This window comes from Microcaecilia unicolor, chromosome 12 (genome assembly GCF_901765095.1).
Source record: "Microcaecilia unicolor chromosome 12, aMicUni1.1, whole genome shotgun sequence".
In the NCBI taxonomy this organism is placed as follows: Eukaryota; Metazoa; Chordata; class Amphibia; order Gymnophiona; family Siphonopidae; genus Microcaecilia; species Microcaecilia unicolor.
Genome location: NC_044042.1, coordinates 74,979,023 through 75,048,065, shown reverse-complemented (window position 1 = coordinate 75,048,065; position 69,043 = coordinate 74,979,023). Strand labels below are relative to the sequence as shown.

Genomic DNA, 69,043 nt, shown 5'->3' with positions numbered 1-69,043 from the left:
GTCCCAGGTGGGTTTTCAGGATATCCATAACGAATATGCATAAGAGAGATTTACATGCACTGCCTCCTTGGTATGCAGTTATATCCATAATGACTATCTTGAAAACCTGACCTGCCTTGACCCTTTGAGGACTGGAATTGCCTACCCCTTAACTTATCTGCTGAAATCCTGCTACTGTCATTGCAGGCTTTAACAGTAACTTTCTTTTAGCTCCATGAGTCATAAAATGGCTGGGACAGAGTGAACAAACCACTGCAGTCCATTTCGACAGAATTGGCACAGCTCTGTTTCTGTTACAATAAACATTAAATTCAACCATCCTCAGTGTCCCCTCCCCAGTTAGAACAGACAACACAGGTGACTAGCTGTTCCAGGCCCTGTCTGAGAGGTGGTCTTAAGAGTCACTTGCTTCTGAGAGTACCATGACACTCATGTCATGTCATGTTTACCTTGACAGCTGTCTGAGCTAAGCTGGGCATTTTCAGACTTGGTTTGATTGTAAACTGATGTTACCTGTGTCCTAATATCTTCCTGATAAACTGTTGACATTACCTCCTATTCTGTTCTAGAAAAGAAAAAAAATAGACCTGTCTTTTCACTTGCAGAGGGTCTGACTCTATAGTTCCGCCTACCCCTAGGTGAACTCCCTTTATATAGGGCAATCAAGAGACACGTATCTTCATTCACCGTAATTGGTCAATCCTACTCCTTGTTATCCCCGATCATAGTTCACCTTTTCACTCTTGTGAATCACATCAACATGACCTTCTTTCAGTGCAGTACATGTTCTGCTTTAATTCTAAGGCAAACTATCTGGAACCTTAGAGCTTGTCCTTTCTGTCTCCAAATATCATCAGCTTTGAAAGATGAGATCAACAAACTCAAGAAGGAATTAGCTACAATTAAAGAAGCATCCAAAATTACTCAATTCCCAGCCAATTTACCACCACCACTACCACAGAGAATGAAACAACAGAGGAATAGATGGGTCACAGTAGGCTCTGGTAGACTAAGATTTGTAACACAGAAGCACTCATCCTCCCAACCTTTGCCCCTGTCAAATTCTTTTGCTGCGTTGCATCATTATGATGCTGAAAAAATAAGTACTGTGGTGGAACCAGAAGCAATGAAAGCACAACCCAAGAAACATCCCCCAAACAATGACAGATTGGTGAAAAGCAGAAAATTCTTACTGCTGGGAGACTCCATTATCAGAGGCATTAACTTAGGAACACAGTTCAAGGGTTCCAACCTAGTGAAATGCCTTTCAGGATCTTCAACTACCTGATGTACCGACCAAATACTGAAAGTGATCAGAGAAGAGAGCAAGGCTTCAAATACTGATGCTGTAATTCACCTGGGGACAAATGACCTGCCCAACAATAGCAAGTTTCCAGCATAGAGAGTGTTCCAGAAGCTTGGGGAGGGAGAGAAATCTTTGGCTCGGACTGTGGCTTTTTCTGAAGTAATTCCTACATGGGGGAGGGGAGAGGAAAGACTACGCAAAACAGAGGCATTCAATAAGTGACTTGAGTCTTGGTGTAAAGAAGAAGGTTTTAGATACATAGGAGAATGGGGTAATACGTGGAAAAATAACTGGCTGTACTGTAATGATGGGCTACATCTTTCTGTGATGGGAAAAAGGATCCTTGGGGAGAAATTCAGACAGTATGTTTCTAGACATTTAAACTAGAAGGCGGGGGTGACAAAAGGAAACAAGGGAATTCAGAAAGCCACCCCCAGAATAAACATGATGGCAGAGAGCAAGGTCATCTAAATATAGAAAACCACCTAAATTCACTAAGCACATGGAAAGCAATGAGCACAAATGCTCATAGTCTACGTAAAAAGGTTCAAAACTTGCAAGCCCTGATATTTGAGGAAAACTTAGATATTGTTGCTATTACAGAGATGTGGTTCATTGATTCCCATGAATGGGATGTGACAGTATTGGGCTATAATTTTTTAGGAAGGATGGAGAGGGCCGAAGAGGTGGAGGAGTGGCGCTGTATGAGAGAGACAATATCAAAGTGGCTGAAATGCAGGGAACCTGGGGAAAGGAAGAAGCTTTATGGATAGCCCTGGAAAAAGAATTACACTCCGTGGACCACCACAACTTGAATGGTTTCTCCATTACAGGGTGAGTTACAGAATCAATCTGCCAAGCAAATCTGCAATAAACGGATTGATTACAAACTGAGTGACCCCTTATGCGCGATTGATCTGTGTTAATATCAGCTCCAGAAGAAGACAATATCTCATCCCAGATTCTGTAACTCACCCTGTAACGGGGAAACCATTCAAGTTGCGGTGGTCCATGGACTGTAATTCCTCTCAGGTAATTTATGGGATCTATTTTCCCAGTGGCAGATGGGTATATTGGCCACACCAGGAGACGCATAAAGGATGGAGCAACAGTATATCTTCAGATGGAACACAGTGACCCCTTGTGGTCTCAATAGGGAAATAGAATGGACAACTCTATTGTGATCTTTCCCGCACTTTCTGGATTCTGTTATGACGTATATAAGTGAACTGCGCAAGCGCTGGCATTTTTGTTGGCTCCCGATGGAACATAGTTCCACCCTGAGGTTAGCCGCAATGAAAATTTACACTTACATTTTGATTATTTTAGAGTAATGGATTACGAGTATATTATGCTATGAAGTACAATGTGAGGTTTAATGAAATTATAACTTTCATGTATTTTTTCAGTTTTTTTCCATATTTTCACTCTGATGCTTTTATTTATTTATTTATTTGCTGCATTTGTATCCCACATTTTCCCACCTATTTGCAGGCTCAATGTGGCTTACATTTTATGAATTCTTTCGTGATTTTTCAGCATTTCTTTGCTTCTGAAATATTTATCACATTTTGAACATTTAAATGGTTTCTCTCCTGTATGAATTCTTTCATGAATTTTCAGGTAGCCCTTGATTCTGAAATATTTGTCACACTCCGAGCATTTAAATGGTTTCTGTATGAATCTCTTTATGCTGTGTCAGAGTACTCTTCATTCTGAAACATTTATGACATTCTGAACATTTTAAACAATTGCTCTCCTTTATGACTCCTTGAAACATTTATTCTCCGAGGACAAGCATCCTGCTTGTTCTCAAACCTGGGCCGTAGATATTACTTGGATGCAGTCTCTTTGAGCAGCAGATATATCCTCCTGATGCTACTATCCCATGCGAAACATAAACCATGTTGAGAATAAAGAATGTTGCCAATGTGAACTGTGAACAAAATCTCTGGGACTGAGTTTTTGTGGACTTTGGTTTTATGGCTTTATAATGCTGGCTAATTACACTCACTTGAAAGCACCGCATCAGAGAAAGCATTACATAGTGCCCTGAGATAAGTGTTACTCATTTTTGCGTTTTTTTAAATCTTTTGCTTTGCAAAGTTTTCGATATTATACGGACTGAAAAGGTTGAAGTATGGTGCAATGATGTGGGCAAGATGTCATTACAGCGGTTTGACTCCAGTCTGTGTAATGCGCTATAAAAACTGAGCACCTATCACATTTATATATATATTTTATGATTTATTTGAATACTTATTTTTTTATAGGCATGTTTTGGTTATTGTATTTTTGTTTCAAAGTTTATTGTAAGGTTTCTGGATTATTTCAGTTTTATACTTATAGAAACCGGTTAATGAGTTAACCCAGTATCTGGCTATAGAGTTTCTTTATGAAGGGTTCTAATGGCTACCGGATGGAACTCTAAAAATCAGGTTTACCCACAGAACGTATCCAAGAATCGCCAGCTAGAGATAGACTGTTTTCATCTGGGGAAGAATGTTTGGGGCTGGACTGGTCTGATATAGCACGAATACATAAATTGGTAATCTGGACGGAATTCAATATGAAGACTTTAGTAGAATATTGTCATGTGCAAAGAATACCTAGAGGGCTAAGATAGAATAAGGAACCATGTTTTTTAGATGATAAAGAGTTTGTACTCCAATGGAATGAGGTTATTACGCGATGCTCGTTAGATCTTATGTTGCTAACTGTGGATAAACTACAGAAGGATTTACAGAATAAATTGGATAGGATGAAAACTATCCTGGGTGATACTGCATATGACACTCAATGTACACTACATCTAAATATGATAGAGAAATATAGTGCAGAAATCCACGGTCAGAAAATATCGAAATTTAAGCAAGATGAAATAGATTATACAAGGGGTTATGTTTATCCCTGGATGGATGCAAACAGAAGATCTAAAAGGTATCATAAAATGAAGAGAGTTGGATTTGTTAACATATCCAGTGGTTCCTCGAATGACGAAGGCTCTAAGATAACCCTGGGAGAAGCTAGTTCAGGACTTTCATCTAAATCTGTACCCCAGGTGGCTTCAGCCTCTGACAATGCACTTAATGTTTTTTATCACAAGGAGGTACAACCAGCCAATCCATTATACTTCAACCCCAATTGAAACCAAACAGGAGCAGACGGCAATTAAGCAGCCCGAAAGAGTAGTATATAATTTGTCTTTTAAAGTCTTATCTTTGCAGCAATTGGAAGTATTACATCTTGGGTTATCTTTTGTCCCCATGGGGTGGTATGACGCTTTCAATAATCGTCATTATCTTCACAGGTTTCTTTTGGAAGTTGAAGCTGAAATTTAATCAACAAGAACAGAGTGCTACAGAAGAAAATTTTTGTACATTCAGTGGCCCAAGGGCTCACTACTCTGGATCATTCCTCACAATCGTGACACACGTCGTCCTGTGGAAAAGATTTATTGGCGATGTGATTGTACTGTGGCGTGGAGACACCTATTGAATCAGTTTCTTTAATATTTAAATTCATGTGACAGCCACATCACATTTGAATCCTCTGAAGCAGGTTCTAGCATTAATTATTTGGATATAAACATCTGCCTAAATGGCAAATTTGACACTACAGTGTTCCGAAAGTCTACTGATTCGAACACCCTTTTACACTATCAAAGCTTTCATCCGATATCCACTAAATAAGGGAATTCCCATTGGTCAGTTTTTACAATTAAAGAAATTATGTGGATCGCAAGAAAACTTTGTGCTAGGGAATTATACAGAAGCTTTCAGCTGAGAGGATATCCTACTAAGATTAATAAGAGAGTGCACAAGAGAAAGAAAAATGTCTACCACCAATGGCTATTAGAAGCGCCGTCCAAAACTGAGAAACGAGATGACTGTTTAACATGCATTCTGCCATTCTCCTGTCAAAATACTGCCATTAGAAACCTCATCAGGAAACACTGGCAATTACTTTCCCCTGCATGGTTTTTCTCAGTTTTCTAGATTTGCTTACACCAGAGCGTGCAACTTGGGTAAGATATTGTCTTCTTCTGGAGCTGATATTAATGCAGATCAATCGCGCATAAGGGGTCACTCAATTTGTAACCAATCCATTTATTGCAGATTTGCTTGGCAGACTGATTCAGTAACTCACCCTGTAATGGAGAAACCATTCAGGTAATTTATGGTATATTGACCACACCAAGAGACGCATAAAGCATTGGATTACTGAAAATCTTAATAATTTAAGGAATTGGAAATTAAGAAGTGCCTCTGGTGGCACACTGGGAAGAACTGAACCATAAGGAATATGACTTGAAATTTATAGTTCTAACTCAAGTCTTTCTTATGTATGGTGGCAATGTTTCAGTGGCTTTATTGAGAAAGGAGCAACAATATATCTTCAGATGGAACACAGTGACCCCTTGTGGTCTTAATAGGGAAATAGAATGGACAACTCTGTTGTGAGCTTTCCCGCACTTTCTGGATTCTGTTATGACGTTTATAAGTGAACTGCGCAAGCGCTGGCATTTTTGTTGGGTCCCGATGGGAACATAGTTCCACCCTGAGGTTAGCTGCAATGAAAATTTACACTGTTATGTTTTGATTATTTTAGAGTAACGGATTACAAGTATATTATGCTATGAAGTACAATGTGAGGTTTAATGAAATTATAACTTTCATATATTTTCCTGTATTTTTTCACTTTTTTAAAAAGTTTTTCCCATATTTTCACTCTGCATCCAAGTAATATCTACAACCAATAAAAGCACCAGTCTCTTTGAGCTGCAGATATATCCTGGTGCTGCTATCCCATGCGAAACATGGACCGTGTTGAGGATAAAAAATGTTGCCAATGTGAACTGTGAGCAAAATCTCTGGGATTGAGTTTTTGTGGACTTTGGTTTTATGGCTTTATAATGCTGGCTAATTAGACTCACTTGAAAGCACTGCATCAGAAAAAGCATTACACACACTGGACAGATGTTCGTAAGAACCACACCTCCTGGATGTACATCATCATAATGCCCTGAGATAAGTGTTACTCCTTTTGTATTTTTTGAATCTTTTGCTTTGCAAAGTAACAGTATGAAGTTTTTGATATTATATGGACTGTAAAGGATGAAGTATGGTGCAATGATGTGGGCAAGATGTCATTACAGCGGTTTAAGACTCCGGTCTGTGTAATGTGCTATAAAAACTGAGCACCTATCACATTTATTTATATATATACACACTAGTAAAAAAAAAAAAAAGCCCGTTTCCAGAGCCGTAGCGAGGGGAGCTGACACCCGGGGCGGGTCGCCGCTGCGCACCCCCTCCCCCCCCCCCGGGTGCAGCACGGCGCACCCTCCTTCCGCTGGAGGGACGGGTGGGAGGGCCGATCCGCCCCGACTGCACGTTGCTGGGGTGTGTCGGTTCCGCGCTGGTTCACTGCTCTCTCTGTCCCGGAACAGGAAGTAACCTGTTCCGGGGCAGAGAGGGCAGTGCACCAGCGCGGAGCTGACACCCCCCAGCGGCGTACACCCGGGGCGGACCGCCCCCCCCTTCCTACGCCACTGCCCTTTTCTCATTGAAATAAAACGGGCGCTAGCAAGGTAATCACCTTCTGCCATTAATGTTTTTAAGGGAAGTGTTAGGATTTTAAATTGTTAAATTTGTTTGATTCGTCGTCTTCCCACCAAAGCATCCATGTGTACCCCTCCCTCCCTCTGAGTTCCAGAGTCCCCTCCCTTCCTGTTCCAGGGTCTCCCTCCTTCCCTGCCTCCCAGTTCCAGGGTCCCTCCTCCCTCCCAGTTCCAGGGTCGTCGTCCTTCCCTTCCGCCCTCCCTTCGAGTTCAAGACCCACTCCCTCCGAATGTTAAAAGTCTTTTTGACTTACTTCATCGGGGTTACGGCGGCCGGCAGCAGCGGTACAAAGCGTGCAGGCTCGGCCCTTAGTTCAGTTTTCCCTTCTCTCTCTGAGCTGTGGTCCTGCCCTTGTGGAAACAGGAAATGAGGGCGAGACCAGAGCTGAGAGAGACAGAAGGGAAAACTGAACTAAGGGCCGAGCCTGCACGCTGTGTACCGCTGCTGCCGGCCGCCATAACCACGACTGAAGAAGACTTTTAAAATTCAGAGGGAGGCGGCCTTGAACTGGAAGGGAAGGAGGGAGGGCTGCGTTGCTGGGGGTGTGTGTATGTGTGACTCTCCTGTGCCTAATGGCTTCCAAAATGCTGCAGAGGTCCCAATACTGTTGAAGATGTGTGTGAGAGAGACAGTCGGTGATTGGGGGGGGGGGGTTGCAGGGGCATGTACCTCGTGGGGTGTGGACGGCGCAGGTGAGGTAGGAGGGGTGTTGTAGTGGCGTTGGCTGTGATTCCGGAGGGGGGGGGCGGCGTGGCGTGTGGCTCAGAGGGGGGTGACAGCGGCAGTACAGGCAGTGTTGAGTCCGGCTGCCCCTCGCGTGTGCCTTCGGTTGGAGTGCGGAAGAGGTGCTGAGTCCTCCTGTACCTTTGTTAGCGGGTGCGGGTTGAGTCCTTTGGCGCCTCGTGCTTGACGTGTCACTCTATATAGAATTCCCTCAAGGGCGGGGCAGTGATCAGGAGTGCGATTACACAGGTTACAAACACTACATGGCTTCACTGCCACGCTGCCTCGGAGTCAGCTTCAGAACGTTGGAGGTACGAATTATTATATTAGATAGATATATAGATATAATGATTTATTTGAATGCTTATTTTTTATATGTTATGTTTTTGTTTTTTTGTCTTTTTGTTTCAAAGTTTTTATTGTAAGGTTTCTGGAGTATTCTAGTTAAAATTTAATGCCAAGAAGTGCAGAGTGATGCACTTGGGCTGCAGAAACCCAAAAGAGAGATACTGAATAGGAGGGGAGAGCATTAGTAAGCTCGTGTCAGGAGAGACCTTGGGGTGTTGGTGTCCAAAGATCTGAAGGTGAAGAGAAAATGTGATAAGGTGACGGGCCGTGGCCAGAAGGATGCTAGGCTGCATAGAGAGGGAGTATAACCAGCAGAGGAGAGGAGTTGTTGATGCCCCTCTACAAGTCTTTGGTGAGGCCCCACTTGGGAGTATTGTGTTCAGTTTTGGAGGCCGTATCTTGCTAAAGATGTAAAAAGACTGGACGTGGTGCAAAGAAAAGTTACAAAAATGATGTGGGATTTATGTTGCAAACCGTACAAGGAGAGATTTGCTGACCTGAACATATATACCTTGGAGGAAAGGAGAAACGGGTGACATGCTACAGATTTTCAAATATTTGAAAGGCATTATTCCGCAAACAAACCTTTTCTGGAGATGGGAAGGCGGAAGTACTAGAGGACATGAATTGAGGTTGTAGGAAGGCAGACTCATGTCAGGAAGTATTTTTTCACAGAAAGGGTGGTGGATACATGGAGTTCCCTCCCGCGGGAGGTGGTGGAGATGAAATCAGGTAATGGAGTTCAAAAATGTGTGGGATAAACACAAAGGAATCCTGTTGAAAAGGAATGGATCCATGGCATCTTAGCGGAAATTGGGTGGCAACACCAGTAATTGGGAAGCAAAACCAGTGCTGAGCAGACTTCTGCGATCTATTCCCTGATCGTGACTGAACAGGTAGGGATGGGCTAGAGTGTAAATTTTAAGGGGCTTCATCGTTAGCTTCAGAACGTTTAGTACAAGAATAGTGCTGGGCAGACTTCTGCGGTCTGTGCCCTGAGAATGGCAAGGACAAATCAAACTCGGGTATATATATATATATATATAATCGCATACCATGTAAAATGAGTTTATCTTGATGGGCAGACTGGATGGAGCTTTCAGGTCATTATCTGCCATCATGTTATCACTCCACTCTTGTTCTGATGCCAGTATGAGTCCCTTTGTCCATTCATTATGAACAGAATTTTTCAAAGGGCATTTAAGTAAGAAAACAGATGTACTTTTCATTTCTCTGTCAATTTAAGACTGTTTCTCCCTAGCCTGAGCTGCAATCACAAAAGATACTTCTTGACGCACTTCTGGTTACTCGTGTGGATTACTGGAATGTCATCTGTACCAGTCTCCCTCTGTACTCTATTCATTGCCACCAAACCATCCAAAACACAGGAGTTCATATCCTCTCACATGCTTCTAGGTTTTGAGTACGTTACATTTCTCCTTATTCAACATCACTGGCTTCCCATCCCCTTTCTCATTCAGTACAAAATCCTCTTACTCACAAGGGTCATTACTCTGGTACCCCTTCTAGAGTTCTCTGATAACCGGTTACGATTTCCTTCCCTTAAAGTCCACCTAAACCCAGGTGTTTTTCTGGATTGCACCTTCCCGCTGGAGCTCCTTTTTCCGTTCATTTAAACCCCGTTGGTTACCCTAGGATCCACTAACATTGCAGCCTCATTCACCTTTTGTGTTTTTCTTTCTCTCCTTTCCTGTATTACAGTGGCGTTCCTTTCTTTTCCTTTGCTTAATTTTCTATCTATTTGAGGAAAAGCGATTAAATGTAATAAAGCATAATCTACTGATGTAGAGCCAGTTCTAAAATTCAGTGTGAAATGGAGGTCTATAACCAGCAGGATCATCCATCTAAAAAAAAAATAAATAAATGATTTTGTAAGTTTTATTGCGCAAGATGTTCTTATATGTATTGAGAATTGTGTTCTCTCCAAAGATTGAATAAAGACTTCTTTCAATTAAAAAAATAAATAAATGTAAGTGCCTAGAGGTTTTGTTCACTGCACATGAGATGTTCCTAATGCTCCAGCCTGTCACCCATCTTTGATCCTGGTGTCTTTGCCTTCTATCAGTGCTGGAAGGCAGGGGTGCCATATTTGAATTTGGCACCATCCTGGGCAGCAGTATAGGACTGCTGTGCCCTAGAACCACCGGGATGCCCAATCTAAAGTGGGGAGGAATGGGATTTTGGACCTGCCAGTGGGGCCAGCCATAGTGCTGATTTTCAGATGTCCAGAACACGAATAGGGGTTCTAAAATAATCACCTGTTTGTCATCAGTGCAGGATGCTGAACTGACCACTGCAGCCACTGGACCAGTGCTTCCTAAAACCTAGGACTCCCCAGCTAGTCAGGTTTTCAAGGTTAGCCACAATTAATACTCATGAGAGAAATTTACAGGCAGTAGAGGCAGTGCATATAAATATCTCTCATGACGATTCATGGTGGATATTCTGAAAACCTGACTAGCTGGGGAGCCCTAGGACAGGTTTATGAACCAGTGTATTGGGCATTGTGGGGGGAGAAGGGTTGCCAGAACGTTAGTTACCAATACCCCTTGAGATGCCTGATCTCAGCAGGAACAGGTTCTGTCCAACTGAATGAATTAAAGAAAACAAACTTTTTAAAACTGGAAGAAAAATAAATATTGGACATCACATTTATTATGTTTTCCTCATAAATAACAGCATGGGAGACTCTTTAGGAATACATGTGAAAAATGGGTATTTAAGAAATGCCCAAACTTCTTAACACACAACCTAACCACTTTCAAATGCCCCATATTTTTATTAACTATGAAAAATTATATTTAATTGTTTATGCCACTTGTGCAGTTTTATTTCTAAAGTCTTCTGCTGGAGTCTCTGAATCAAGTTCTTAGAGATGGCCAGTGAATGTAATCTGATGTGTGCCCAGCTGTTAGAATAAACACATGCTGGCATGCAGAGCCAGGATGTGAAACACACCAATCCCTCTTTTAAGGCACTTTAAGTGATGAATGGCACCTCCCATGCTCCAATTGGCTAGGTAAAATGAACCCTTTTTCACAAAGGCAGTATATCAAATCCCATCCCCTTTCCTGTGTATGAGAAATGGAGTACAAAGTTCAACATGTGTTCATGCCTTGGCTTTTGGAATACAGGTCAATGATCATATAAGCCTCACTCCAGCAGTCTCAGGCAAACCCCTTCCATTTCTATTCTCTAGTATCTGTGCACATGTACCTCAGCCCATAACTTTGCCTTCTGAGTATTCTGTTATTGTTACGTGAGCGTTTAACTAGAGGCCAACCGAAACCGGCATCCTATGGGTCCTTCCTGCCCAGTCGCCACCCCTCCCTCCCGTGAGAGAGCTGGCCACCCAATCCTAACCCCTTCACCCTACCACTACTGGAAACAATGGTGTTCCTGTGTTGGCTGCCACTTGGGGCAGATTGCTGCTGTGCCCCCCCCCCCCCCCCCCATCACCACCTGGGAGTGCAGGGAGCATTCATGTGGCTGTCAGCTCCCTGCCCAGGAACAGGAAGTTAAGTCAGAGGAAGCAGGAAACTGGCAAAGCCAACAGCCGCACTGCTGCTCCCTGCAGTGGGGGCGGATCGCCCTATCCTTGGTATGCCACTGTCTAGAAGGCCTCACCAGGCCAACCTTCACTGTGCAGAGGTTTTCTGCTCTAATGGCTTGAGGGAAAAGAGCAACTGGTAATAGCTCTTGCCTAGAAGCCACTCGCCACCAGGCCGTTTAGAGGTAAGCCTGTGGTGGGAGAACAGAGGGGTTAGGGTCAGATGGCCAGTGGATCTGGAAGAACCCATCCTCTTCTTCTTTTTTTTGGGGGGGGGGGGGGGGGGGGGGGGGGGAAGGGAAGGAGTGGCAGTGCTAGAAAGTGATCACAGAGGAGTAGACAGTTTCAGCCAAAACCTGAATCCAGACTTCAGGTCACTTTCAGTAGTGAAATGGAAATTCAGTCAACCTCTATGTCTAACTATAGTAACATAATGGCCTCAAGACACCTTCTGTCTAGGAAAGTAAGGTCTGCAACTTTAAGCAGTGGGATGAGTTGCTACTTTCCACTCTTATGTATAGATAATATTAGACCCAGCCATTAAATTATTCAATCAATTTGTAACAAAATTCAAATCCAAACTTCAATATTCCAACCATCTGAAACTTTATTCATTATCATCCAAACACATTCGTATATTATAGCTTCCTGCTTTGTATTCTTCAGTTTGTATACTTCATACTTTAAAATATCGTCTCATTTCAGTTGAAAACACTTGTGTGTCTTTATACACCAAATTTCTTAAAGTGCAATAAACACACCACCACCTACATTTGGCATGTTTTGCCAATTGTTGCTTCAGGGTGTGGTCTGAATTCTAACTCTGTACATAGCACTGTCTCCACTTTAGCTACATACAGAATGAATATAATTGGTTACTGCCAGAACAGTTTGGGCAGTGGAAGCCATGGGCTTTCTACTATCCTGAAAAGGATTGCATGTTCCCTCTAAATACTTAATTACTCTCACCTTGTATCTGCTCATGACTGTTTTACATCGTCTGGGCAGTAGCAAGCTCCATAATTAGAAAGAAGCCCAATAGTCAGTAGATATAATAATATAGTTTATTAGCATCAGTATCTTACCCAAAGGCAGTACAGGCAACCAGGCATTCACATAGTGGAACAGCACTTTGACACGTCCTCTCTCTCTCTAGCCTTTTCCCCAGCCTTCTGATCTGATGCCCTTCAGACTGCCCTTTTTATATCCTTCTGACTCCATTCCAGTGGAACCTAGCTTTCTCACCAGAACTCTTTGGCCCTTATCAGTTGATAAGAATGACTTAACATGTTCCCAAGCCTTCCTCTAGCCCCCCTCTTGGGTGTTCTCATCCTACTTGCATCTGACCCACTGCTATCTTCCATTAGCCAAAACATCTTCGCTCATGACTTCTCGCAGGTGCCAGTCCCATCATTGTTGACAGAGCAGACCACCACCACCCTCCCTTGCCAGCTTTCTGAGAACTCACTTCAGCATTTGCTGCAGTGAAATGTATTTTGTGTCAGAGATAATTTTTGATTTTAAGAGGCCTAGCTCTTAGCCATTGGCCTGCATTCCACTGAGAGCAAGGGCTAGAGTTAGAATTCAGACCACACCCTGAAGCAGCGATTGGCAAAACATGCTGCATGTAGGTGGTGAAGGTGTCCGTTTATTGCACTTTAAGAAATTTGGTGTATAAAGAGATGCAAGTGTTTTCAACTGAAATGAGAAGATATTTTAAAGTATGAAGTTACAAACTGAAGAATACAAAGCAGGAAGCTATAAATATAAGAATGTGTTTGGATGATAATGAATAAAGTTTTGTATGGTTGGAATATAAAGTGAAGTTTGGATTTGAATTTTGTTACAAATTGATTTAGTAATTTAATGGCTGTGTCTAATATCTCTACATAGAGTTACCTTTGCTGACTTTTAGACCACTTAAGGAGACTTTCCACTCTTATAACAGTTAATATCCAACATGGATTTTACATCCAGAGGGAAACCCACATGAAAAAGGTCAAATTAAGAACTGTATGGATTTGGTTACCTTGAAAAGCAGGCTTGGCAGGGGTTAATAAGGAGCTAGATCTGGCAATCTATGGCCAGAAAATTTCCCTCTGTTCCAAATGAGGAGCTTGCTCTTTCTTCCCTGGCCATGCGAAGCACTCCTCCCAAGCACTACAACTGCCCTACCAAGTTCAGCCAACCTCCACATCTGCAAAGATTGTGTGTTTTTACATTGAGGTGAACAGGGTTGATAAGCAGAGGGTCCCTGAGCTATTGTGTGTAGCTTCCCGTTCAGCTCGGTGTAGGATCTAAGACAGGGAAGGTAGAACAGGACTTACTGAGCAAGGCTGTGTCCCCCCCCCCCCCCCCCTCAACAAGGCATCTTTTCAAGATATCTTATGCATACTCCCTTTAGCTAATTTGCATAAGTCGCACACTATATTGCAGATATTCTGAAAACCTGACCAGTTCTGGGGGTCACCAGAACACAACTGGGAAGTATGGCAGTAGAAGTTCAGGTGCCTGGAAGACAGAGTTCTTGGAGGGGGGGGGGAGGGGATCAGGCATCTGGAAGGCAGTGCTCCTTTCAGGGGCTTTCAATATTCAGGTGCCCAGAAGCAGTGCTCCACCTTAGAGCTCCTCGTGCACACGTTCTTTATCTTCATCCGTTTTCAGCTTCAGCTCTTCAGAGGTGATTTTTCCATCCTGGTTCCTGTCCTGGTTGCTGAACATGTCCTGCATCAGCTTATTCTGGTCGACTCCTGGCATGAGGCGGCCCTTCGCCTCAGCAACTTGGGCCAGGATGAAAGTAGAGAACTACAGCACAAAAGGGAAGAAAAGAAAAATACAGGATCGCACCAGACTTCTGAATCTCAGGCAAAGGGAGCCATCAAGTTGGCACTTTGGGCAAATTACAAGAGGGTGGTTAGGGGCCATCAGAGCATGCACTACAGCAGGGGTTCTCAACCCAGTCCTCGGTACACACCTAGCCAGTCAGGTTTTCAGAATACCCTCAATGAATATGCATGAGATAAATGTGCTTACAGTGGAGGTAGTGCATTTAAATTGTTCTCCAGCAGTCTCGAGCAAACCCCTTCCATTTCTATTCTCTAGTATCTGTACACATGTACCTCAGACCATAACTTTGCCTTCTGCGTATTCTGTTATTGTGACGTGAGCGTTTAACTAGAGGCCAACCAAAACCAGCATCCTATGGGTCCTTCCCGGCCAGTCGCCACCCCGTCCTCCCGTAAGAGAGCTGGCCATCCAATCCTAACCCCTTCGCCCTACCACTACTGGAAGCAGTGGCGTTTTGAATATCCTGAAAACCTGACTGGCTAGGTGGGTCCCAAGGACTGGGTTGAGAACTCCCAGCACTACACTCAGGTTAGTGAAGCGACTGCTCTAAACTCAGCTGTTGCTACTGTGCCAAACCGCAGGTAACAAGTGGCTGCCACTGCCAGTGAAAACTGGTTTAGTTACACTTAGAAGAATCTGCTGCTTTGTCCACTTTGATTAGGCTGCCAACTGGATTCAGATTTGCAGGACAGGGTTGCTCCAGTGCTGAGTTTAACCCATTGCCCGCATGGACTTGGGTCAGGGGTGTGCTGGTAAATTTTTAACAACAGGCTCTTTCTCCGGACGTAGCCAGCTCTGCAGTTGGAAGGGCCGGGGGTGGGATGGGGGAGCAACACTTGCCTCTCTCTCCTCCCTCCCTTCGTAAGGGCACGCTAGGCATACCTTTGCTGGCAGCCAATAAATGGACTGCCACCACTCCCAAAGTCTTGCTCTGAGCAGCATGCTGGAACTTCTCTCACATGATCAGAAGTCCCAACCTGCTGCCCAGAGCTGGAAACAAGGAGCAGGGAGCAGCAGTAGTCTATTTACTTGGCTGGCAGGGCTCAGCATCCCCACCAGCAAAGTAAAAGAGAATTCAGCAGGGGGCCCAAGCCCACATTTTGGGAGCCAGTTGTTAAAGTAGCCATGGAGGGCCCTACTTTAACAACCGCCTCCCAAAATTCTTAACAACTTAACAACCGGCTCTTGCGAGCCTGTGAGAGCCTGCTCCAGCTCACCACTGACTTGGGTTTACCACAGTGCATGCAGGGACTTATAGTCTTGCTTTCCTTAGGGACTGCAATGGGGAGCTACAAGACTGGGTCAACCCTGTCCTGCCCACCTGGATCAAGATGGCAGCCTCACTCTTTGACCCCATGTTACCTTCTCTGTAATTCCTGAGCTCCCGGTCAGGGAAGTGTAATTGAACTGTGCTAAGAAGGATGGAGTGGGTGCAGTGCTCAAGTAGTCTAGGGCAGGGTTCTCAACTCAGTCCTCAGAGAACACCTAGCTGGTCCAGGTTTTCAGGATATCCACAATGACTATGCACGAGACAGATTTACATACCAAGGAGGCAGTGCCTAGTCATTGTGGCTATCCTGAAATCCCGACCAGCTAGGTGTGCCCTGAGGACTGGGTTGAGAAACCCTGCTCTTTGTAACAAGCCTGGAGTGCTGTAGAGCAGTGTTTCCCAAGTCCAATCCTGGAGTAGCCCTTGCCAGCCAGGTTTTCAGAATATCCACAATGAATATGCATGAACTTGATTGTATACACTGCCTCCATTATATGCAAATCTCTTTTGTGCATATTCATTGTGGATAGCCTGAAAACCTGACTGGCAAAGGGTACTCTAGGCCCGGACTTGGGAAACACTGCTGTAGAGTAGCTTAATACAGTCCTTGGGACATACACAGCCTATTGGGATTTTCCAGATAGCCACAGAGGCATAGCCAGACCTTGATCTGGGAGGGGGCATGAGGCCAAACGGTGGCACATTTTACCCTGCCTCCATGCCACTCTTGACCCCCACCATAAACCCACATACTACTACTACTATTTAGCTTTTCTATAGCGCTACAAGGCGTACGCAGCGCTGCACAAACATAGAAGAAAGACAGTCCCTGCTCAAAGAGCTTACAATCTAATAGACAAAAAAATAAATAAAGTAAGCAAATCAAATCAATTAATGTGAACGGGAAGGAAGAGAGGAGGGTAGGTGGAGGCAAGTGGTTACGAGTCAAAAGCAATGTTAAAGAGGTGGGCTTTCAGTCTAGATTTAAAGGTGGCCAAGGATGGGGCAAGATGTAGGGGCTCAGGAAGTTTATTCCAGGCGTAGGGTACAGCGAGACAGAAGGCGCGAAGTCTGGAGTTGGCAGTAGTGGAGAAGGGAACAGATAAGTAGGATTTATCCATGGAGCGGAGGGGTCCCCAAGCTCCACCAGCAGAAACTTTCCTGTGGCAATATTTGCCACTGCGCTGCCTGCCCTGCTTTTCCACCCTGGCGCATACGCTCGTTTTTAATGAAATTGAGCATTCAGGAAGCTCACACATGCTTAGCCGAGATTGGGTGGCAGAGCCGGTGGTGGGAGGCGGGGATAGTGCTGGGCAGACTTATACGGTCTGTGCCCTGAAGAGGACAGGTACAAATCAAGGTAGGGTATACACAAAAAGTACCACATATGAGTTTATCTTGTTGGGCAGACTGGATGGACCATGCAGGTCTTTTTCTGCCGTCATCTACTATATGTTACTATGCTCAATTTCACTAAAAATGAATATGCGCATGGGGAAGGTGAAAGCAGGGCAGGCAACGCTGTGGCAAATATCGCTACAGGAAAGATTCTCCTGGTGGGCTTTGGGGGGGGGGGGGGGGGGGAGGGAGACCCTGAACCCAGATTGGGGGGGGGGGGGGGGGGCTCAGATCCCCAAGGGGCTCCCATGGCTACATGATAGAATTTACATACCAAGGAAGCAGTGCATGCAAATCTATGTCATGCATAGTCGTTGTTATCCCAAAAACCCAATTGGTAGGTGCACCCCGAAGACTGAGTTGAGAACCCTGCCGCAGAAGTGAAGGTGAGGGAGGAAAGACAACTGATGGTCATATGGTATGTTTGAGGACCCCCCCCCCCCCCATATCCCAGCCAGAAGGGTGGCCAATTCTTGAATTTGGACAGGAAATCCTCCCTCTCAGTGGCATACCGCAGCTGTTGGAGCCGCCGGTTCCCTGCTCCAGCTGATGTTACTTCCTATTCCGCGGCAAGGACCCGGTGAAGCTGACAGCCATGCGGCTGCTCCCAGCACCCCCAGGAGCTAAGAAGCACTGACCTCCCCCCCCCCCCAATGCTCCAGACGCACTGACCTCCTCAGGTGGGACGCTCCCATCTTTATCTAAGTCCATTGCTTCAAACAGATTTTCCGGTGCATCCGTTAGCCATATAAACATGTATCCGTCAGGGACCCCTTCTTCCATGTGGAGCAGCTCCACCTCGAATTTCAGCACTGCACTGCTGGGCACCCCTTTGCCTGGAGACAGGAGAGAGAAGGAAGAGTAGCAATAGGAAGCATTGCCATAGAGCAGGACTTCTCAACCCAGTCCTCAGCTAGTCAGCTGTTCAGAATACCCACCCAAGGAAGATGCACGAGATAGATCTGCATATAATGGCGATGGTGCATGCAAATTTATCTCATGCATATTCATTGTGGGTATCCTGAAAACCTAGGTTGAGAACTCCTGTTGTGCAGGTACATTTGGGTTCGGGAGTGAAAAGTTCAAACTGCATCCATTCCCAGGTTGCGCCACTAGAGGGCGGAAAAGTGTTAGGTTTGCAGGGGGGAAAGTCTCTCTACATTGTCTCTGGTGATTGAGAGACTGCATCAGTGTTGCCAGGTGGGCGGTTTTACCGCCCAATTGGGCGGTTTTCCGCGACCCGCCGCGGGAAATTTTTGCCCGCGGCGGGTTGCGGTTTTTTGGGCTGTTTTTGGCCTTCAGGGCGGTTTTTTCGGCCGCGGGGGGGCAGGGTTAGTGACGTTTTTGGGTGGGGTTAATGACGTTTTGGGCGGGGTTAGTGACGTGGGAGGCGGGGCCGATGACGTGGGAGGCGGGGCCGATGACGTGGAGGCGGGGCCGATGACGTGGGAGGCGGGGGCGGGGTTGATGACAGCGGGGGCGGGGGTGTCAGGGGCGGGGTTTGTGTTTGGGCGGGTTTTGGGCTGTTTTTTGGGCTCCATCGGGCTGGAAAAAAATTTTCCACCTGGCAACCCTGGACTGCATGCTTGTCTCTCAGGAGATCATGAACCAGAGGCTGGAAACAGATAGCAATCAGCAGCTTGTGCATCAGTGAACGCTCTGGGGTGCAGAAGGTGCCTAGCACCCCCAATATTAAGCAAGCTCCTTCATTATGTCCAGAGAGGTGTCATTTCTGCTGTTAGCACCCACAATCATTTTGAAAAGTTGAAGCCTATGAAGGACAATGTGCCCAGCGGAAGGACCCTTACCTCCATTCTCCCCGTGCCCCAGGTGCGGTGGCACAATCAGCACCCGCCTCTCCCCTAGGCACATGTTCAGAAGCCCTGTGTTCAGTCCCTCAATCACTTTGTCCAGCCCAAGGGTTGTTTGCTGGAGGTTTTCATTATCATGGCTTAAAACAGAAACAGATAATACCAAAAATTCACCTAATTCACTTGTTTAAGAAGATACCTTTCTATTTCCATTCCCCCATATTGCCAGCTCTGTCCCCCTCTCCCTCCCCTCCCCCACTCCAGAATGGCAGAAGTGTCAGAGGCTGCACTTACGAGGAGAAGATCGGGGTCCCATCCAGCAGAGAGCAGTTGTAATGATACCTCACAAAATCTCCTGCCTTGCTGGTTCTGTTGCAATCCTGTGGTTTGTGGGTGACCTCAATCTCCACTGGGTCACTGGGGTTGTGGAAGTCAATGACGTGGACATCAAATACAAGGACAGCAGAGCCAGGAATTTTACTCCCTGGGAAGAATATAAGAGCATTAAGTTTTGGTAGCTGGGGCAAGGGAGAGTAGGCGATTTAGTGCTGAGAGCCAAGAATGCTGAATTGGTAAGATTTCTGACAAGTGACCTTGGGCATGCCTACCTCCTGGTACCTTTTGTGCCCAGCTGTAAGGATGTTATATACCATAAGTTTTTCTAAGAACAGCAGTAAATAATATATTAGATAAACATAAATATAATGTGAGGGCAATAGATGCCAGTTCTGTATGTGAACTGGGTGCATCCGTCACTTTCACAGTGGATATGAACCAATAGTGGGAGGGGCTCAAGCACCCAGCTTCCTGGTGGCTGTGGTGATGGTGTGTAGGGCTAAAACCCTACATGAGGCCTGCAATATAAACTGGTTACAGACCTGACCATTATCAGACTTAATGCAGAGGCTTGGTACTGTGCAAAGGCCTCAAGATGCATAAGGAAGCCATCCAGTCTGATAAAAAGTAAAACAGCGTGAACAATAACAACTTTTGTTATATTGTTATCAGCATAGACGTCACTAAAAGGACTTCAGGTGGTCAAATTACCAGCTAACTGGGTATAAAGACTCCTTTCTTGAAGCTGTTATCAGTTTAGCTGGCACATGCTGTTATCATTCGGTAACAGCTGGCTCCGAGCCCTGCCACCCGAGTTAATCTGTGGCATCGCTGCCTGAGACTTCCCGGCTGGGGAGTCCACCTGCTGCCTGAGTTCCTGATCCCTCATGTACTGGTGTTCCTGATCTACCACCATCGAGTGTCTGCGCCGATTCCAGATCCAGTGTTCGTGAGTGATACCATCTGTAAGGTCTGAACTGTTATCTCCTTAGTGCCTAGGTTGTTAGGTATCCTAATTTCAGGATTAGGTGAGTGTGCACTATCTTGGTTAAACCTAGACCCTTTTCCATCATTTTTGGGTTAGCATGATTCGTTGTCTCTGATTACATCTATTATTGTTTGCTGTGCCTAATAATTAGATTGGACTGTGAATTAGGATCTAGAGTGAGACATTGTTTCTAAGATTTTTCCAGAGTGCTATAAATTATGATAAGTAGTAGTAGTATTTCTTGCACTCATTTGCATTTGGTAAAAATGTAGCTTAGACCCTTCAGGACTAGCTTAGCTGTGCATTGATGACCTGGGTGCTTGTGAGCAGGAGGTGGGGAAGAGGAGAGACTGGAGCAGCAACCAGAATTTAATCTTCTATATAGGCTGATACTACTCAGGTTTCAACCCCACACCTTTCTGCCATGGGTAGGAGACACCCTGGATCCCTACATGCAAAAAAAACAAAATAACACATAAACAAACAATAGTTTTCACTAGTGTAGTACCAATATTCTTCCCAGGTGAGGGCATAGCACCTACCTGCCCCATTCTCCCCGTAGCCCAGGTGAGGGGGGATAGTAATCCTTCTCCTTTCCCCAATGCAGACACCCTGCAGACCCTGGTCCATGCCAGGGATGATGTAACCCAGGCCAATATATGTGTTGTACGTCTGGTTCCGGGAGTAACTAAGAGAAGACAACAAATATTGAAGTAAGTTATTTATTCCTCCTTCCCAGCTGCATTCGCAATCGCATACCCTCCCCCCCCCCCTTTTTTTCTACAGAATATCATTGTTGGAGACTGGGGCTCTCATTCCAGAAATGTGAAGAGGTGGCGGGGAGAGGCAAGGAGTACCACAAGTCCATCAAGCCCAGTATCCTGTTTCCCTTTCACTATAAGGTCCAGCTCTACTGAGCAAGCTCCTTCATTGTGTCCAGGAAGGGGTAATTTGCTTGGCACCCCCCCCCCCCCCCCCATCATTTTGAAATATTGGTGCCCATCCCTTTCTCACATGCCACATCCTTAGGGTTACTCTGAGCCCCATCTCCCTGGCCCCAGCCAGTCTATGGAGCTAAACCCAGGTGACCCAATAACTTTGATTTTTTGGCATCTGCCCTATTCTATGTTTGCATGTAACCCTATCTAGAATTTTGGAGTTCAGTGAACCTTATCAAATTATCTGTAGACTTAAGAGATCTAGAACCAGTTTCTGGTGCACAGTGGACGTACCCATTGCCATCTTGGGCTCTATCATCCTTGCCACCTTTAACCAAGTTAGATGTTCCTACTAAATTTACAGCTGCTGCCCTTTAAGCTCTTTTCTAAAGATAAATCTGAAAATCAGCATTCTTGTGCCCCCCATAAATCTCCTCTCTGCATTGTACAATCCACCTCCTGAGAATCAGGATGTGAGAGCAAATGCCACCGAACCACCCTGGGCACCTGGAGTCAAAGAGGATGCCATCCATCAAGGAGCCATTGTAGTGGTAACGTATAAAGTCCCCAGTCACTGCGGTGCGCCGGCATGCTGCTGGGACTTCCTGCCTGTCCACGGTGATCCCGTCATTGGGGTTGTGGATGTCCACCAGGAGAACATCGAAGACGAGCGTGGCCTGCGGTGGTACCACCGTGCCTGATGCAAAGGAAACGAATAAGAGTGGTTCATTTCACTGGATCTGAGCAGGGTGCTGTATTTTTGTTCCATGACAAAGCTTTTAATTCCAAAATATTTACTGTAGACTAGTGATTCCCAAAATCTTTTCCGTTCACAGCACCCTTTGTGTCCTAGCAATTGTTTTGCAACCCCCCCCCCCCTCGGCCACACAAGTCTCCGCACCCCAGCCACACCTATCTCTGCCCCCTGGCTACACAGGTCTCTGCCCCCCCCCCCCCCCAGCTACACAGGTCTCCATATTCTTCTCTGCACAAATATAACAGTGCTAAGGTGTCCCTATAACCAGCCTCTCCAAATGACACACTGATTACGATTTTAACATATTACTACTCTACCTATGAAAAGTTATTCCGTTATTATACTTCCTCTGTGTACATCCGTATGCTGCACAAGCCAGCATGTTTGAAAATATAAGTGAGATTAAATAAAAAATGCTACCAACAAAGAATGACAACATGGATGCAGCAGCTCATAGGTTTGCTTGCTTTGTTTTGAATGGGAAGGGAAACAGACAGACCTATTGCTTTCAACTTTTTGATTTCATCCCATCTCCTGTTTTCATCCAACCTCCTTGGCAGTCGCCTCTGCGAGTCCCGAAGGCCGTCTGCTCTGCGTCCCCAGTAGCCGCAACAACAAAAAAAAAAACCAAGAGGCTGCAGCAGACTACAGGCATGTGCTGTCAGCTCTGCTGGTCCTCTGCCTCCGCTGACGTCAACTTCCAGTTCTGGAGGCAGCGGACTGGCAGAACTGACTGCACATGCTTGAAGGCTGCTGCAACCCTGCGCTTGCTTTTTTGTTGGTGTTTTGCCGCCGCCGCTGTCTGCAGTAGCGGTTCGGGCGGTGGTGGGAGGGAGATCGGGATTTGTCGAGACACCCCAGAGAGGTTGCTGCAGTGCACAGTTTGGGAACCGCTGATGTAAGCAAACTTGGAAGAGTTCTTATACTTTCTGGACTTCAAAAAAGTAAAACTCTCACATTTGTTTTAAATACAAAGGGGCTGATACTCAGCCGGCAGGGGTGCTGAACCTGGAAATTCAATGCTGCATCATATCCAGCGATCGGCATTGAATTTCTGGGTTCACTTTTGGCCACTGGAACTTAACCAGTTAAGCCGATATTCAGCGCTAACCGGTTAAGTTCCTGGACTGCTATTTATGTGGTCCTAGTTAACTGCTAAATCCAGCACTGAATATCGGTGCTAATCGTCAATATTCAGCAGAGATAACCAGTTATCTCCCGCTGAATATTCGCAGTTGGCCAGTTAAATTCTATTTGAACGGTCAGCGGCTGTTGCAGTCTGGTTAAATAGCACTGAATATCGGGAGGAAAATGACAAGCTTGGGAAGCAAAAGATTTTATTCCATCCAATTTTTGGGAGGGTTACTCAAAGCCTCAGCCGAAATAAAAGGTCTCTAAGTGCAGCTGACAGGGGTGAAGGCTGCTACTGCACCCTCTAGAATACAGACAGAAAAGAAACCAGCGGCTGATCCAACACATTAGGTGTTATACACATCTGGACACTAATGTATGTCATAAGTGTTCTGTCTACAGATGTTTGAGGGTTTGAGCAGATGTGGAGAGGGCACAGAAAACTCCTTATGAAGGGCAGAGAAAGATTCCTTTTCCAGTCATCCACTGACTTGTATAACTATGTTTCTCATTCAGGGTCAGCCCTACCATTGAGTGACTCTTTGTAGAACCTGTCCTCACTTTTCAGCACATACTGACTTATTCAAATGAGGCCCTGCATCCCTTTGCATCTCATGTGGGCCACTCCTGTTCCTGTGTACTTCTAATAAACTCTTTCTTAGTAGACCAAGTATCCTGTGACCCTTCCAGTGCCACAGCTTGATTCTGCATTGCTATGACAATTTGTACATGTGTTTTCAGAGTAACATTATATAACCATATCTTTGTTATCCTGCCCAATCCATCTAAAAGCTGCCTTCTCAGGGGGCCCTTCACAAGCCCATAATGAGGAGCGTGGTTCAGACAGCAAGGGATACTTTTATTTTTAACTGGAGACAAAGCCCTGGCAGCCTGCTGTATGGCCAGCAAGTTACGAACCTTTGAGTGTGATATCTAACTCCGTGCTACCATGGGGGCGAGTCCCTTTACTTTTCTGTGCTTCAGTATTAATTCCCACTCTGCCATTGGCTCACCACGTGGCCGTCAGGCCAGGATGAATTCTTTGGGAGACCCTAGGATAGTGACAGTGGTTCTCAAACTAAGGATCATGACCCCAAATAGGGTCGCAAAATCCTCATATAGGGTCACGAGCCCATCTGCACAAAAGAAAGCCTGCAGCAAGCCCCTGCTTTTTCAGCACATACGATGAGATGCAGAGGTGGGAGCCAGTTGCACTCTGGTGTCTGAGTGTACCTGCCACTACAACTGAACAGCTCACAAATTACTAGATAACTGCTGCCAAATATATACCCCTTCCCCTACCACCGCTGCCAGCTTCAGCCCAGATCTGCTCTTCCCTCACCACCATCACTCCAGGCCCCCATCTCTCACCATCCGTCTCCTCCACCAGCCTAGGCCTGTTCTTAAAATGAAAATAAAATGATTTTTTTCTACCTTTGTTGTCTGGTGACTTTCTTTTTCTGATCATGCTGGCCCAGTATCTGATTCTGCTGCTATCTGTCCTCTTAACTCCGTTTCCAGGGCTTCCTTTCCATTTATTTCTTTCCTTTCCTCCTTTCTTCTTCATTTCTGGTCCTCAGCTTCTGCCTATTTTCTTCATCCATGTGCAGTTTTTCTCTTCTCTTCCTTTTCCCTCATTTCATCTCCTTCATCTCTCTTCCCTCCCCTCTATGTCCAGCAATTTCTCCTCTCTCCCTGAGCCCTGCCCTCCCAATCCATGCCCATCCATGCTCCTCTGTCCCCTGCCCCCTCCATTCATCCTTTTCCAGCAATTCCCCTCTCTCCCTGAGCCCTGCCCTCCCAATCCATGCCCATCCATGATTCTCTGTCCCCTGCCCCTCCATTCATCCTTTTCCAGCAATTCCCCTCTCTCCCTGAGCCCTGCCCTCCCAATCCATGCCCATCCATGCTCCTGTCCCCTGCCCCCTCCATTCATCCCTATCCAGCAATTCCCCTCTCTCCCTTCCATGACCCCCCCTCGCATCCATGCTCCTCTCTCTCCTCTCGCTCCCATGTCCCAGTTGGCCTGGCCTGGCCCACCCTCTTCTCCCCTCCCCCTTCACATCCATGCTCTCGTCTCTCCCCTGCCCTCCCGCTCCCATTGTTCAACTGCCCGCCCTCTTCTCTCCCCCAACATCCCTTTTCTTTTTTTTCTTTTTAAATTTACCTCCGTGGCTGTTCCGGCAGCGCAGAGTCAGTGAAGGAGGCGGCGCTCCCGACGTCTCTAGCCTTCCCTTCATTGTGTTCCGCCTTCTTCTGACGTCAAGGAAATGACGTCAGAAGAAGGCGGAACACGGAGGTAAATTTAAAAAGGAAAAAAAAAAAGAAAAGGGATGTTGGGGAGGGGGAGAAGAGGGCGGGAAGTTGAACAATGGGAGCGGGAGGGCGAGCGAGGTGAGCATGGTGCGGCGGCGCCCCCCAGAGGGAAGCGCCCCCCTGCCATGCTTATTTCGCTTACCGTGTTGGCACGGCCCTGATCACTGCTGCCAACTGGATCATCCTTTCCCTCACCTTGTGCCAATCGCTGCCACAAGTCCAAGCCTGTTCTCCTACCCCTGACCCCCTCCATCGCCAGTGATTGTTGTAGTGATTCTTCTGCTCCTTTAATTGAGCAGCAGAGACCATTTTGAAAAGAGGACTGGCAAGAGCTGGGAGCGGGGGGGGGGGGGGAGAGAGAATGAGGGGGTGAGCCTGGTGAGGGAGAAAAGTGTCAGCTTTGGTGGGAAAAGAAGGGAGAGGGAGTTTAAGAATGAAGAAATCTGGCAGAGGGGAAGATAGATGAGGTTTTTATTTTTTCCTGCAGTGTCAATAGCTCGATTTGAAGCTGTGACTTTTGAGTTAGGCAATAGCCGACTTTTAGGAGTAGCTATTCTACTTCCTAGTGATTGTGTGGGTGGAAAGTGTAAGAGTAAGTCTGGGGTGGGGAGGTGCAGTGGGAGGGGGATGGGGATAAGTTACCCTGGGAGGCTGAGAGTGAATGAGTCTCAAAGGGAGAAGAGAGGAAGAAAGCTTCCAGCTGTGGTTGAGGAGGAGTCTGGGGAGGAGGGTGAGAGGGGATGATGAGCCTGGAAAACTTGACTATGAGAAGGTAAGCCTGGGGGAAGACAAGTGAGGGCATGAGCAGGAAGGGAGGGAGGGGAAAGAAGAAGAGAGTAACAGAAAGGAGGACAAGAAAAGAGAGAAGGTGAAGAGGGTAATTTCTCATTACCTATGCAGGCGCACACACACACAGTCACCTGTCCACACACCACCCACTCAAATACACTCAACCCATCCACACTCTCACTCAGTCACCTACCCACACAATCTACTCACTCAAGCACAGACGCTTCTAGACATTCCTCCACCTACTCAAACACACTGCACTCGGGGCCCCTTTTACTAAGCCACGTAAATGTCTACGCGCGCCAAAATGAACTTACCGCCTGACTACTGTGTGGCTCTTGCGCTAATTTCATTTTTTGCGCACGTCTGCAAAACAGGTTTTATTTTCTGCTGTGCATAGCGGACATGCGCAGGTCATTACCGCTAGGTCTATGGCTAGGTCTATGGCTGGCGGTAAGGTCATACACCCAAAATGGATGTGTGGCAATTTTGATTTTGCTGCATGCCCATTTTTGGGGAAAATGTTTTTTTCAAGGCATTTTTGGTACGTGTGCTGAAAAATATTTCAGCGCGTGCCCAAAACCCACATCTACATTACCGCAAGCCACTTTTTATTGCAGCTTTGTAAAAAGACCCCTCAGTCACTAATTACTTACAGTCATATATGCACATCCCCCACCTACTGTAACACACCACACTTGTCATTCACTCCCCAATCACACCCACCCACCCACTTAAACCCACTCATTCATATACACATGCACATAGAAGACTTCCCCCCCCCCCCCCCCAAACTATACCCTTAAACACCCTCTCATCCCTACACATGGCCTCCACCCAAAAACAGGCAGGTCACATTGATAATTCTGTGGCTTGCTGCCGAAGTGTAAGATGCCGTGTCATAACCTGTGAGCCCATGTGCCTCAGGCATGGTGAGTACATGAAAAATATGTACTTCACAGAGCAGAGGTTTGATACATTATGAAATCTTTTAGAAACACAACGAAGCTGCGGTTTATTATCTTTGAGTAAAAATTTGTTTTGGTTACCAGCTTGGGGTCATGTGAATTCTTGACTGTTGAAGTAGGTCATACTGGAAAAACATTTGGATAATTTCAACCCCTTTACACGATCAGATCACACCTCGCATCTCCCACACCCCCTTACACAGTCACCTTCTGCTTATCATTCTACTTCATCATCCTTGTCCCCATCCAGAAGGCAGGAGTGATGCGACCAGTTTTTCTTATCTCTGCAATTAGAACTATGTGGGGCTGCTGTGTTAAAAAAAAACACAAAAAAACAGGACCCCCCCCATGGCAGTTCAACTGCCGAAGAGCCAACAGCTGTCATAGGAGCCAGCTCTTTGGGTGCTCAGCGCCCCCAATAGACAGCAAGCTTCTTCATTCACTGCACATACTGCAGCGGGACATGTTTATCCACTCCTACCCTAGCTGAGATAATATTTAACCATCTCCTTGACCTCATGTGCAACTTTCTTCAAATCAGTCACCTTACTTTCTAACTCTTCCTACTTTCTTACCTATCTATATGTTACATCTTTGCTTTACCCTTCACTGTGAATTGTAATGTTCTATTACATATTGTGTTGTCATTGCAAGTAGTATACCATGCCATACTTTGTATTGTTTTTGAATATTTTTACTGCTGTAATTGCCTCCTGCTCATGTCTGATCTATTCTTACACCGCCTTGAGTGAATTCCTTCAAAAAGGTGGTAAATAAATCCTAATAAATAAATAAATAGTGTCCAATGAGATTTTAATCATTAAAAACTCAACAATCACCTCAACACAATCTAACCAGCTTCCGCAAAGCTTTGAAAACGCATCTCTTTAACAAAGCTTACAAAAGTCTCCATCAATGATACAACTCTTCCCCCAATTCACCCAAACACACCTAAACACAAGCTTCCACCCAACTACCACCTCTCTTACCTCTGCTTTTGATCAATTGTATTTAAATTAGGCACTGTCTTTATCATAACCTACTCTGTAAGCCACATTGAGCCTGCAAAAAGGTGGGATAATGTGGGGTACAAATGCAATAAATAATAATAATAATAACAGCACCCCTTCCAAAACCATCCTGTAAAAATGCCAAATTGAATATCACACTTTGAAACATTAAGCTTTGTTTTGTGTACATGTCCATCCATCCAGTTTCCAGAGGTTATTAACTCAGCTACTTGAGAGCTCTGCTCTGCTCCCTCCCTGGCCATAAGTATCTTGCCAATGGCTGCACGGGATTGAAAAACTGCTACAAAAGTAAAAAATAAAAACATTTAAAAAAAAATCGGGGAAAAAAGTCAAGTGCTCGTCAGTGCAATAATAAAAACGTCTATTTTGGCCATCACTTCCTCCCCCCCCCGAAGACGCCATGCTGCTCACCCCCTCCGATGCGCCTCGATCCAGAGGACAGTGCAGTTGAGGACGCCCATCCAAAAAAAAATGCCCATTTTGGCCACCTCCCCCCCCCTGCAATAATAAAAATGTCTTTTTTGGCAGTGCTTCACTCAGCTGAGAGACCTGGAAGTCCCTGAGCCAATCACAGCGCGTTAGCTCGGCTAAACGCGCTGTGATTGGCTCAGGGACTTCCAGGTTTCTCAGCTGGGTGAAGCACTGCCAAAAAAGACATTTTTATTATTATGGGGGGGAATGACAGCCAAAATGGACGTTTTTTTTGGATGGGCATCCTATACTGCACTGTCCTCTGGATCGAGCCGCATCGGAGGGGGTGAGCAGCGCAGCGTCTTCGGGCGGCACAGGGAGGCGTATTTGGCATGTGCAGAGCAGCTAGCATAACGCTTGGCTGCTCTGCGCTTGCTCGACCGGCCGATTGGCCGACTGTTTAACGATGGAATAGAGAATGCAAGTGAGCTACAACGAGCAGCTCATTTGCATTCTCTTTCCTTAATGCATGCCTGTTCCTTACCGATTCGCTAAGGGAATCGGTAAGGGAAGGGCTCTAACGATTGTTTAGTGCATCTGGCCCAAAGTCTTTTGCAGGTGGGTGTGCATCTGGACTGCTTCTGCCCTTCTTTCTTCCATGGGGCTTTTTTTTGAGGGGGTACTGAGTACCGGCACCTTTTCCATTGTCTGCTAAAATTGACCCATGGTCCCTAAGTTTTAATGAAAGAGCTCAGGCCATACACACCAACTCTGCATCATCATAGATTCTGTGACTGGTTGCAGGGGGCCTGGCTATTGTAGGGTGGGTCCCTCAGTGATCATCCCACCCCTGAACGGTGGCCTGTCATTTGAGTACCAGCACTTTTTTCACTAGAAAAAACACACTGTTCTTACAGCACACCTGTGCATACCAATTGGGAACCTCTGAATTAGCACATCTGTCAGGGCCCTCCTGAACTAGGCCCATGCCTTAATCCTGCCATGGTGACCTTGGGGCAAGTCACTTTAGCTCCCCAGTGCCTCAGTTCTAATCTGGGTTTTGTCACAACTCTCTGTATGGCCCAGGGGTCAGTCTCTCTCGCTTTGCCTCGCTGTGACCCTGAGGAAGCTTGGGGTGTTGCCACTCAGGCAGTGCAGGGGTTCTGGATCTTACCATAGCCTTTCTCCCCGTAAGCCAAGAAGGGAGGGATAATGATTTTTCTTTGCTCTCTGGCACACATGCCCAGCAGCCCCTCATCCATGCCCTTAATCAGCCAGCCTGCGCCCACATAGGTGTCGTAAGTGCTGCTGCGGCTATAGCTGCAACAGATTTTTTTTTTTTTAAAGAAAAGATAAAACACACAGCATCAGCCACCACACAGCCAGAAAACTGCACTAGAACAGCTCTTTGGATAGAAAAAAGGAGGGGGAAAAATATTTTAACAAGGTAAACAGCACAAGAATTCTTGCATTTACTGAAATTCTGCACAAAACAGCATCTTGACATGGTTAAATACTGTATTAGACCAAGTCCTCCAACTGCCCCCCCCCCAAAAAAAAAAATGCCCAACACCTGAGGACTGTGCGTTACCTACATCAGCATGGAGCATCTCACCTGTGAGCAGGAGTGTAAAAATCAGCCTCACTAACAAAAGAGGGCATAGGACCCCCCCCCCCCCTTTACTACACCACCTCATACCTGGAATCAAAAGCTGTTCCATCCAGCAGGGTCCCATTGTAGTGGTATCGGACAAAGTCCGTGTTCTGGACAGTCCGGTTGCAGCTCTGGGGCTTGTCTACAGTCATGGTCTGGACTTTGTCATCCTTGTTCCAGATATCCAGAAGGACCACATCAAAGTACAAGGTGGCATCAGCGGGGATGAGTCCAGCTGCAGAAGACAAGTGGAAGAGTCAAAGGAGTTGCAAATCAAGCACACCTTACATCAAAACCAACATTAAAAAAAAAAAAAAATGACTTCTATGGCATGCAATGATGGATTCTCATTTAAGGACGTTAGTGCTGTTCAGCTGCTAGCCTGTCGTTGATGCTGTGCGATTGTCTCCCCTGATCCAGCCCTGGGTCTGCCTCACTGCAAGCCTGGATACAGTCCTGCATTTATTTTTAGGGGGATCATAACTCCATCTGTGCACGGTAGGGGGGATAAACCAGTCCTCATTTGGACGAGGTTGAAGCGGCAGGGACCTCTCCTCAAGAGAGCTTTCACCTGCTTCCTGAAGTAGAGATAGTCTTGTGTTAAGCAGAACCTTTCAGGCAATGCATTCCAGAGTGTGGGGGCTACTCCGGAGAAGGCTTGCTTGCAGGTTTCACATCGTGTATTGTCTTTTGGAGAGGGTGTAGTTAGTGAAAGTCCTTGGGAGGACCTTAGTGTCCTTGGCGGTGTGTGGAGGATCATCCTATTCTTTAGATACTCAGGGCCATTTCCTTTCAAGGCCTTGAAGATCAGACATAGAGTTTTAAATTTAGCTCTGTATTGTACTGGTAGCCAATGAAGTTTTTGCAAAAATGGTGTGATGTGGTCACGTCGCTTGCAACCTTCTATGAGTCTTGCTGCTGTATTCTGAATCAACTGGAGCTGGTGCAGGCCCTTTGTAGTCAGACCATTGTATAGTGCATTGCAGTAATCCAGTCTTGATGCTATCATTGCATGCACAACTGAGATAAGATTTACCTTCTCGATGTAAGGAGAGAGGCAGCATAGCTGTCGCAAATAGTAGAAGCAGCTCTTGAAGCATAGGCGCCCGGTATAAGAGGCTTGGGGAGGCTAAGCCTCCCCAGCCGCAAGCCCCAAGCGTCTCTCTCTCTCATCCCCCCTGCCCCCCCCCCCCGATGCACCGTTTATCCCTTGCACTCCCTCCCTCCCTGCAGTGCAGTCCCTATAATTAGCGTCTCTAGCCCTCTCACTCCCTCCAATGTGCTTTAGATCGCCCATCGCTGCCGGTAGCGGCATGCCAACCTTATTACAGCTTGCTTCAGGGCTTCTCGGCCTGACAGCATGACATACCCCGCCTCCTCTGACCAGCCTTCCTGCTTCTGTGAGGGCTGGATGCTTCATAAGGAAGGCTGGTCAGAGGAGGCAGGGTATATCATGCCGTCAGGCCGAGAAGCCCCGAAGCAAGCTGTAATAAGGTTGGCGTGCCGCTACCGGCAGCGATGGGCGATCTAAAGCACATTGAAGGGAGTGAGAGGGATAGAGACACTAATTATAGGGACTGCACTGCAGGGAGGGAGTGCAAGGGATAAACGGTACATGGGGGGGGGGGGAATAAGAGAGAGCCTGTCAGTAAAGGGGGGTGGGCTCGTTTAAAGGCAGGGCTACAGAAATTATAGGTACTTACCTTTTTTTTGTGGGGGTGAGCAGGTTAATAAGGGGGAAAAGGGAGGGGAGGATGGGGTGGAAGGGACATGAGTTGGGGCAATTGGGTTGTTAAGACACAAAGAGATATGATTGTTTAAAGTAATATGGAGGGGTTGTTGGGATGAGTACAGGTTATGGGTATTGTTCTTATTAATATTGGGTTCTGTGGGCCTGATCTGGAATGTTTTAAGTGAGGACTCCATAGAGAGCCGCTGTGGGTAACTTGTGTTGATGGGTTCATTGATGTTCTTGTTTTATAGTATGAAAAAAAATTGTTTTCAATAAAAATTAAAGTAAAAAAAAAAAAGGATAGAGGGAAGGAAAGACAAAGGAAAGATGCACACGGATGGAGTGGAAGGGAGAGAGGAGAAATGCTGGACGTGGATGGAGGGCTGTGGAGTGAGGAGAAATGCTGGACGTGGATGGAGGGAAAATTGCTCAATTTAAGGGCTGGATTGGAACACTTTGAGGGCAGATGTTGAAAATGGAGAAAGGATAGGGACAGGGCTACAGATGGTAGACAGGATGCATAAGGACACAGAAGGATGGTGGACATGGTGAGAGAACAAATATCAAATGGAAAGACGACACTGCATAAAACAGAAGACACTGGGACCAAAGCTAATAGAAAAACTAAATGCTCAGACAGCAAAGGTAGAAAACATTTTTTTAATTCAGAATTTATTAATTGGAATATGTCAGCTTTTGGAAATGTGCATCTGTGATATTTTGCATGCAAGTTTCAATTTTTCTAGTGTTGCTGCATGCTGAGTCCGGCTTCTTGAGGTAACTTTCCAGTTCAGTATTTTGCCTTCATATCTGTTGTGTCATGTGTTTTTCATGTGTGATCAAGATGCAGTATTCTGCTAGCGTGTAGTATTTGCAGCCCTTTTTGTTTTGTTTCACTATGGTTGTCTACTGGTGTTTTAGAGCCAGGTGTAATTATAGTTCTGCCTTTCAACGCATATGGTTGTAGCTCATCCTGTCCTTGGAATTGGTGCTGTTATGGTTTGGTAAGGTTATGAGTGTGTTTTTGCACAAGTTTGTGTATAGTGTTTTGCAGTGGAGAGATTGTGTGTTGGCCTTACTGAGGTGGCACCAAAACATCAGAAAGGGTGTAGAGCCTAAATCATGACACACTACCTCTTGAAGGATCTATATATGGTCGTTAATAAAAGGAGCTCATTGTGAACACTATCAACCCTAAAAGGGTGTTTTGTGGCTCTACATGAGAATTGTGGTATTATGATCCCTTGTTTCATATTGTTGACGGTCTGCATTTTCCATATGGGTGGTATATTGGTGTATTAGGGTCTGCCTAGTGTTATGGTACAGTAAGGTTCTGAGTGTGTTTTTGCACAAAGTTGTGCATAGTGTTTTGCAGTTGAGCGATTGTGGTTAGTATATGCTTTGAGCAACCACTTTATTCTTTGACATATGATACATATCTAATATCTAAATTTAATAAAAGGTATTAATTGTGATTATTTTATTTTTACTTATTTTTTTTCTGTGTGTTGTCAGACAATTATGGATGTAAACCCCGCCCCTGCCACCCCCTAACCCCACCCAAACAGTTGGGCCACCAACCGCCTATGTCTTGAAGGTTGCTTTGATTTGGGGAATCAGAGTAAGTGTTGAATCTAGCTGTATTCCAAGGTTCCTGACTTGTGATTTGAGGGGGGAGTTCATACTTCCCAAAAGGGATGTGATTCTTTATAACTTTATATGTATACCAGAGTTTGATTTCCTTGCCTTTCTAAGGGCAGAGACCGTAGAAGTCTGCCCAGCGCTGTTCTTGTACTAAAAGTTCTGAAGCTAATGTCGAAGCCCCTTAAAATTTACACTCAAGCCCATCCATATCTATTCAGTCACGATCAGGGCACAGACCGTAGAAGTCTGCCCAGCACTGGTTTTACTTCCCAGTTACTGGTGTTGCCACCCAATCTCCACTAAGATTCCGTAGATCCATTCCTTCTCAAAGGATTCCTTTGTGTTTATCCCACGCAAGTTTGAATTCCATTACCGTTTTCATCTCCACCACCTCCCGCGGGAGGGCATTCCAAGAATCCACCACTCTCTCCGTGAAAAAATACTTTCTGACATTAGTCCCAAGTCTGCCCCTCCTCCCCCTTCAACCTCAATTCATGTCCTCTAGTTCTACCACCTTCCTGTCTCTGGAAAAGGTTTATTTTTCTTTTATCCGTTTATAATATTTATAACCCACTATTTCCCAGGATCAAAACAAAAACCATGAATAAAATGATAAAACCAGTACTCAACAGACAATATAGTTTAAAAATGTCACAGAACCAATCTTTCTCCTTCTCAACACTTAAACAGTACAGTAAGTTGCAGCAAATGCGTGAAGGAACAAGAATCTTTAAGCTGCTGGTGAATGAAGAGGTAATTCAGCTGCATATTTTTGTTAGCAGTGGGGTGTGCATTTGTTAGACGTTTCTGGTATGTAATGTTTTCATGTTTTTATTGTGATTGGAATATAAATGTGAAAAATAAATAAAATATTGCATCAGTCACCAAATCATAATTCAGCAAGTAAGGAAGGAATTCCATCAATGCAGGGCTGTGACTGAGAACAAACAAGATCGGGGATCATTGAAAAGAACTTCCCAAAATATTGGTATATTTGACTTCTCTGACTGCAAGGCCCGAGGTGGACAGTATAGCCTTAGACATGTGGTTACTGCTACTGAAGAATCATTGCAAAGTGCTTTGTGCACTCTGGTGAATATTTTACATTTAATTTGCCAGCTTATGGGCAGCCAAGTCAATTCATACAAATAAACGTGCAAATCGATTCACCTACGGCATTTCTCTTCTGTTTGTACGTTAAAACAAAAGTAATAGATCAGGGGTGTGGAGAGGGGCTATTTGACCCTGTTCTGTACAGTGAGTTTCCTGCAGGGCTTTCCTGCAAATCTCAAGCCCCGATGCTCAAAAGTAAACGCAATTTGCGCTGTACTAGCACTCATTTACCTACGCAGAATGTTCAGCGGGGTCTAGCGTGTGAAACAACAAGAATGCCCAGCACTAATGCAGATACCATGCCAATGTAGTCAAGCTCACGTTAATGAGGCCATTTTGTATTCCCCCTCCCCCCCCAATGCTCAGAAAAAAGAACCTGGAGCAGGAAGACAGGATTTCTTATGACGCTCATGATTCTTTCTGCAAAATCTGTCAGTTTTGATTGCTTTTGGAAGCAGAAGGAAGCCCGTGCAAGCCCTTAAACACTGGTCATGAGAAACAGCAGACCGAAGCAAAAGCATATGTTGGGGTCTGTTTCCTGCATCTAAATTTAAAGCGTCTATGCTAAAAAAAAAAATTAAAACTGCCCAGTGAAAGCACACATTGGCGTTTGTTTCCTGCATCTAAATATAAGCATCCAAGCTAAACAAAAAAAAATTTTAATGCTTATATTTAGGCTGCAGAAAACAGACGCCAATGTGTACTTCACGTTCGGGCTTTATCAGGCACATGACCACAGGAACCGAGCGTCCCACGGAATTCTTCTGCGCATGCACCAAGCACAATCCTCCCACCCAACTCCCTAATGCTCAATGCTACGAGCGTGCAACTCATTAGCGTTGAGCATTAGGGCGTTGTTCTGGCACTATTTTTACAGCGCTATTCAGAATAGCGCCAGAGTTTTGAGCATTGGAGCCTCAAGTCTTTTGCAGAACAGGGCTCCAGGCCGGGAGCTATTGTGCAGTAACACGGGGAGCTGAACTACCCTCTCCTTCTGCCCCAGAAAAACAAACTCTCCTCCCTACCCCCCTTCCCCAACAGTAACCTATTATTTTGTACTGTTATTTGTAACTGACTGTTTATAAATGAGAACAGGACCTAACTAAATGTTAGTACAAAGGCTGCAGCTTCGTCTATTGAAAAACAAAAATGACCAAGGATTCCACACCCGAGCTGTATAAATTTAAACATATCAGTTGAGTAACAGCCCAGTGAAAATTAACCCTACTACTACTACTATTTAGCATTTCTATAGCGCTACAAGGCATACGCAGCGCTGCACAAACATAGAAGAAAGACAGTCCCTGCTCAAAGAGCTTACAATCTAATAGACAAAAAATAAATAAAGTAAGCAAATCAAATCAATTAATGTGAACGGGAAGGAAGAGAGGAGGGTAGGTGGAGGCGAGTGGTTACGAGTCAAAAGCAATGTTAAAGAGGTGGGCTTTCAGTCTAGATTTAAAGGTGGCCAAGGATGGGGCATGACGTAGGGGCTCAGGAAGTTTATTCCAGGCGTAGGGTGCAGCGAGACAGAAGGCGCGAAGTCTGGAGTTGGCAGTAGTGGAGAAGGGAACAGATAAGAAGGATTTATCCATGGAGCGGAGTGCACAGGAAGGGGTGTAGGGAAGGATGAGTGTGGAGAGATACTGGGGAGCAGCAGAGTGAATACATTTATAGGTTAGTAGAAGAAGTTTGAACAGGATGCGAAAACGGATAGGGAGCCAGTGAAGGGTCTTGAGGAGAGGGGTAGTATGAGTAAAGCGACCCTGGCAGAAGATGAGATGGGCAGCAGAGTTTTGAACCGACTGGAGAGGGGAGAGGTGACTAAGTGGGAGGCCAGCAAGAAGCAGATTGCAGTAGTCTAAACGAGAGGTGACAAGGGTGTGGATGAGGGTTTTGGTAGAGTGCTGGGAAAGAAAGGGGCGGATTTTACGGATGTTGTAAAGAAAGAAACGACAGGTCTTGGCGGTCTGCTGGATATGAGCAGAGAAGGAGAGAGAAGAGTCAAAGATGACCCCAAGGTTTCGAGCTGAGGAGACAGGGAGAATGAGAGAGCCATCAACAGAAATAGAAAACGGGGGGAGCGGGGAGGTGGGTTTGGGGGGAAAATGAGAAGCTCGGCTTTGGTCATATTTAATTTCAGGTGGCGTTGAGACATCCAGGCAGCAATGTCAGACAAGCACGCTGAAACTTTGGTTTGGATGCAAGGTGAGATATCAGGGGTAGAAAGGTAGATTTGGGAGTCATCAGCATAGAGATGGTAGGAAAAGCCATGGGATGAGATTAATGAACCAAGGGAAGAAGTGTAGATAGAAAAGAGGAGGGGACCAAGAACAGAACCCTGAGGTACGCCGACAGGCAGAGGGATAGAAGTAGAAGAGGATCCACCAGAGTGGATAAATAGCTAGGTAGCTAGCATTCAAACTAGAGAGTTGCATGGGTCAGAAATTTCACCCATCCCCACTGGAATCTCCTCCATCCCCGCCCATCCCTGTGCTAAAATAACCCAACGTAACAGTTGCCCATGTTGATAACTTCCCCTCTCAGTGTTTATGGGGAGTTCAATGCTATCAACCATATCCATTATTTTTTTCAGTGCTATTATATTAAATTGCCACGGCACAAAGAAAGGATAGTTAGGCTGGCTTGGCACTACACTACCGTGGAAACCCCACAGGAGTCCCGTGTATATGGAGGGGATTCCCACTAACCCTGTGCAGCTAATTCTAACCAGAACTCCCTCACAACCCCACCAAGCTAGGGCTTAGGGAGCAAGCATAGACCTTCTTGCACAACCACCAAGTAAATGGCCCCAACCATGTAACTTAATTTTACAGCTTAGTAACATTAAGATTCTCAAATCATCACCCTCTCCCACCCATTACAAAATATTAGCTCAGATGTACCACCGGCTGCAACAGAAGGAAGGCCGAAGGATCTAAATGCAACAATTAGACAATAAGAATGAAGGGTGAGTGGGAGGAAAAGCTGCCTCCAAGGAGCAGGAACCAGACCTGATCCTCAGAGGGGATACTTAAATCTCACCCTCCTCTTCCCAGCACATTAGCCCACCAACCCCAAGCTGCATTTTCATGCCTTAGGCTGTTTAAACTCAAACAGCCTCTTAATTTAAATTTTAAACTGCACCTTTCCTTAAACCACCACCCTATTATTAGCGGGGCTCTCGGAACAAGCCCTTGCCACGTTCATGAGCATGTTTGGAACATGGTTTAGAGAGCAGGGCCAGCGTTAGAGGTGGCAACCATGGCAATTGCCCTGGGCCCGCTTACCATAGGGAATCCCAAACCTGCATGGAGGTGGGTTTTGGGGCCCTCTTCCCTGTATGTCTTGATTGGGACAAATATACTGAGGGGTTTCACGGGGTGGGCCCAGGAAATCAACCTTCACCTCAGTCATCAGGCCTCAGAGACTAGGGAGCCTGGGTTTGAGGTGCAGGTTGCAATTCCTTGTTCTCCCAGCCATAAGGTGTTCTGCAGCCCCCCCTCCCCTCAGTTGCCCCATGTTTTTGCCCAGATTCCAGATTCACCCAGCAGAGTTGATCCAGTCCTGGCTTTACCCCATGGTAGGCAGGGAGAGACTCAGTCTTGCTTTTCTTAGGAAATGCAACAGGGAAATTGGAACTACAAGTCCCTGAATGCAGTAGTATAAACTCAGGACTGGATCAGCTTTGTTGGCTGACTCTGGAGCCTGTTGGCAATCTTGGCCTGGACTGCAAAATGAGAGACACGAGTACCTTAGGCCTGATTTTTTGCTGTGGTTAGGGGAGAGGGGAAGGAGGGTTGGCTTTAGGTGGTCAGGGGTGCAGCCCATGCATTGGTGAGGTGATCCCTTGGTATTCCGCTGAGAGCACTGGATGGATTAATACTAGCGAGGGCAACCAACCAGCTCCATGTCATAAGGGACAAGCTGAGCCAGGCCTGCTTTTACTCCTGCTGCATGCAAGGAAGCCTAAGTTTGTATTTCTTCTTCAACAGGAATCAGAACGACTTCCTCTTATACAAACAGGACTGGTTCAGTTTGTCCCTTATGACGTGGGGCCACCTGGTCATCCTAAGAGTACTGTATATTTTATTTATTTATTTATTTTTGTTACATTTGTACCCCGCACTTTCCCACTCATGGCAGGCTCAATGCGGCTTACATGGGGCAATGGAGGGTTAAGTGACACCAATGTGGCCGCGCAGGCTTCTACATGGAATGTTGCTAGTGGAATAGCAACATTCCATGTAGAATCTCCAATAGTATCTATTTTATTTTTGTTACATTTGTACCCCGCGCTTTCCCACTCATGGCAGGCTCAATGCGGCTTACATGGGGCAATGGAGGGTTAAGTGACTTGCCCAGAGTCACAAGGAGCTGCCTGTGCCTGAAGTGGGAATCGAACTCAGTTCCTCAGGACCAAAGTCCACCACCCTAACCACTAGGCCACTCCTCCACTTCCTGTCAAGTATGTGAAGGGACAGCCTGCATCCTAGGATGTCTCTTCATTTTGGGGAAGGGGGGGGGAGAGGGACCATACCTGGGAAGAAGAGCTTCACTGCTTCCCAAACCCTAAATAAAGTTCCGTGCAAGAATGATTGTGAATGAATGCTGCCTCTTTCCCCCCCCCCCCCCCCCCCCCCCCCCCAGCATTTACCAACTCCAATGCTGCCGTAGCCCAGGTGTGGGGGCACGATGAGGTGGCGCCTCTCATTCACGCACATGCCCTGGAGACCCCGGTCCATGCCAGTGATAAGCCGGCCAACTCCGACCACGCCAGCCACCGCTATTCCACGGTCATAACTAAACACAGTGACAAAAAAATAGAGAGAGAGATTATCAGCTTGTAGATAAAAACTTCCAGGGCCCCCTTCTCCCTCCAACACACAAATCATACACAAGATAAGAAGGGCAGTTAAAGAATTTTACTATTCCTAAAACAAATACTAGACATAGGAAGTGCTAAGAGCTTATACAAAAAAAACAAACCTTCAGGAAACATTATTCCAATCAAGACAGGGTCCGGTGCAGGATTTTAAAAAAAGGATGAGTTTTAGGCAGGATATAACTTGCCCCATACCTTCGGTAATCAGAGTCCCCCCCCCCCCCCCCCCCCCCCAGGCTTCCAGGAATTGCAAAGCTTTCTTTTTACAAGTGGTTTTACAGGCTTTGTATTCCATGCTGCCCCTAAGGAAATAAAACAGCCTATGTAATAAATCAATAGAAGTTATTACACGACAGAAAAATCTAATGGGAACAGCCAGATTTTTTTATTTTTGGGGTGGGGGGTGGGGAGGGAAAGGGAGAGCATGATATCAGCAAAATCGTAACAATTCAACGTGTCAGAAACGGGGGGGGGGGGGGGGGGGGCGCTTCCCCGGAGTATCGCACCACTATGCTAAGGTGACACGTTTACCAGCGCTGATCCAGCTAGAAGACGCACATCTGGCTCTTCAGTACCGCGCGTAACCAGAGGTTAGGACTGAGCCTAAAGCTGGAGGATGCAGCGGCCAGTTAGCGGCCGATCACTTCAGTGTCCAAAAGCAGAAAGATGCGCACATGTAGTAGGAAATATGCCCAAATCCTTGACCCTTCTGGGGGCAATCGCTACCTAGAAGCAATTAATGCGCACAGTTAAGATCAGCAACTAAAGCGCGCGGATTTTATACCTGGAATCAAACTTAACGCCATCCTTCAGGGTCCCGTTGTAGTGATAGCGGACAAAGTCGCCCATCTGCACCTCCCGAGGGCAGATTTTCGGGACGGAGTACCGGTCAATGACCACATCTTCCAAAGGGCTGGGGTTGCAGAGCCCGTGTAGGACTAAGAGAGGCAAAACGAGCAGCTCATACCTTGCAGCCATGATCTTACAGAAGCTGCCTTCTGACTCCCTCATTCATTCCCACCCCCGGGCATCTGGCCAGGAATTTTGTAAACGTGGACTAGTTGGGGGCTTCGGGCTGCTGACGAGGCCACGCTTAGCTGTCCATGATTTTTTGAGGGGCGAGATGCAGATAACTCGAAGTGTTACGCTCTACAGTCTCGCCCATCTCAGGATGAGAAGATCTGACCTGAATTCCAGCTCTGATTTATTGGGTTTTCGCAATTAAGTCTAAAGCCTAAAATAAAGGATTAGTTTAAGCAAGCAAATGCATCACAAACTTTGTAGGAAGAGAGGTCCTATCCCAAGGAAACTCAGGATACACACCCCTGGGTCCTAGTGCCTGACAAGGGCTCAGGAATTTAACTTAATAGCTCAAAAGCAAATAGATAAACTGATAGGGACAGGGACTCCCATTAGTATGGATAATTTCTTATACATCTGTAGGCCGATCTCTCCACAATAATAATAGTAATAATAATAATTAAAATTACCCAAATTGACTACAAGCAATGTTAGGACAGGGTAGCCACAATATGTATATAACCACCATGTAGAAAAAGTAATAGAAAAAAAAAGTCAAGATTTTATGGAATATTTGTATTCAAATGGACCAACATTTGGAACATAGCACACCCAGTATCACCATAATCAAAAATTACACTATGATTTTCATCCACACTGCAGTACCAGGAGACACAAGAATTAAAGGCAAAAAACTGGAAAAATTACTGAAGTATGGAGACCTGAGAGGAGAAATGGCAGGACTGTGGAACAAACCATGTCAGGTTATCCCTAATGTTGTAGCCTTTGGCATGTTAGGTTGAGGCTGGACAAATGTTACAAACCTTAACATTTCAGATTTGACAACAGTGGACTTAAAAAAAAAAACACGTTTTACTGGGTTTAAACATTTTACAATGATACCTGGATAATTCCTAAGCTTCTGGATGACGCTTATATTTCCAAGTGATACCAGATACATCTTTGTGTTATATGCCATGTATAATCATTTTAATAATAATAATAATGTTTATTATCAATAACACTCAAAGGGGTCCTTTTACTAAGGTGTAGTAATGGATTGAGCGAGTGTGTTAATGATTAGCATGTGCTAAATGATGACACCCATTATAATTTCTATGGGCATCTTATCATTTAGCGCATGCTAATCATTAGTGTATGCTAATTCTGTTAGTATGCCTTAGTGTTCAATTCTGGTCACCGCATCTCAAAAAAGATATAGTGGAATTAGAAAAGGTGCAGAGAAGGGAGATGAAAATGATAAAGGGGATGGGACGACTTACCTAAGAGGAAAGGCTAAAGCGGCTAGGGCTCTTCAGCTTGGAGAAAAGGCAGCTGAGGGGAGATATGATAGAGATCTATAAAATAATGAGTGGAGTTGGACGGGTAGATGTGATCGTCTGTTCACGCTTTCCAAAAATACTAGGACTAGGAGGCATGCGATGAAGCTACAATGTAGTAAATTTAAAATGAATTGGAGAAAATTTTTCTTCACTCAATGTGTAATTAAACTCTGGAATGCATTGCCAGAGAATGTGGTAAAGGCGGTTAGCTTAGCGGAGTTTAAAAAAGATTTGGACGGCTTCCTAAAGGAAAAGTCCATAGACTGTTATTAAATGGACTAGGGGAAAATTCACTATTTCTGGGATAAGCAGTATAAAATGTTTTGTACTTTTTTGGGATCTTGCCAGGTGTTTGTGATCTGGATTGGCTACTGTTGGAAACAGGATGATGGACGATGGGCCTTTGGATGATGGGCCTTTACATAAAAGACCCTAAAGTGAGTTACAACAATCATAGTACACATTAAAAAAAACTTCACTTGGCTAAACATTGCAGATCCATATCTATCTATCTATCTATCTATCTATCTATCTATCTATCTATCTATCTATCTATCTATCTAGGGTAGTGTGGAACGAATAGGAGTGAATCGATTTTTTACTCTTTCAAAAAGTACATAGACCAGGGGACACTCAATGAAACTGCATGCAAATACTTTTGAAACAAATAGAAGGAAATATGTTCTCACTCAACCAATAGTTAAGCTCTGGAACTTGTTGCCAGAGGGTGTGGAAACAGTGGTTAGTGTATCTGGGTTTCAAAAAAGGTTTGGGCAAGTTCCTGGAGGAAAAGTCCTTAGTCTGCTTGTCCCTGGGATCAGTAACATGAATCTTGCTACTATTTGGCTTTCTGCCAGGCTCTTGTGACCTGGATTGGCCACTGTTTGAAACAGGGTACTGGACTAGATGGACCATTGGTCTGACCCAGTATGGGTATTTTATGTAAATGTTTTGGCTTGGAATTCCAAGATTGGCACCCTCCCCCCCTTAACTTCACTTACATTATTGTTACTGTATAATAGAAAGGAAGCCATTTGTCTGAAGCTCTGAAGGAATGGCCAGGCAGGTAAGCATCCTCTACCAGTGGCGTAGCTGGGGGGCTGCCACCCGGGGTGGGGCGGTTCGCCGTTGCAGCCCCCCTGAGTGCAGCACGATGACATCCCTCCCTCAGCGCATCAACACCCCCCTTGCGGAAATAGGAAGTTGCATCAGTGGAGGGCAGGACAGATAGAGCGAGGGAAGGCCTGACGGTCCACATTTCTTTTACGTGCAGGGCAGGCGCGAGGTGCTGTGCCTTGCCTCGGATTCCGATATTCTTTTTAAAGGTAGGGTGCAGGAGCTGGTTTGGGGGGGTGTTGATGCACCGAGGGGGCGGGAGCTGGCAGGGAGCACCCCCTCTGAGCTGACACCCGGGGCAGACCGCCCCTTCTGCCCCCCCTTGCTACGCCATTGGCTACACTGATCATGATTATGAAGCCATTTAAATGTTGAGTCTACCCTTCTGAAAATCTCTCTACCTTATGCCAAGTGGTAAGGTTGCCCAGCCCCAGCCCCATTAGTTCACTTTAAAGGTAATAAATAGAAATAGAAAATAAGGTGATTATACCTTTCCTTTTGGACTAGCCTAGTACATTTTTTGACTAGCTTTGGGAGAGCTCGAACCGTCTTCTTCAGGTCAGGACAATATGAGCAAAAGATGACAAAATCAGAATATGTAAGTAAAACCTAATAGCATGTCAATGACAGTCTGAAAATGAAAGGTGGGGGGGGGGGGGGGGGGGGGGGGGGGGGGAGGAAGGGATGAAATAAAGGCCCTCTAAAACCAATGAGAGTCTCTACCCTCCCTGGACAGAGTGGATCAGCTTGCTCAATATTGAGGGTGCTCAGAACCCACTGGCACCCACACAGCTGGCTGTTTTGACCCCATGTCCGAAGAGAAGGGAGCATCTATTCTGCACTTGCAATCTGTGAATGAATTTCTGAGCTAGCCAAATGTACCTAGAAAGTCTGCATCCATACTGCTAAGCCTCTGATGGAAACAAAAATGTCACTATCGTTTCTGTGGCATGACCTTCTCCCCCTGCGTAAATTAGTACTCCATAAATACAGAAATAATATTAAATCCACATCTTCCACTACTACTACTATTACTTAGCTACTAGACGTACGCAGCGCTGTACACTGGACATGAAGAGACAGTCCCTGCCCTACAGAGCTTACAATCTAATAAGGATGAGTCCTTGCTGTAGGATCGTATGATGCCCAATGCTGGTGGCCCCTATCAATGCTCGATGTCAAGGCAGGTGGAAATCTCCTCAATGCCAATGTGTCCACAGGGTCTGATGCAGCTCCTGGAGTCACGGGGACCAATGCCAAAAGTCGATGGACTGGTCTTGTTGGTGCCAAAAGTACTTTTGCACTGCGGCTCTCAACTTCTAATACTTCATTATGAAAGCTGTGAATACAGTTTGCACAATGAAGGATCATGGTCGGGTCCTAGACATGAAAGACATCAAGAATGAGTGTCTGTGAGGAGCACTTGCCTCACCTGGATCTCCTGAAACCATTGGGAGTTTTTTTTCCACCAAATGTATTAGTAAAAAACAAACAACCCCCCCCCCCCCCCCACACACACACACACACTTTCTCTCACTTTGCAGAGGAAGGGAAGATTGGACACTGGGAGCAAAGGATTCCCTTGGGGTCCAAAGCAAGTCCCTATATACCCAGGCCCTGTCTCTATTACAGCGGGATGCAGTACAACCTTTAGCTTTCGCTGCATTTCAGTTCTTCTGGAGCTGGTGTTTGAAAGAAATTTTTTTTTTTTTTTTTGGGGGGGGGGGGGGTTAATGGAAGGGAGAGACAATGACAGGCTGGGTAATGCACTTGGCTGGCAATCAGTCAAGCAAATGTTTTGGGCTAGACCAGCGGTTCCCAAACCTGGTCCTGGAGGCACCCCAGCCAGTCAGGTTTTCAGGATATCCACAATGAATATTCATGAGAGAGATTTGCATATCAAGGAGGCAGTGCATATCCACAATGAATATTCATGAGAGAGATTTGCATATCAAGGAGGCAGTGCTTGCAAATCTCTCTCATGAATATTCATAGTGGGTATCTTGAAAACCTAAGTGGCTGGGGTGCCTCCAGGACCAGGGTTGGGAACCACTGGGCTAGACGATTCTGTCCTATTTTTGTGATAATCCCACAGTGTCTGCTTATATTTGGATTGCTTCAATTCCTCCCTACCAGGGACACCCACCATTCGGGGTTTCCTAGCCAGGTTTACCTATCTATAGTAGTCAGGGGAGCCGAGAAGCACTAGGACCCCGCGGGATCTTCTAACCCCGCCCCACCCCACCCCCTTTCACCATGACGGACCAAACCTCCGTCTCCCAGATTCCTTCATTCATCAGAAAGTGGAGTGAGCTGGGAGTCTAGACTACGTGCAGGGAGCAGGGGTTCTGGGGAGCACTGAAAAGAATGGGGGGACAGTGAGGGTCATCGGGGAACTGGGGAGCAGTGAGAGGAATCACTGGGGAGTAGTGAAGGGAATCAGGACTGGGGAGCAGTGAACAGAATTGGGGAAGGGGGCAGCAGGGGACTGGGGAGCAATGAAGGAAATCTGGGGGCCGCAGGGGACCGGCGAGCAGTGAAAGGAATCGAGGATCCCCAGGGGACTGAAGAACCTCGCGGGCAGAATCGAGGAGTGACGGGGGACTGGGGAGCAGTGGGAGGAATCGGGGATCCCCAAGGGACTGAAGAACCTCAGGGAACAGGGGAGCATTGAGGGGAATCGAGGGGACTGGGGAGCAGTGGGAGGAATCGGGGGTCCCCAAGGGATTGAAGAACCACGGGGGACAGGGGAGCATCGAGGGGAATCGAGGAGTGACGGGGGACTGGGGAGCAGTGAAATCGGGGATCTTCATCTGCACCTCCTCCATCCATGGGCCGGCTCTGGGCTTTGCTCCTGCTGGTGCTGCCTCCGGCCGGGGCTCAATACGAGCGTTACAGCTTCCGCGGCTTCCCCCGAGCGGACCTGCAGCCTCTGCTGCCCACTTACACCCGGGCGCAGGAGCTTTACGAGGCGGGGAGCTGGAGGGAGAGCGCGGAGGCGCTGGAGCTCAGCCTGCGGCTCCATCGCCTACTGCGAGACAGCGAAGCCTTCTGCGCGCGCAGTTGCAGCGATCCGGCGTCCAGCGACCTGGAGCCGGACGATCGGGAGGCTCGGGACCCGGAGTTGCTGCTCTTCGGCCAGGTCTTGCACCGGGCCGGCTGCCTGCGGGGCTGCAAGAAAAGCCTGCCCGCCTTGCAGCTGTCCTACCCGCCCCCGGACACCCTGCAGGACTTCCAGAGCAGAAAGCCCTACCTCTACCTGCACTATGCCCACTTCAAGGTGAGAACTGTGGGGAGTTACAGGGAGGTGGGGGGGGGGAGAGATAAAGGGGGTAAAAGTCTGTTAAGGGGAGAGATGAGAACTATGGAGGGTTATAGGGAGAAGTGGGGGGGGGAGGTAAAAGGGGTAAAAGTCTAATAAGGGGAGAGATGAGAACTATGGGGGGGGTTACAGGAAGAAGTGGGGGTAAAAGGGGTAGACGATTAAGGGGGAGAGATGAGAACTATGGGTGTTACAAGGAGAAGTAGGGGAGGGGAGAGAGAAGTAAAGAGGGTAATGGACACAGGGAGAGAGGAGAAGGAGGAGGGGGTCATTGGTAAAGGAGGTGAGTGCCAAAAGACAAGGTGGGTGGCAAATGAGAGGGGCAGAAACTAAGGAGATTGTTGGTGAAAGTCTTTTGAAGTTGGCATCTGAATGGTCCTGGGTTTGGATTCTCCCCCCCCCCCCCCCCCCCCACCCCCATTTCCAAATTCTCATACAAAGAACATTTGCAGAAATGTTGAGTAAATATACTAAAATTAGCACATCCTTTTTATATGATGTGTCTAGGATTCAGCACTGATGGAAGTGCTCTTGCTTGGACTCACACCCCCATCACCCCTGTCTTTGGAGGGCCGGTGGATGTCCCTGTTAGGCAGTTGCAAGCTTTGAATTTGGGGCCTGGCTGAGAGGATTGTGCTGGGAGCTGCAGTTTTTCCATGCTGCTTCTGTTCTGCTTTTGAAAGGTGTCCAGAAGAGGAGGAACCAGACTAGTGATCAGATGTGCTAAAGGGCTTTTCCCATTGTGCCTACATCTGGCACTAAGCTGGAGCAGTCTGGGTCTCGGTCTGGATCTGCTTGTTTATCCTACACCTCTGTTCTCTCCTGTATCCTTCTCTCTGTACCAGCTGAGCTTCTGCTAGAGGGAAGCCCTGCTGGAGCCCTTTGATTTATGGACAGTGACTGCCACCTCTTCCAGCTCCAGTAGCAGGACTGTGCTTTCCCTGCAGCTTTCAGTAGATGATGTAGGAGGTGGTGGGGGTAGAGAGACAGAGAGGAGGAGCAAAATGTTTACAGCACAAATGTCCCATAGCTGAGCGGTTTCTCAACTGAAACCCAGTCATTCCAAATTTTCCCACATCAGCCCAGTGAAATCCTTCCTCTCCCCCACCCTTTAGCTGCCTTTGGGGGGTTCTTTCTGCTTTCCTTTGGGGATTAAGCTGGTGACACTTCGAGTTTCATTTTCAAAGCACTTAGACTTACAAAAAGTTCCATAGTAACCTATGGAACTTTGTAAGTACATTCATCGCCTAGCCACTGTTACAATGCATCACTGTATTTTTTTTTTGGGGGGGGGGTCCTTCTTTTTCCCCCCAGATGAGCAATGTTGACAAGGCGGCCTCGGCCGCTCACACCTACTTGCAGAAGAATCCGAAGCATGAGATAACCCTCAGATACTTGGACTATTATAAGTCAATGCTGGATGAGGAGGATCTGGTGGATCTGGAGGCACAACCCTATGAGGTGAGTGGTCTTTCCGTCTGTCTGTCTGTCTGTCTGTCTGTCTATCCATGCGCTTGTGCAAGCAAACGCTGCATGTAAAGCAGAGAAGGAAGTGGGAGGAGGCAGCAGCAGAGTCACGGAGAGGTCCAGCTTCGCTACTACTTGTAAACTGCCTCTGATCGAATGCAATGTGGTATAGCAAATGTAACCGTAAAGAATAAATACCAGCGATCAGTGGGTCTGTGGGACTGGAAGAAAGGAAAAAGGGGGAAATGAGATGGGCCGTATGGTCTTTATCTGTCGTTGTAGTCAGTTTGTGTGATTTTATTAAGGAAACGAATGCTACAAGTCCATAGATGGGATGGGCAAGAAGATCACCTGACTTTAAAATACATAACCAGATCACAAGCCTGGTGGGAGTTGGGTGTTGGTCAGAGGGCGGAGGGTGGGGTTGGGTGGTCATTTCTCTCGGTGGAGGAGGGTGAACAGTGGAGTGCCGCGGGGATCTGTGCTTGGACTGGTGCCGTTGGACATGTTTGTACAGGGTCTGCAGGTTGGAACGACAGGTGAGGTGATTTAAGGAGGTCTTTTACCAAGTTTGTTGTGGATTCCCACCTCTTGAATTCCCTTACCTCTTAGTTGTTCTGTCTGTGTGCCTCCTATTTAGATTGTCAGCTCTTCGAGCAGGGACTGTCTTTTTTTCATGTATGGTGTACAGCGCTGCGTATGCCTTGTAGCGCTATAGAAATGATAAGTAGTAGTAGTAATTTCACAGTAACATCTCTCATCCTCACAGGCTATCTTTGTGACGGCAGTGAAGGCCTACAACAGTGGAGACTTCCGCAGCAGCGTTACAGGCATGGAACAAGCAGTGGTGGAGTATTATAAAGCCTATGAGGACTGTGTGGCTGGGTGCGAAGGGACTTACGAGATGAAGGAATCAAAAGACTTTTATCCAGCCATCGCAGGTACCTAGACATAGAGGTGGGCCTGCATTAGAAAGTGTGTTCACAGGGGACCTCAGCACTGCACACAATAAGATGATCTTCCACCACCTGCTTCTCTCTTTCCAGGAGGTGGGGAGGGGGCACCAGGGAATAGAAGGTCTCCCAACTCTTCCAGCCTTTTCTGCTGCAGTCTGAGCACTATTGGGAGAAGCTGAGGCTTTATCAAATCACAGAATATCACAGAAGAAGAGAGACAGATGCCAACAACGACCAGAAGAGGAGTGGACAAAAGCTGGATACAACATAGAAACCTGATGGTAGATAAGAGCCAAATGGCCCATCCAGTCTGTCCATCCACAGCAACTACTATCTCCTCCTTTCCCTAAGAGATCCTGCGTGCCTGTCCCATGCTTTCTTAAATTCAGACACAGTCCCTCATCTCCACCACTTCCAATGGGAGGCGATTCCAAGTGTCCACCACCCTTTCCGTGAAAAACTATTTCCTTAGATTACGCCTAAGGCTATAACCTCTTGACTTCATCCGTTTTCTTTCATTTGAAAGAGTTTCACCTCTTGTACATTAATGCTACAGAGATATTTAAATGTCTGTATCATATCCCCTCTCTCCCGCCTTTCTTCCAAAGTATTCATATTGAGAGCCTTAAGTCTGTCCCCATACGCTTTATGAAAGAGACCACTGACCAGTTTTGTAGCTGCCCTCTGGACTGAATCCATCCTGTTTAGATCTTCTTGTACATGCGGCCTCCAGAATAGTAAACAGTATCCTAAATGGGGCCTCACCAGAGACTTATATAAGGGCACTATCACCTCTTTTTTTTCTGCTGGCCATTCCTCTCCTTATGCATCCAATCAACCTTCTGGATTTGACCTTCACCTTTTCTACCTGTTTGGCCACCTTGAGATCATTGGACACAACCACCCTCAAGTCTCGCTTTTCTTTTGTACACAGAAGTATTTCACCCCTTATACTATACCTTTCCTTTGGATTTTTGCAACCTAAGTGTATGACCCTGCATTTTATAGCATGAAATCTGAGTTGCCAGATCCCTCCGCATGTTATCCACACCCTCAAGGGAAGGGCCGGTCTTAGCAAGTGCGGGGCCCTATGCAGACCAATCTGATGGGGCCCCATCCTAGCTCCAGGGCGGCCACCCCTCCCTCCGAGCTGCAGGACCATCCCCTAGGCTCCCCAGCTCCAAGGCCGGCTGGCCGGTCTCTCTCTCCCTCTCACCCACCAGCTCCAAGGCCCCCCTCCCTCTGAATTTTAAGTTACCTCGTCGTCGACGTCGGAGCGGCCGGCAGGTAGCAGCAGCCGTGAAAAGTGTGCGAGCTGCTGGGCAGCGCTTCAGGAGCCTTCCTTTCCCTCACTCAGCTCTGGTCCCACCCTCAAAACGAGGGCGGGACCAGAGCTGAACGAGGGAAGGGAAAGGAAGGCTCCCGAAGCGCCGCCCAGCAGCTCGCACGCTTTTCACGGCTGCTGCTACCTGCCGGCCGCTCCAACGTCGACGACGAGGTAACTTAAAATTCAGAGGGCGGGGGGACTGGAGTTTGGGCAATTGGGGCGGGGCAACTTCAGGCGCACCGCACGGGGCCCCCTTGAGCACGAGGCCCTTTGCGGTTGCCTCGGTCGCCTCGCCCTCAGACCAGCCGTGCTCAAGGGTGTCTACCCTATTACAAAGTTTGGTATCATCTGCAAAGAGACAAATCTTACCAGACAGTCTTTCTGCAATATCACTCACAAGATGTTAAAAGAGCAGGTCCATGGATCGGTCCCTGCGGAACACCACTGATAACATCCTTTTCCTCGGAGCAAACTCCATTTACCACTACTCTCTGTCTCCTTCCATTTAACCAGTTTTTAACCCAGTCAGTCACTTCAGTGCCCATAATTATCAGTCACCTGTACGGAACCGTGTCAAAGGCTTTACTAAAATCCAAGTACACCACATCAAGCGCCCCTCCCATATCCAACTATTTGGTCACCCAGTCAAAGAAATCAATCAAATTTGTCTGACAAGACCTGCCTCTAGTGAAACCATGCTACCTCGGGTCTTGCAGTCCATTTGATTCTAGAAACCTTACAATCCTCCACTTTAGAAGTGTTTCCATTAGTTTACTCACCACAGAGGTCAAACCAACCTCCTCCTTACTTCCACCACATCCGCCCTTCTCTCTTCCTCCGGGACCACACCAGACTCTAAGGCAGCATTGAAGCGGTCAGACAACGGAGCTGCCAAAACTTCCCTGAGTTCTTTGAGCACACTCAGATGTATCCCATCAGACCCCTTCGCTTTGTCTATTTTAGTTTAGCTAGCTGCTCATGAACACAGTCTTCTGAGAGTCAGTCCTGGTCCACTGAACATCCATCCCCATTAGCATCTGTTTTCTGCAGTCCTACCCTAGGCCTTTCGTTCGTGAACAAAGAGCAGAAATAATAGTTAAGCAGTTCAACTTTATCCTGATCGGCTTTATTCACCCTTGAGCCTCACTATGCCATTTTGGCACATCTTCCTATCACTTACATATCTAAAAAACGTCTTGTCCCCCAGTTTTACTGTACTGGCTATCTTTTTCTTCCATTTGTATCTTTGCTTTCCTGACAGCTTTTCCAGATTCTCTTAGCTTTTCTAGGTATTTTTGCCTGTCTTCCTCTTTCTGTGTCGTCTTGTAACTGTTGAAGACGAACCTTTTTTCTCTTACTTTTTCAGCTACTACATTTGAGAACCAAAGTGGCCATCTTTTCCTCTTACTTTTACATACTTTTCTAACATAAAGGTTTGTCGCCTTTAAACAAGCTCCTTTCAGTTTTGCCCACTGCAGTTCTACTTCGTTCAGCTGTTCCCATCCAACTATAACCTTCAGTCTTGAATAAACCTTCTCCTCATGCGTCTTAATATTGAACCACTAGATGCCAAACGATCACCCACCGTAACATCAGAAACACTCTCCCTGTTTGTAAGCAGCAGGTCCAGAATAGCTTCGTTCTGCCTGGGCTCCATTACCAACTGCTGGAACAAGTCTTCTTGTAGAGAATCCAAGATCCCCTTGCTTCTAGATGACCCCGCAGCAGGAACACCCCAATCAATGTCTGGCATATTAAAATCACCTATCAGTAGTACTTCCCCCTATCTTGTGAATGTCTTCAAATAAATCTCTGTCCTGATTATGAGGGAGGCCTGTATATCACACCAATGTGAATACTTTTTCCATTCCCTCTTTCAAGATTAACCCACCGTGCTTCTTCCTTACCCCATATGTCCTGCAATTCAGTCACTGTAATATTATTCCTAACATTTGATGCCAGTCTTCCACCCTTCTTTCCTACCCTGTCTTTTCTGAATAGATTATAGTCAGGTATAACTATATTCCAGTCATGGATCCCCGTGAACTACATCTCCATGGCTGCCACTAAATCCAAGTCGGCTTCTACCATTACCACCTCTAGATCTAGAATTTTGTTTCCCACGCTATGGGCATTGGTAAACAAAGCTCTCCAGATATTGTTCTTTTTTCCCATTTCTATGAAAGTATTCGATATCTTACATTCCTGAGAGTTGTTAATGACTTTGGGGCTTTTCTCACCCATCCCCAGCGAATCTAGTTTAAAGCCCTCTTTAGTACATTAGACAGTCTGTTACGGAACATACTTCATCCCTCCTTGTATACTCTAAAAAATGGGGAAAAAAAAGTATTTGTACAGTGGGCTGTGGAGCCAGGACAATGTGGCTATATGAGTGACAGGAAAGACAGTCTCCTGCCTATTAATGCTCTTTCCAGGGGAGGGGGAATGCCAGGTAGCCTGTCTGACACAGAGCCCAGTAGGAGTTAGCAAAGGATCAAAACAAACCATCCCAGAGGAGGAGCAGCTGCAAGCAGAAAATGCCAGAAAAGTAGGGGGTGCCACATTACCTCAGGATAAACTAGTTAGGTCCTCTTTTCACACCTTGGAATGAATGGTTTTGTGAGTCTAAGTTTCTTTCAAAATCAATGGGTAGAGGAGTGTGGTAGCTGTGTTAGTCCACTCTTAAGGTTATCAATAGAAATCAAACAAAATAAAACATGGAAAAGAAAATAAGATGATACCTTTTTTATTGGACATAACTTAATACATTTCTTGATTAGCTTTCGAAGGTTGCCCTTCTTCGTCAGATCGGAAATAAGCAAATGTGCTAGCTGACAGTGTATATAAGTGAAAACATTCAAGCATTACTATGACAGTCTGACAGGGTGGGAGGATGGGGGTGGGTAAGAGGTATGCATGGGGACATCAAAGCATATCATTGATATTCTAACAGGATGGGTGTGGATAGGTGAGGGGTGGGGTGATCAACAGAGACATACAGCTTTATGGTTTATAATGGGCTAGGAACCCCAGATCCTTGTTAAGTCCTGTTAGAATATCAATGATATGCTTTGATGTCCCCATGCATACCTCCTACCCACCCCCATCCTCCCACCCTGTCAGACTGTCATAGTAATGCTTGAATGTTTTCACTTATATACACTGTCAGCTAGCACATTTGCTTATTTCCGATCTGAAGAAGAAGGGCAACCTTCGAAAGCTAATCAAGAAATGTATTAAGTTATGTCCAATAAAAAAGGTATCATCTTATTTTCTTTTCCATGTTTTATTTTGTTTGATTTCTATTGATAAAATCAATGGGGAAATCAGGATGACAACCCCCAGGTATGCAGTGGGGCAAAAGCCAGGACTGGATCAGCCCCTTTGTTGACCTGGGATGACGCAGCAGCCCTGTTCTTAGCTGCATTTACTGCAACCTCCATGCCATTTGCTCTTTTTCTCCAGATCTTTTTGTCGATGCCCTGCAATGCAAAGTGGATTGTGAGCCTTCTCTGACACCAAACGTGGGCGGATTCTTTGTGGAGAAATTTGTGGCCACCATGTACCACTACCTGCAGTTCGCATATTACAAATGTAAGTTTCAGGGTCCAAGCCAGGTGACACCATCTGTGAAAAGAGGGAGTGGTCTAGCACCCAGACAAGTGAGTTGTGAGGAGGGACTGCATTAGACACCCATGAAATCCAGGCTCAGCTTTGCCCTCTGACTCTGTGTGTATTTGTGACTTCTGGAAATTAAGTTGATCTCCCAGTGCCTGAGTTCCAGTGCCAGCTGGGCCACTGACTCTGTTTGTGACCTGGGGAGAATCATTTTACATCTCTGTGCTTCAGAGATCCCATTGATAGAATTAAACAGAGATAGTGAAGTAAAGGGACTCACCCATGGTCATACAGTGAGTTAGAGGCAGAAATGAGTGTAGACCGTGGATCATAATTATAAGTCCTTGAGTAATCCTAGGCAGTGGCATAGCCAGAAGGCAACTTTTGGGTGGGCAACAGGTTACCAAGGTTGGGCCCCCACTCCCTGCTCTCCCTGCCCCACCACCAAACTTCAAAATTGAATACCTTAGCCGGCGGGGATCTCCAAGCCTCACCTGCTGAAGACATCCTCAACCCACCGAACCTCCAGGCAGATCTGCCAAGTCTCCCGCTTTCATCTCCTGCCACAGTGCCGGCGTCTCCTGCTGAACAGCTATGTTTCCACTTTCCAGGGACAGCAGGAAATGCCTTCATTAAATGTCATCTCCTGCTGCCGCTGGTCTCGCAGCAGCAGGAAATGATGTTTTACAAGGTGTCTCCTGCTGTCACTGGAAAGTGGAAACAGAGCTGTTCAGCAGGAGACGCCGGCACTGTGGCAGGAGATGAAAGCGGGAGACTTGGCAGATCTGCCTGGAGGTTCGGTGGGTTGAGGATGTCTTCAGCAGGTGAGGCTTGGAGATCCCCGCCGGCTAAGGAGCAGAACTGTGGTGGTTGTGGGTGGAGCTGTGGGCAGTTATGGGCGGAGCTGTGGGTGGTTCTAGGTGAAGCTATAGGCAGGCTGGGTGGAGGTAAGGGTAGGTTGGGGCAGAGCTATGAGCAGGTTGGGGCGGAGCTATGGCCGGGCCCTAAATCTCCCACTTGGGAGGCTGACCCCTTGGCAGCTCTGCCCAGGCCATCAGAACACCACAGCAGTCAGCAGCAGCGCTCCCATCCACCGACGCTGGCAGCCCACACATGTTTGTTTCTCATGGGTGAGCATGCAGAAGAACTGCATGTGCATGGGGTGCTGGCATTAGCAGCTAGAAGCACTGCTGCTGATTGCTGGTGTGTTCTTACAGCCCGAGGGTTCAGAGGCTGAGGATGTCTTCAGCTGCTGGGGTTTGGAGATCCCCGCTAGCTACACCAGTGGTATATGCTGTTGCTGGTTGGGCCTGAGCCCAAAGTGGATGGGTCTGGGTCTGGGTCTGGGTCTGGGTCTTCCCAGGCCCGCCTGTGGCTACTTCCCTGATCCTATGCAGAAAAGGGGAGCAGGCTCAGATTCCTGGAAGACTGCATCCTACAGTAGATGAAGCAGCTATGTCATTCTGGTTTCTGTCCAGCAGAGGGGGCATGTGATCTGCATTGATTTCAGATTTACTGCACAGACTGTCACATTAGTTTAATCTTGTTTAATTAGACTTGTTTGATCACTTTCAATGATTCATGCCAAATTGGTTAGGTTTACAAGTAAACATAAGAGCATGTACCATCAAATGATTTACATATACATAATAAAATGCCCCCCAAAAAATCCAAAAAGAGAATAAAACTAATCATAATCAACCAGAGGTATAATAACTAAAGACAGAGTGATGTAAACCACAAAAGTGAAGAAAAAAAAAGAAAGATGCAGGAAGACCTCTTCAGAAACCCCTCCTTGTTCTGAGTGTAAGCCAACACAGAAAAATCAGTTTTCAAGCTTTGTTTTCTAATAAGCTCTCATTCAGAGCCAGAATGGGGGGGGGGGGGGGGGGGGGGGGAGGTACAAACAGGACAGTTGCCCTGGGATCCCCCCCCCCCCCCCCCCCCCCCAATGCTGGCTGTGAATGAGAGCTTATTAGAAAACAAAGCTTGAAAACTCTATGGTTCATCCAGTCTGCCCGTTAATAAATTTCTTAATTTCTTACATTAAGAAATGCACATGGGATCCCATGGCATAAGGGCCCCAAGCCTGCCCAGAGTAGAAGAAACTACAGCATCCCAAATATAACATATACATAGTAACATAGTAGATGATGGCAGATAAAGACCTGTATGGTTCATCCAGTCTGCCCGTTAAGAAATTTCTTAATTTCTTACATTAAGAAATGCACAATTTCAAAATTGTCATATTTCATTTTCTAAAACCTGGCTATAAAATTATTTTGTGTTGTTTTCATCTGATCATTTATTTTTCCCAATTAGGACCACTTCCTCTTGTCACTTTTCTCCTAGGTTATACCTTCAATTGCCCACAGCTAGCAATGCTACTCCCTTAAAGGGAAAGAGGATGGGATTTGATCTACAGCCTTTCTGTGGTTACATCAAAGCAGTTTGCATATTATATACAGGTACTTGTTTTGTACCTGGGGATCTGAGCATCCCTAACACTGGTCCAGCTTACCTCTCAAATGTACTCATTCCCCATTCCTCCCCTCGACCCCTGCGTTCCTCTCAGCAAGCCCTTCTCCACCTCCCATCTCCCTCCATTAAAAGGCTTGAGACCACCCAAGCCACTGCTTTTGCCTATGCTGGTCTCAAACTTTGGAACACTCTATCCCTTTAGCTCAAAACAGAAACCGCATACTGTACCTTTAAAAAGCTTTTGAAATCCTGGCTCTTCAACCAGGCCTTTTCTATATCATGCAGAGATCATATATGCTTTCTGCTGCTTAAATTCTCCTTTTCTGTTTGCTGCTCTTTCTGAGCTTTTAATTGTACACTGCTTAGCTGCCATCTTTTTATTTAGATTTTTCTCACTCCTTTTTCAGTAGTAGCTCAAGGTGAGTTACATTCAGGTACTCTGGATATTTCTCTGTCCCTGGAGGGCTCACAATTTAAGTTTGTACCTGAGGCAAAGGAGGGTTAAGTGACTTGCCCAAGATCACAAGGAGCAGCAGTGGGATTTGAACCGGCCGCCTCTGGATTGCAAGACCAGTGCTCTAACCACTAGGCCACTCCTCCACTCAACAACATTCCATGTAGAATCACCAATAGTAGCAACGGAATCTCAAATAGTAGCAACGTTCGATGTTCCACTGCACTAACCACTAGGCTACTCCTCCACTAGCAACATCCCATGTAGAAGCCTGCCCTTGCAGATCAGCAATGCGGCCGCGCAGGCTTCTGTTTCTGTGAGTCTGACGTCCTGCACCTACGTGCAGGACATCAGACTCACAGAAACAGAAGCCTGCGCGGCTGATCTGCAAGGGCAGGCTTCTACATGGGATGTTGCTAGTGGAATAGCAACATTCCATGTAGAATCTCAAATAGTAGCAACAGAATCTCAAATAATTTATTTGGATTTTGCTCACACCTTTTTCAGTAGTAGCTCAAGGTGAGTTACATTCAGGTACTCTGGATATTTCTCTGTCCCAGGAGGGCTCACAATCTAAGTTTGTACCTGAGGCAATGGAGGGTTAAGTGACTTGCCCAAGATCACAAAGAGCAGCAGTGGGATTTGAACCGGCCACCTCTGGATTGCAAGACTGGTGCTCTAACCACTAGGCCACTCCTCCACTCAGCAACATTCCATGTAGAATCACCAATAATAGGAACATTCCATGTAGAATCTCCAATAGTAGCAACATTCCATGTTCCACTGCACTAACCACTAGGCTACTCCTCCACTAGCAACAGAAGCCTGCCCTTGCAGATCAGCAACGCGGCCGCGCAGGCTTCTGTTTCTGTGAGTCTGACGTCCTGCACATACGTGCAGGACGTCAGACTCACAGAAACAGAAGCCTGCGCGGCCGCGTTGCTGATCTGCAAGGGCAGGCTTCTACACGGAATGTTGCTAGTGGAATAGCAACATTCCATGTAGAATCTCAAATTTTTATTTATTTATTTAGATTTTGCTCCCACCTTTTTCAGTAGTAGCTCAAAGTGAGTTACATTCAGGTACTCTGGATATTTCTCTATCCCAGGAGGGCTGACAATCTAAGTTTGTACCTGAGGCAACAGAGGGTTAAGTGACTTGCCCAAGATCACAAGGAGCAGCAGCGGGATTTGAATTGGCCACCTCGGGGATTGCAAGACCGGTGCCCTAACCACTAGGCCACTCCTCCACTGTGATTGGCAGTATATCAAATAAAAGGAAATAAATTCAAATGTTTTGCCACTGAGCTTTCCCCCTTAGACACAGAGAAGGAGAAAAGCCTCAGTGAGTCAGATCCTAAAAGGGGTTTGAAATACTGCTTTTCTCTGGTACAACCAAAGTGGTTTACATTTATTATTTATTTATTTATTTGTAACATTTGTGTCCCACATTTTCCCGCCCATTAGCAGGCTCGATGTGGCTTACATAATACCCTCAAGGCGATCCCCAAGTCCAGTAGATATTAAACAAATACAGTTTAAAATAAGGGTCAGGTAAGGTTAGGGTATACAAGTACAACAAGGGTCAAGGAACTAAGGAATATACAATGTCCATTGCGATGTGAGGTTTTGATGCATTACGGAGTTAAAGCATTTAAGTTGGATCAGAAGAGTAGGCCTTGCAAAACAGATAGGTCTTTAATGATTGCCTGAAGTTTAGATGGTTATGGATCGTTTTCACACTCTTTGGTAATGCATTCCACATTTGTATACCTAAGTATTTTTAATTTTTTTTATTTTTGTTACATTTGTACCCACGCTTTCCCACTCATGGCAGGCTCAATGCGGCTTACATGTAGGGGAAATTGGATGCATAGGTTGATTTGTATCTGAGTCCAATGCAGCTTGGATAGTGGAGGTTCAGATAGGAACGTGACACTCTGATCCTGTTATTATACGCAGATACTTTCTCTCTCCCTAATGTGCTCATAATCTACCTTTTTTACTTGGGGCAACAGAGGGCTGAGGGGCCCTTTTACAAAGGAACACTGGAAAATGGCCTGCGGTAGTGTATACGCGTGTTTTGGGCGGCGCAGAATCATTTTTCAGCACACCTGTAAAAAATGCCTTAAAAAATTTTTTTTTGCAGAAAATGGACTTGCGGCAAAATGAAAATTGCCACGCTTCCATTTTGGGTCTGAGACCTTACCGCCAGCCATGGACCTAGTGGTAAGGTCTCGCATGGTAACAGGGCGGTAATGGTCTACACACACATAAAATGCCGATTACTGCCCGATTACCACCCGCACGCCAAAAAATAAAAATATTTTGTGGCGCGCATAGCAGACACGCGTCAAAAATGAAATTACCGCAAGGGCCACGTGGTAGCTGGGTGGCAACTCAAAATTGATGCGCGTTGGGCGGGCGTAAGCACCTAAGCGGCTTAGTGACTTGCCCAGGATCACCAATGAGCATCAGTGAGAATCAAACCCAGTTCTGTAGGTTCTCAGCCCACCACACTAATCATTAGGCTGTTCCTCCGTTCAAGTGCCACTGACTTCAACCTCCGAGTTAGCTGACACTCATCTGTAGATGGTAATCTGGGGGAACAAGTGAAAAAGTACCTGTAAACCACCTCGATTTGTGCTTCAAAAGAGGCAGTATATCAAATTGATAAACTTAAACTTAAAAATATCCTTTCCCCAACTCTGGTGTAGTTTAAGCCCCTCGATCGACCCTTGGTTTTCATTCCCAGGTTTTCAGGATACCCCCTAATGAATATGCATGAGAACATACAATGGAGATAGTAGATATGCAAAACTCTCTCATCCATATCTGTTAGGAATATCCTAAAAATCTGACCTGTTGGCAGTCCTCGAGGATGGGAGAACGAATCAAGGCTCTGCATTAACTGTACTCTGGAACAGGGGTTCTCAACCTAGATCCCAGAACACACCTAGCCAGTAAGGTTTTCAGGATATCCACAATGAATATGCATGAGATAGATCTGCATACAATGGAGGTAGTGCATTCAAATTTATCTTAAGACTATTCACTGTTGATATCCTGAAAACTTGACTGGCTGGGTGTGTACCAAGAACTCTTAAGTGCATCTCTGCAGCCACCCCAGTAGTCTTCAGGGATGAGGAGGTTTCTGTGAAAAAACAGTAATCTTTCTAGCTCTTGGGCGCACAGGGTGCAGGAGTGGATCTGAAACTGGATTACACAGTGATAGTTTAACGTCAACCTTTGCTCCCTGTGCTCTTTTCCAGTGAATGACATTAAGAATGCAGTGCAGTGCGTGGCCACCTACAGGCTCTTTGACCCCAAAGACGAGGTCATGCAGCAGAACCTCGTGTATTATCGCTTCCATAGGGAGCGCTGGAGCCTGGAGGAGCAGGACTTCCAGCCCAGACAGGTGTGTGCTATGCTAAGGATATCTCTTACCCAAGCGTATGTTGTGAAGAGAGAAAAACAGCAGAAGGAGCTAAAAACTCCATAGAACTGCCTCACTGCTTGTAACCGCCAGTGAAGAAATAGGAAGTGACATCATCGAGAGCAGGACATGGTAGAGGGAAGCCTGCAGGGCTGGCGCAGATTACCTATATGAATCACCACCGAGGACAGCTCTGAGGTAGACCGGGGAGTGGGGGGGGGGGGGGGGGGGGGTTCAGAGAGAGAGATAAGCAGATGCCGGGCTCTGGATGGAGAAGAGGGAGAGAGGAGAATGAGGCACCGTCATTGAGGTGTTTTGGGGGTGTTGTGGGCCACTAGAATGGGTGGGCCTGAGGCAAGAATGGGTTGGCTTGTACCCACCCAGGCCCATACATAGCTGCGCCAGTGGCTCAGACCACAAAGGTAGTAAAAACTATTTTAGTATGAATTTATTAATTGGAGTATGTCAACTTTTGGAAATATGATGCTTCTCTAATATCTTGCTTCTCAGTTTCAGTTTCTTTGGAATTGATGTGCTGTATATGCTACATCCAATTTCTTAAGATTTCCAGTTCTGGTTTTTTGCCTTCATATGCCTATTACTGATCTGTGGCCCCTTGTTTCCTATTTGTTGAGTGTCTGTCTGTGTTTCATGTGTGTGACCAAGGTGTGGTATTCTTCTAGCATGCGGTTTGTGTGGAGATCTTGTAAGCTGTCTGTTTTCTCACTAGGTGGTGTACTGCCCAGAGCAGTGGCATAGCTATGGAGGGCTATGGGGGCCTGGGCCCTCCAAACTGGATCTGTGCCCCTCGTTTGGCTGGCAGGGGTCCCCAGCCCCCGCCAGCTAAAGCGTTTTTTTCCAGCCCTGGTCTCCGGTGCCACCGCATTTCCTGCCCTGCTCTCTCTTCCCCTCACATCCGGCGCGCTCGTTTTAGTGAAACTGAGCATACACACATGCGGCGGTGGGGGTGGGGAGGTGGACCAAAATGTGCCCCCTCGCTTTTGGCTCTGCCCCCTCCTACCTCTAGGTCTGGCTACACCCCTGGCCCAGAGTAGAAGGGCCTGGTATAATATTTACAGTGCTGCCTTTTCATGGACAAGATTGTTGCTCTTTGTGTCGAGGGAGTTGGTGCTGTGTTTCTTCAGGGTTCCTATTAGAAGCGTAGCTAGGGGGGGCACGAGGCCGAGCCATCAAGAAACTGAACCAGGCCCGGAGCAGAGCCGCCACTGGGCCCAGGACAGGACCACCGCCCCCCCCCCCCCCAGATCGCGTCTACCGCCCCCCTGGATCATGGCTGCCCCTCCAATCGTCGCTGCTGCCCCCCCCCCCCCCAGATCACTACCTAATTGAAATACCTTGTTGACTGGCGGGGATCCCGAGGCCCCGCCAGCAGAAGACGTCTTCCTCCAGCGCTGCTCTTCTGCTGATTGCCTGCCCCTGCGGCTGCTTTTCCTCTCAGGGCATGCGCCCTTTCAAAACGGAGCGTGCGCGCCTGAGAGGAATAGCAGCCATTCAGCTGGGCAGAAGAGCAGTGCTGGAGGTGCTCCTCCGGGTCCTCCTCAGCCTCCAAGGAGGGGCCCGGTCGCTGTGCCGGCGTTTTCTCTCTCCTGCTCCTGTTGAGACGCGATCACTCGGATCCCATCCGGAGCAGGAGAGAGACCCCGGCGCCAGGCCCCCTTTGGAGGCCCGGGCTCGGGGAATTTTGCCCCCCTGCCCCCTCTCACCGGCCCTGGTACCAGGGTAAAGGCTGCTCTCCCAAACACACGTCCGCCAGCGCCTATTTTTAATGCAATGCGTTGCATTTAAAACATGTGTCGGCACCATCAGCAGTCCACTCTCCTCTCCCCCTGCATCTTCAACCTGGCTACGCTTCCGGTTCCTACTTCTAGTTGCGGTTACTTATTCTGCATCTAAGGCCGTGTCTGTATTCTGCAGGAGTGGTATAAGTGAGGTATTCTGATAGTGTTTCGTTTCTATGTAGAGGGTTGTGGAAGTCTGACTTGTTCTGTTTTTCCAGCAAGAAGCGTATTGATATTCTAGGCCACTGCCTTCTAAAGGTAGGGTTGTTGCTATCTGAGTCCTGGACATTGGCACTTCTTTATTACGACAGATTTTCGATATAAGTCTGAAAGAGGTTTGTGGTTTTTAAGGTTTTAGAGCTTTGAAGGAGTTCCCCCCACCCCAACCTGGTCCTCAGTACCTTGGCAGAGATGATCTTATAGGGGCCCATCTTAATTTTTCTGCCCAAGGCCTATTCAGTCCTAGCTACACCTCAGAGCAGGGACTGTCTCTTATGTATCTGTCCAGTGCTGCATGTAACTTGCAACACTATATACATATTTAATAGCAGTAGTTGTGCAGTTTATTGTATTAGGATATTTAACCTGTCTTTACAGAAAGCTCAAAGCAGAATTCAAAAGTACAGTCATAAAATAATACATAAAACCGACAGTAAAAATACTTAAAACAATCAGATAACAGTCTGTCATTATCTCCTCCTTCTAGGAAGCTTTTGGATATTATAACCAGACAACCCTTCAGGCCGCACTGCTGGAGTTTGCACAGCATTACCTTCACGCAGATGATGAGGTGAGTTGGTGCTATATTCCCAGCCCCAGAGCGAGGGGACACAGGTCTACCTTCCATATATCACACATGAGGTGAATTGGTGGCACTTTCTTAGCCTCAGAGTAATGGGACACTAGTCTGCCTTTCTTACCTCACCTTGTTCTTTCTTGCTGTGATTGCCCAGATGGAGATAGAGAATGATGCAGGAACTTTGGAGAAGGAGACACCATTGGACAGTGAATTTGAAGGAGACGGTGATTATGAAGAAGAAATTTATGCCGACTGGTGGCAGGAGCCCAGGTCGAAGGGAGACAAGGCAGACACTGAGGTGTGAGCAGGGCTGCCATGGGAGAACCTGTTACTTCATAGAGACTGTGCAATTGGAGGAGGGGGCTGACTGGGTCTCTTCTTACATTGCCCTGTCCTGCAGGGAAAGGGCACAAGGTGCATCGCAGAAACCACAGGTCTCATGCAGTAGAGACAGCGGCTATGGCCTGACAGGCTAACAGCCCTCCTCAGGTACCTCAAACTACTACCCACATTCAAGGGATGTTACCTTTGGGGGCATGGGGGTTGTTTCTCTTATCTGGGATCCCATTTTTGAAAACAAGTCCAATCCCTCAATGTGCAATCCAGAAGATACAAGAGGGATTAAATTCAAGAGTCTCAGAAAATGTGAGTTTGACTTATACATTAAATGAGTCTCTCAGAGGATATTCACTTTCTGATGTCCTGGGTACAGGTCAGCCATAAACCCTGCATCTGACACGAGGCCTAGAGAAAGAAAACTAATTTAATCTGGTTTAATTTGTTTCCAGTTTTAATCTTCAGATCCTGGCTGTTCTTTTCCTAAACTGCTAAATCCAGACAGTCCTTCAAGTGATCCAGTGTTTGGAGGGATACATTGGGTCATTCTTGGTTTCCTGGCTTGAATTTAACATAAATGCATGCTCAACTAGGGATGTTGAGATGAATCAGGAACGAGCTAGGAACTAGACATGGGGAGGGGGAGGGGAGGAGGGTCAAGGCACACATTGACCACCATCTTGCACTAACTCCCATCTGTCAAGCCAGTTCTGGCTTCTCACCCTATTTAGAACTGTGGGAATTGTGGTTCTAATTTTCCATGGACACTTTTCCCACCAGCCTTTGTAAATTTAACCCTATGGTGACAAGTTTTAATGAAAAAGCAAAAGAAGCCCCCTGAGAAAGCAAACTTACTTAGCTGTGGCAGGTGTTCTCCGAGGACAGCTGGCCAATCATTCTCACAACTGGATGACGTTATCCAAAGGAGCCTGGTGCAGACACTGCCCAGTGCTCTGTCTCTTTAAGAGGCTTCTGGCAGCATCCCACTGCGCATGTACAGGTGTCTTCTTGCCCGATGTGTGAGCGTGGAATCAGTACATAGCTGGAAAAAGAAAATAACTCTAAGGGAAGGAACGAGGGTTTGTGAGAATGATTGGCCTGCATGTTCTCGGAGAACAACTTCTATAGGTAAGCAACTTCACTTTCTCTGAAGACCAGCAGGCCATATCATTTCACAACTGAGCTAACTGAAAACAACAGTACTAGGACAATAGGGCTTGCAATGGCAAGGCGTTAATAACTAAACAGCCTGAAATCAAACCAGACTGGTTTTGAAGGTGCAGCCTGGAACAGAAATAACAGGCCTAGGAGTGTGGAGTAAGATTCTAGCTCATAGGTCTTTCTGGGCGTGGAACTGTTATTATACTTCAATTTGTGAGTTCCAGGGGATAGAAAGATGTGAATGGTGTCAGGGAACAGAGATGCTCTGGAGTTCTGAGAAGGGGGAGTAGGAATATAACCCTTGCTAGGATGGATGGGGATAAAAAATTTGAAACGTGAGATGAATCTGCTTAGGAGGTATAAGGGATGGGTGAGACTAGCCTGGAGGAGAGGGGAACTGACCAAGATGGGGTGAGAGGGAACGTAATAGGGGGGGGGGGGAGGAATTAATAGAAACAAGACAGGTCAGGTCAGAAGAAGGTAGGGAGCAGAGAAATGTACATAAGAACATAAGTGTTGCCATTTTGGAACAGACCAAAGGTCCATCAAGCCCAGTACCCTGTTCACAACAATGGCCAATCCAGATCATTAGTTCCTGGCAAGATCCCAGAACAGTAAAACAGATTTTATGATGCTTATCTTACAAATAAGCAGTGGATTTTTCCAAGTCCATCTTAATAATGATTTCTAGATATTCTTTTAGGAAATTATCCAAACCTTTTTTAAACCCTGCTACGTTAACTGCTTTTACCACATTCTCTGGCAATGAATTTCAGAGTTTAATTACATGTTGTGTGAAGAAATATTTTTTCCGATTTGTTTTAAATGTACCACGTAATAGCTTCTTTGCGTGCACTCTAGTCCTAGTATTTTTGGAAAGAGTAAACCAAGCCATTCACATGTACGCATTCCAATCCAGTCAGTATTTTATAGACTCTATCATATCTCCCCTCAGTTGTCTCTTCTCCAAGCTAAAGAGCCCTAGCCTCATCAGCTTTTCCTCATAGGAAAGTTGTCCCATCCCCTTTATGGTTTTCGTTGCCCTTCTCTGTACCTTTTCTGATTCCACTATATCTTATTTGAGATGCGGTGACCAGAATTGCACACAGTATTTGAGGTGCAGTTGTACCATGGAGCGATATAAAGGCATTATAATGTCCTCATTTTTGTTTTCCATTCCTTTCCTAATAATACCTAACATTCTATTTGCTTTCTTAGCTGCCACTGCACACTGATCTGTGACCTGCTGGCTGATGACAATGAGAGCATCCACCTTTACCTTCGGCAAGTAGGCTTGAGCCTGCACCATGTCTAGCAGGGCTCCAATGAACTCCAATTGTTGTTTCAGTTGGAGGTGGGACTTTGGGTAATTTATCATGAACTGTAGCAGCTCCAACTCCCGAATAGTTCTCTGCAAGGACTCCTGAGCACCTTCCTTCTAAGTGCTCTTGATCAGCTAATCGTCCAGGTAGAGAAATACTTGCACTCCCAGCCTGCATAGCAACACCGTGACTACCACTAGACACTTGGTAAAGATCCTGGGAACTGACACAAGGCCAAAGAGCAGAATGCGGTACTTGAAGTGCTGAGTCCTTACACAAAATCTTAGATACTTCCTTTGACTAGGGAGTATCTGAATGTGGGTGTAAGTATCCTTGAAGTCCAGAGAACATAGCCTATTATTTGCCTGAATCATGGGGAGAAGGGTGCCTAGGGAAAGCATCCTGAACTTTTCTTTGACCAGATACTTGTTCAGGCCCCTGAGGTCTAGGATGGGACATTATTCCCCCCATTTTCTTATGCACAAGGAAGTACCTGGCTTAGAATCCCTTTCCTTCTTGCCCTAGTGGAATGGACTCAACCGCACTGGCCTTCAGAAGGGCGGAGAGTTCCTCTGTAAATACTCCTTTGTGCAGAGAGCTGAGGTAAGGTGCTCTCGGTGGGCAATATGGAGGCAGGTGTTTCCAATGGAGTGCATATCTATGGCAGACTATTTGGAGAACCCACTGTTTGGAGGTTACAAGGGGCCACCTCTCTTGGGAAACATTCAGCCTTCCTCCTACTAGCAGGTCGTCCAGATGAGCTACTTGGATGGTGGCTATGCTACCCTGGAGCCAGTCAAAACCTTGTCCCTTTCTTTGATTGGGGATCTGGCTGGGTCTTCTGGGTGTGCTGCTGCTGAAGGTGAGAGCGCTGGGCCTGGGTCTGTTGGGCAGGACAGGAAGGGGGAGGGAACCTACGCCTTTGAGAAGAGTAGGCAGTCCTCCAGAGGCTAGCTGAAAACCTCCGAGAGTAGGTAGATGCAGAAGGAGGCTACTGAGAGAGGGACAATGGTCAGAATATGATTTTCTCCACCTTACCCACAAAAAGTTTGTCTCCATAGCACAGTACATTCACCAATGTCTCCTAAACTGCCGGTTCAAGGTCTGAGAACGCAGCCATGAGAGTCTACACATTCTGACACCTAAGGTAGAAAGTCTGGATTCAATGCCAAAAGTGTCAAACGTGCCACATGGCCAAGTATGTCCTGCACTCCTGGCTTGTGTAAAGCTGGTAGGTTTGGATGCAGGAAATGAGCACTGAGTCCTGAAACACCTTCCTCCCAAAAGAATCCAGGGTCCAGGCCTCTCTATTTGGGGGAGCCAAGTCATGAATCCTGGAACACTTGGCCCTTTTGAGAGCGGATAGGACTACCATGGAATGATGGGGCAACTGGGCGTTTTCAAATCCAGGAGCCTTTTGAATGCTATACAACGAATCCACCTTCTTTGGTACCACCTGCAGAGAGAGGGATCTCCCTATTCTGTGCATCTCTGAGAACGATGTGAAAGGGGTACAGTGACCGCCTTCCTAGGAGGAGAATCGTAGTCCAAAACAGTCAACAGCTGTGTCCTAGGCTCATCCTTGGTCTCTAACTTATAGGGGATGACAGCTGCCATCTTCTTAACAAAACCAGTGAAGGAGAGAGACTCAGGTGGAGACTTTCTTCTGTGGAGGGGAGGGGTCCGAGGGTATGCCATAAGACCTCTTCTCCGAGAAGTAATCTGGCTCCTCCTCAGACTCCCATGACCAGTCCATCCTGGACTCAAGGAACTCCTCCTGGGGGAGATGAGTTCTCATTTGCCTTGGCCTACTGAATGAACGTCCAGGCCAGTCATGGCGCTGAGGTACGGACTTGCCTCCTGACTCTGGAGAAGCTTCCTCCCCCAACATCAAGCAGGTCACTGCATGAGCTGACCCAAATTCCAAAGCCCACTGAGGCAATGGCATCGGCAGCTGCTCCACAGGAGAACCCTGGGCCTTTAAGAAAGGCTGCAGCTGTGCTGGTGGCTGGCATGTGCCCTCAATGGCAGTGTACTCTGCTGATGCAGCAAGCTCACCAGTTCCTCCCAGAGCATGGTCTGGAACCAGTCGGTGAAGGTAGCCATTGGCAAAAGTGTGTGTGTGTGGGGGGGGGGGGGGGGGGGGGGGTGACAGCCTGCAAATCCCCTGGTGCTGAATCAGAAGCTTGGGCCCAGCTGCATGGTGGCTGCAGCATCGGCACTCTACAAGAGAGGGGGAGTGCTCCTCTTGATGCCAACGCTTCTTGGGTATCAGCGAAGCAGATGCCCTGGTGCTTCCAGCACTGTACTTCGAGGGGGAGCAATGCTTGCTCTTCTTGGACATGCCTCAGTATTGAGCATTGGATCCCCATGGTACTGAGGAGGACAACATCGAATCCTAACATCACTTCGGTGTCGGGTCCAATGTAGATCAATCCCAGGGCCCTAACACAGTGCCAGCATTGAGACAGGGAGACCTCTTTGACGCCAGTGCACTTCCAGTGTCAGAATGAGATGCTGCAACCATTGGGCCCAATGCTTCCAATGCTAACTTTGATGAATTGGACCTGGTGCCAAAAATCTGCTCACGTTGGATCTCCCTGTCTCTGTGGGTCCTCTTTTGCATGCCCAAGCAGAGAACACAGAAATAAGTGTTGTGGTCTGGAATCAAACACTGGATACACCAGTAATGGGTGTCAGTCCCAGAAATGACCAGTGAAAACATTAGAAACAGCGCTTGAAGTCACTGGGAGTCTTCTGGGACATGGAAAAATGACCAAGACACAATCAAACAGCTCAATGGTAAGGGAGAAAAAGGTCCACTTACCCTGGAAAACATTGATGCTACCCGGCTGGTGCTCAGGCCTAAGCGGGCCTCAGGAGCTGAAAAATAAAAAAAATTAAAAACGGGGCAAAAATGTCTAAGGACTGTAAGGGAAGGAGAAAATAAACAAAACAATGAGGCAAAAGGACAGGAAAAACCCCACAGGAAAGGCACCACAAAAACAAACTAACTGCACTGAAGAGAGCTCAGAAACAACAGGACCTCTCTGCAGAAAAACAGAGACTGCTGCGTTTGTACATCAGCAGAAAAGCACCTTCACATGCGTGGTGGGATGCTGCCAAAGGTCTCTTAAAGAGACAGAGCACTGGTTAGCATCCGCAATGGGCTGCTTCGGAATACGTCACCCCGTTGTGAGATGATATGGCCTGCTTGTCCTTGGAGAAAGGCCAAATCTCCCAAAATGATTTGGAAACCAAGAAAATTCCAGTGGTGCAGGTCACCAATGTGAGGTTATATGATCCAATGTAGGCTTTCCTTGTTAGCCCTATCGCTTGTTTGATACAGTCAGGTTTTTAGTGTCCTCAGAGTTATAATAGTCATATTTCTTATTTCAATGATCATAAAGTCTTGAACAATTTAGTTTTTCATCATTGCTAAATTTCAATATAGTTTTGAGCTCCTTTTTCAGGAAGAATTATTCAATTTTCTCTG

At 46.5% G+C, this 69,043-nt stretch overlaps 2 protein-coding genes across 2 annotated transcripts; one reads left to right on the top strand and one right to left on the bottom strand.

Moving 5' to 3' along the window:
• Positions 1-11,854: 11,854 nt before the first annotated feature.
• Positions 11,855-40,854, bottom strand: FKBP10 (FKBP prolyl isomerase 10). Its single transcript, XM_030220619.1, has 10 exons — positions 40,376-40,854; positions 39,364-39,509; positions 30,263-30,452; positions 29,738-29,883; positions 21,668-21,857; positions 20,765-20,910; positions 19,193-19,382; positions 18,896-19,038; positions 17,760-17,923; positions 11,855-14,377 (listed from the first exon to the last, which is right to left on the bottom strand). Exons 1-10 carry the CDS (start codon positions 40,600-40,602, stop codon positions 14,192-14,194), a joined length of 1,728 nt encoding a protein of 575 aa, XP_030076479.1. The 5' UTR covers positions 40,603-40,854; the 3' UTR covers positions 11,855-14,191.
• Positions 40,855-45,884: 5,030 nt separating this feature from the next.
• P3H4 (prolyl 3-hydroxylase family member 4 (inactive)) lies at positions 45,885-63,935 on the top strand. Its single transcript, XM_030220620.1, has 7 exons — positions 45,885-46,350; positions 47,707-47,853; positions 48,629-48,800; positions 53,608-53,736; positions 59,967-60,112; positions 62,636-62,719; positions 62,883-63,935. Exons 1-7 carry the CDS (start codon positions 45,901-45,903, stop codon positions 63,030-63,032), a joined length of 1,278 nt encoding a protein of 425 aa, XP_030076480.1. The 5' UTR covers positions 45,885-45,900; the 3' UTR covers positions 63,033-63,935.
• Positions 63,936-69,043: the final 5,108 nt, after the last annotated feature.

Bases quoted from the DNA above. Each gene is read 5' to 3' on its own strand.
- P3H4 (XM_030220620.1), top strand. From the start codon at position 45,901: ATGGGCCGGCTCTGGGCTTTGCTCCTGCTGGTGCTGCCTCCGGCCGGG. The intron at 46,351-47,706 runs GTGAGAACTGTG...TTTTCCCCCCAG, and splicing joins TGCACTATGCCCACTTCAAG to ATGAGCAATGTTGACAAGGC. The intron at 48,801-53,607 runs GTACCTAGACAT...CTTTTTCTCCAG, and splicing joins CTTTTATCCAGCCATCGCAG to ATCTTTTTGTCGATGCCCTG.
- FKBP10 (XM_030220619.1), bottom strand. From the start codon at position 40,602: ATGAGGGAGTCAGAAGGCAGCTTCTGTAAGATCATGGCTGCAAGGTAT. The intron at 39,510-40,375 runs GTATAAAATCCG...CACTGTGTTTAG, and splicing joins GGCGTTAAGTTTGATTCCAG to TTATGACCGTGGAATAGCGG. The intron at 19,383-20,764 runs GTAGGTGCTATG...TATTCTTCCCAG, and splicing joins CTACGGGGAGAATGGGGCAG to GGAGTAAAATTCCTGGCTCT.